At 37.8% G+C, this 72,089-nt stretch overlaps 1 long non-coding RNA gene across 1 annotated transcript; it reads left to right on the top strand.

Annotated features, from left to right (window-relative positions):
* Positions 1-36,981: 36,981 nt before the first annotated feature.
* Positions 36,982-51,235, top strand: LOC309841364. Its single transcript, XR_014299086.1, has 4 exons — positions 36,982-37,159; positions 40,921-41,041; positions 42,771-42,876; positions 51,116-51,235. It is a non-coding gene; the product is annotated as an uncharacterized lncRNA (long non-coding RNA).
* The last annotated feature ends 20,854 nt before the right edge of the window (positions 51,236-72,089 follow it).

Raw genomic sequence — 72,089 nt, 5'->3', positions numbered from 1 at the left:
AACAAAACACTGGGACATATTTGCCTAGGAGGTTTGTCATAGGGTTAAATGAAGAATTATTTGTGGAAATGCTATGTAATATGTGAAGTGCTGTAAAAGTTGGTTTGATGATAAATTGCTGGGATCCCACACTGGACTGTGTCTTAAAATGGAGAAATTTCAATAGAGAATAATACAGAATCCCAAAGCTGTTCAAAATGTATTTTAACATAGGGGTGCATGAGTGGCACAGCCAGTTGATTGTCTGACTCTTGGTTTTGACTAGGATCCTGATCTCAGGGTGGTGGAATTGAGCACTGGGTTGGACTCTGCACTCAGCATGGAGTCTACTTAAGATTCTCTCTCTCCCACTGCCTCTCCTCCTCACTCTGTCTCTCTCTCTGAAATAAATAAGTAAATCTTTAAAAAACATATCAACCTAATATAGAATATGACATGATTTTGTGGGGGAAACTATATTGTTAGTTTCAATCAAGAATGTCTAAAACATTTTCTGGAGATATGTGAATGAGGATTATGGAAGGAGGTATTCCTTGGTTGTATAAACTTGGAAAATACTGAATTGAAGTTCATCAAGATTTGATTCTTAAAACATCTTAGATGTTTGAATATGCCAGTTTTTACTGAGCAATTTCCATTGTGTGTGTGTATGTGTGGAGTACATTTTATTGTATTTCTTAAATATATATGAATCTGGATTGCCTTCTCCCTTCATTTCTTCCACAGAGTATCTTAGGTTAGAATTCCATAGAATGTGTTTTAGAGATTTTTAAAATCTATTTATTTGAGAGAGCATAAGTAGAGATGAGAGGGAGAAGCAGGCATTCTGCTAAGCTGGGAACCCAATGTGGGGCTCTATCCCAGGGCCCTGGGATCATGAGGTTATATTTTTAAAAATGCTGCTCCAGAAGAGAGCCAGAACTTTTTTGTGACCCACATATTTCGCTGGAAGATAGACTAGGAAGAACAGTTTGATAACCACAGGTATATCCTGTGGTTATCAAATTAATAATTATCAAAATTATATTATCAAAATAATCTATGTTCTTGAAATGTGATCCAGATGCTTGGTTAGGCCTCCATTTGATTTGGCAGAGGAAGTCCTCACGAAGTGAGGGTAGGCTAAACGGGAGATCCAGATGGTCCTGCTACAATGTGGATTAGACTGGTCAGAAAGAATTTCTAGGCTTTTCAATGATAACTCCAGAGCGACCATAGAAATCAGTCCTACTAACTACCCCTGGCATTTATTTTTCATTATTTGCCTTTTTCCACTAGACCTAAGAGACAACTTAAAAGAATGTAATTTTATAGAATGTTATTGGGGCAGTACTTTGTCATACATTTTTTGCTATAAGAATCTACATAATATATAGACCAACAGAAGTCACATATCTTGGACTCTAAAAGGCCAAGAGTAAAATTCAGGTTAGAGGGGATTTTGCCATGTATCTGATAGGAAGACTTCCCTGCCAAGACAAGCTGAGAGCAGTAAAAAATTTGAAGAAGGGCCACAGACTAGCAGTTCACTGGCTGCATCTAGCTCTCAGATATTTCCTGCTTGGGCCACATGGTGTTTTTCAAATGAGGTAATTATACTGCAATTGCAATTTCTACTTTCTCTCGAAAGTGTAAGAGATTTAGCAGTACAGGGCTATATCACTGCATGAAAGAGCAGAGTAACACATGCCCAATTTAAATAGTCTGTATGCTTCCAGTTTGCCATATTGTCGACCTCGTTTTTGTTTTTGAACACGATCTACTTAACTCAAATTTTATTTTTTAACCTGCCTGGCCCTGTAGAACTTTATAATTGATGGCCCCTACATTGGAAGTATTCTTTAGGGCCGTTTAGTCCGGATACTTTTTCTAACTATTCTGTTTAGGAATACAATGAATGATAAAGTGAAGGAAATGTTCATTTAATCCATCAGTATGCAGTGAGCCCCACCTGCTAGATTACAAAGTTGAAAAGGCAAAGGCTCTTTCTTTTTTGTTTTCTCAGTAGCTAGTATTAAGCATAATGCACTCAGATATTTGTTGAATGACAAAAGGGGGAAAGATAAAAAGAAATAAAGAAGGAAACACAAAGAAGGAAAGAGCAAAATAAAAAGAGATGGAAAGAGAGAAAAGAAAAAGAAAGGGAAGAAGGGAAAAGGAAAGGAATGAGGAAAAGAATGAAGAATGGAGGAGCAGAGGAGAAAAAAGGAATTGTGTATTAGGGTCTGATCTGGGTATTGTGAACTCAAATATATATAAATTTGTGTTCTTTACTCTTGAGGTCATAGTGATTTTTTTTCTCTTTTACATAGCTACTGAGCTAGAGAGTTCCTGATATCAGTTTACTTGCTAAGACAACGTGAAGAGAGCCTGACAAAAAAATCTTTTTTTTGCTGTTAAGAAAATGTTATTAGCTGATATGGCAGTAGAATCAGGGGAGGTGGGAATGAGGAGGAGTGTTCTGAGAGTCAGGTGCAGTTGTGGTTCATTTGGGGCTTTCTGTGTTCTTTTGCATTCTTACTAGCATTTATGGCTCTTCTGAACTCCTATATTTTCATGAGGCTTAGAGCTTTTTAATTATAATAACTAGTATGAAAATAATAAAAGATGTTGTTTGGTCCCTTAGCTTTGTAAGATCTACTCATGTAATTGCTACTTCTGGGCAATTATGAATTATCTTATAAAACTGTTTAAACTCAAGTTTATTGAAATGTGTATTCAGGGACCTTGATTGGCGCATGGACATGCTTACTTATACCTTAGCTCTAGGATGGGGGGAAATCAATTCTAAACCCCATGGGCCTGGGTGTAGCTGAAGAATACCACAGCGAGCTATTCAGTAAACCACCTTGAACTTTATGGAACCCCTAAATTAAAGAAGCATCAACACAAAAGAAGAGTTCCACTAAAAACATATAACATATAAAAACATACAATAAGACAGTTCCATTAATGCTATTTGACTAAGAAAAAACACATTGGTGGGGAAGTCAAGAAGTCCAGCACGATTGTTTCCCATTAACACAGACATTTGATTATCCTTCGGACACCTGCTTAGCTACGTGGCTTACTTCATATTCCAGAGTATGTTCTTCCCTATAATTGATACCAAAGGTGTTTGTATTACACATTTTGGAAAGCAAAATTGTGATTGCTTCATTAAAGAACCCATTGATTTGGGTATCTTTCTGAGTGTTCAAACCTAGAGCTCCTTGACAAACAATACTCATTCTATGTGTGAAAACTAAGCCTGCCTTGTTGACTAGAAGGTATAAGAGTAAAGATCTTAACAATCATAAAACCATCTTAACATCAGCAATAACAAAATTATAATAATCCTTTTATATTCTTTAAGTGTAGAATATGAAAACTCAGGTCTTAGAATTAGACCAGATTTTTAATTTTAAATTCTTCATTACTACCTTTGTGATAATGATCTCTATAAGCACTGTTTACCTCATATTTGAAATGGGAATCCTTTTTTTTAAAAACCATATTTAAGGTGTTTGAGGAATTTTTAAAAATATAATTTACATACAATATTATATTGGTTTCAGTTGTACAATGTAGTGATTCAACATTATATATGGTACAAGGGATCACCACAATAAATCTAGCTAGCATCCATCACCATACAAAACTGTTAAAACATTATTAACTATATTCCCTGTGTTGTACATTGCATTGCTTTGTCTTATTTATTCTGTAACTAGAGGCTTGTACCTTTTTATTCTTTTTCTCTAATTTTTCCCATCCTACCCAGCTTCTCTCTCTGTTCTCTGTATTTATTAGTCCGTTTCTGTTTTGTTTTATTTGCTTTGTGTTTTAGAGTCCACATATAAGTGAAATCATATAGTATTTGTCTTTGTCTGACTTATTTCACTTTAAATAATACTCCCTAGGTCCATCCATTTCATTATTTTTCATGGCTGAGTAATATTCCATTGTATATGTACATACCACATCTTCTTTATCCATTCATCTATTGACAGACGCTTAGGTTGCTTCTGTATCATGGCTATTGCAAACTGTGCTGTAATAAACATAGGGGTGCATATATCTTCTCAAATTAGTATTTTCATTTTCATTGTTTATTGGATCATATGATAATTTTATTTTTAAATTTTTAGGAAACTCCATACTGTTTGCAATAATGGCTGTACCAGTTTGCATTCCCACCAATAGTACACAAGTATACCTTTTTCTCCACATACTTGCCAATGTTTGTTTTTGTGTCTTTGATTTTCACCATTCTAAGAATTCTAAGGTGATAGCCCATTATGGTTTTCATTTATGATGATTAGTGATGTTGAGCATTTTTTCATGTGTCTGTTGGCTATCTGTATGTCTTCTTTGGAGACATGTCTGATCATGTCTTCTGTCCATTTTTAATTAAATTATTTGTGGGTTTTTTTGGTATTTGGTTGTATAAGTTCTTTTTATATTTTGGATATTAACCCTTTATTGGATATGTCCTTTGCAGATACCTTCTCCCATTCAGCAGGTTGTCTTTAGTTTCTTTGATTGTTTCCTTTGGTGTGCAGAGGCTTTTAATTTTGATATAGTTCCAATATTTTTTTTTCTTTTGTTTCCCTTACCTCAGGAGACATATCTAGAGAAATGTCAGTACAGCTGATAAATTATTACATGTGCTCTCTTCTAGGATTTTTATGGTTTCAGTTATTACATTAGATCTTTAATCCATTTTAAAATTATTTTTATTTATGGTGTGAGAAAGTGGTCCAGTTTCATTCTTTTGCATGTAGCTGTCTGGTTTTCTCAACACCACTTGTTGAAGGAACTGTCTTTTTCCCTTTGCATATTCTTGTCTCCTTTATTGAAGATTATATTTCCTCCTTTGCTGAAAATATATTATTGACCATATGTTTGTGGGTTTATTTCTGCGTTCTCTATTCCATTCTATTTATATATGTGTCCATTTTTATGCCAGTATCAAACTGTTTTGATTATTACGGCTTTATAGTATATCTTCAAATCTGGAATTGCAATGCCTCCAATATTGTTGTTTTTCAAGATCACTTTGGATATTCAGCATTTTTTGTGGTTCCATACAAATTTTGGGATTATTAGTTTTAGTTATGTGAAAAATGCTACTGGTATTTTTATAGGAATTGCATTAAACCTGTAGATTGCTTTGGGTACTATAGACATTTTAATAATATTTGTTCTCCTGATGCATGGACATGGAATATCATGCAACACCACTAGCTGTGGGTTTTTCATATAAGGCCTTTACTATGTTGAAGTATGTTCCCTCTAAATCTACTTTGTTGAGGGATTTAATCATAAATGGTTGTTGTACTTTGTCAAATGCTTTTTCTGCATATACTGAAGTGATCATATGGTTTTTATTCTTTTATTGTGTGGTGTATTACATTGATTTCTTTGTGAATAATGAACTACCCTTGCATCTCAGGAATAAATCCCACCTGATCATGGTCAATGACTTTTTAAATGTATTATTGAATTCATTTTGCTAATATGTTGTTGAGGATTTTTGCATCTGTATTCATCAGAGATACTGGCCTATAGTTATCTTTTTCTGTAGCATCTTTGTCTGGTTTTGGTATCAGGGTTATGCTGGCCTCATAGAATGAATTTGGAAGCTTTCTTTCCTTTTATATTCTTTGGAATACTTTGAGAAGAATAGGCATTAACTCTTTTTTAAATGTATGGTACAATTCACTTGTGAAACTGGACTTTTGTTGGGAGTTTTTTGATTGCCAATTTAATTACATTGATGATAATTGATCTGTTCAAATTTTCTTTTTTCCTGATTCAGTTTTGATAGGTTATATGTTTCTAGGAATTTATCCACTTTTAGGTTTTCCAATTTGTTGGCATCTGATTTTTCACAATCTCTTAGAATCCTTTTTATTTCTGTGGGGTCATTTGTTATTTCTCCTTGTTAATTTCTGATTTTGTTTGAGTCTTCTTTCTCCTTCCCATTCTCTCTCTGTCTCTCTCTCCTTTTTTTTTTAAATGATTTTTTAAAATGATTATTTATTTATTAATTCATCAAGTTTGTTCATCTTTTCAAAGAACCAGCTTCTGTTTCATTGATCTGTTATATTGGATTTTTAGTTTTTATTTTATTTATCTCTGCTCTAATCTTTATTACTCCTATTATTTCCTTCCTTCTACTAGTTTGGGGTTTTGTTTATTCTTCTTTTTCTAGTTCTTTTAGGTGTACATTTAGGCTGTGTATTTGAGACTTTCTTGTTTTTCTTGTTTTTTGAGGTAGGCCTATATTCCTATAATCTTACCTTTTAGAACAGATTTTGCTGTATCCCAAGTATTTTGGACTATTTTGTTTCCATTATTTGTCTCCATGTATTTTTTATTTCCTCTTTGATTTCTTGGTTGACCCATTCATTGTTTAGTTTAACCTCCATGTATTTGTGTTCTTTCCAGATTTTTTCGTACAGTTGATTTCTAATTCCATAGCCTTGTGGTTAGAAAAGAAGCATAATATGACTTCATGCTTTTTGAATTTGTTGAGACTTGTTTTGTGTCCTACCATGTGATCTATTCTGTAGAATTTTTTATTTGCATTTGAAAATAATATGTATTCTGCTGTTGGATGGAATGTTTTGAATGTATCTGTTAGATACATATGGTTCAAGGTGTCATTCAAAGTCATTATTTCCTTATTGTTTCTCTGGATGATCTATCCTATCCATCGATGTACGTATGGTGTTAAAGTTGTTATTGTTCATGTTGTTATTAGCAGCTTCATGTGTTTGAGTGGTCACATATTAGATGCATAAATATTTACAGTTGTTACATATTTTTTTTAGATTGTTCCCTTTATGATTATATATCATTCTGGTTTTTTTTTTTAGATTGATTGATTAATTGATTGGTTGATTTATGAGAGAGAGAGAGCAGGGAAAGGGGAAGAGAGAGGGAGAGTCCCAAGCAGACTCCCCGCTGAGTGCTGAGCCTGATGCAAGTCTTGATCTCAGGACCCTGGGATCATGACCTGAGCCAAAATTAAGAGTCAGACACTGTATTGACTGAGCCACCCAGGTGCCGCTGTAGTGTCCTTCTTTGTCTTTCACTACAGTCTTGTTTAAAAGTCTATTTTGTATGAACCAAGTATTACTTCTACCACTTCCTGCTCATTTCCATTTGCATGATAAATTCTTTTCTATCCCTTTACTTTCTTCTTTATTTTTCATTCCTTCACTTTCAGTCTGCATATGTATTAAGTCTGAAATGAGTCTCTGCAGGTAACATATAGATTGGTCTTTTTTTTTTTTTTTAATGTATTCTGTCACCCTATGTCTTTTTTTTTTTTTTTCTACCTTATATCTTTTGATTTGAGCATTTAGCCCATTTACATTGAAGGTAATTATTGATAGATATGTACTTACTGGCATTCATTATTTTATCTTTTTTTTTTTTAATAGTTCTTTGTTCCTTTCTTCTTTTTCTCTTTTCTCTTATGGTTTGCTGGCTTTCTTTAGTAATATACTTGGATTCCTTTCTCTTTATTTTTTGCTGGTATCTATTGCTGGCTTTTGATTTGTGATGAGCATCAGGTTGTATATAACATCTTGTACATCTAGCAGTCTATATTAAGTTGATGGCCCCTCAAATTTGAACCCATTCTGAAAGCACTAAATTTTTACCTGGCACTTCCCATGTTTTAGGTATATAGTATCATACTTTATGCCCTTTTATTTTGTGAATTCCTTGGCTGATTTTTGTAGATATACTTAACTTTACTGCTATTGTGCTTCCTACTTTTCTTAGTTCTATTTGTGGTTTCACCTTTCCACTCAGAATTCCCTTTAACATTTGTATAGGCTGATTTAGTGCTGATGAATTCCTTTAACTTTTGTTTGTCTGGAAAACTCTTTCTCTTTCCTTCTATTCTGAGTGATAACCTTGTTAGATATAGTATTCTTGGTTGCAGTTTTTTTTTTTCTTTCAGCATTTTGGATATATTGTACCACTCTCATCTGGCCTGTAAAATCTCTGCTGGAAAATCAGTTGATAGCCTTAAAGTGTTTCCCTGTGTGTAACAGTTTTCTTTTTTCTTGCTGTTTTTAAAGTTTTCTCTTTGTTACTACTTTTTTCCACATTAATTATTATGTATATTGATGTGGACCTCCTTGGGTTAATTTTGTTGGGGGTTCTCTGTGCCTCTTGGATCTGGATTTGTTTCCTTCCCCAGATTTTGTAAGTTTTCAGCTGTATTTTTTCAAATAATTTTCTGTCTCCTTTTCTCTCTCTGCTACTTCTGGGATCCCTATGGTGTGAGTGTTATTACACTTGATAGTGTTGCTGAGTTCCCTTAATCTATTTTCACTTTTTATCATTCATTTTTTCTTTCTCCTATTCAACTTCATTGCTTTTCATTACTCTGTCCTCCGGGTTGCTGATTTATTCTTCTGCTTCCTCTAGTCTACTGTTTATTCCGTCTAATGTATTTATTTCAGTTATCGAGTTCTTCATCTCTGATTTTTTTTTATATGTATTTTCTATCTCTTTGTTGAGGGTCTCACTGAAGTCCTGCACTCTTTCCTCAAGTCCAGTGAGTATCTTTATGACCATCACTTAAGTTCTCTATTAGATACAGTACTTATCTCCATTTCATTTAGCTCTCTTGCTGTAATTTTGTCCTGTTTTTTCATGTAGGACATATTCTTCTGTCTCTTCACTTTGTCTAACTCTCTGTATCTGTTTCCACGTGTTAGAAAAGTCATCTACCTCACCAGCTCTTAAAAGTAGTGGTCTTATGAAGAAGAGCTCTTGAAGTACCATGCAGTGCCATGTCACTAGACACTGGTGCTTCAGGGGTGTCTCCTCTTTGTGTTGTGTGTGACCTACTGTTGTGACTGAGTGCTTTTGCCATCTGTCCAGTCATCTATAGCAGCTCTCTTTGCCATTTGCAGGCAGGGTTTGATCCCTGAGTTGTTAGTGGGCCAGTCTAAGGCTGCATTCACCAGATATTCAGCAGCACTGAACTGCAGGACACTTTCCATATGTTGTCCCTGAGAAGGTTTTTTTGGTGGGCAGGGTTTGTAATCAGATCAGTTGGCTTACCCCAGCCCACAGCTGGGGTCACAGTTGGAGTTGTGTGTGTTGTTATCTTCTCCTCTCACTACAGTATAAGTCACTTTGGAGTGGCATTGGCCTCTGTCAGGACTGCTTGCACATTTCTAGGCCTGTGACACCACTTTGGATGGACTATGGCCAAGGACATGTTGGAGGGCAGAGGTCTGCAGGAGAATGCAGGGGTGGAATGCCTGGTGTCGGCAAGGTTAGTGCAAGTTTGGTGAGGGAGGGGACCTCCAGCTACCTGGGAAAACTCCTGCTGAGGCATGCTGGGTTGGAGATGGTGGATACACAGAGATGTTTCAGGGTAGGGTGCAGTGTTGACAAGCTAGGTGGAGAGAGTGCTATGCTGATTCCCACAGATGTTCATGTATCTAGACTGGGGGGCAAGGAAGGGAAATGGTGTCTGCCAGTGCCTTTGCTTTTATAGAATTCTCCCAAAGATCCTTGCCCCTCAAGCACATGTTCCAAGATTAGTAAATAAATTTCCTTCTCATATACTTCAGGTGTTTTTCAAACTGTTGCTTCTGTGTGATATCTCAATGGAGGCAGTTTGTTGAGCTATCTCTTCAAGGGTCAGGACTCAGTTTCCTATAGCCCTCTAGCTCTCCCAGAGCTGAGCCTGTTGATTTTTAAAGTTCTATGTTCTTAGCCCCATTGATTGTATGTATTCATGAAGACAGGCCTGTTTGATTTTTAAAGCCAAATGTTAGGGGGAATTTGTTTTCCTGATGTGGGTCCCCTATGCTTGGGGTGCCTGGTATGGGCTTTATTCCTCTGCCCTCTCTACCTTTGTCATCCCTTCCTCCCAAAGATAGTCTTGCAGGTCTCTTTGGCTCCCCACTGCATCTCTGCCCTTCCTACCCTCCTCAATGTGCCCTTTCTTTACATTTAGCTGTGAAGAGTCTGTTCTGCTACACTCTGGGTTGTTTTCTGTGTTATTTACACTGATGTGGGTGTTATCTAGTTGTGTCTGTGGAATGAGGTACCCCCAGGATCCTCCTACACTGGCATCTTCCTAGGAACTCTCTCTTCATTCCTTCTTAAAAATCTGAGATTCCAACTGGTATCATTTCCTTTTGGCCTGAAGAACTTTCTTTAACATTTCTTGTACTGCTTATCTGCTGGTGACAAGTACTATTAATTACTAATTATGTGAAGATGGTAGGTGTAGGTTTTGTTTGTTTGTTTGTTTTGTCACTTTAAAGGTGGTTTTCTACTTCTTCAGGCCTTAATATTTGTTTGTTTTTAAATGAGGACTTGAGTCATAAATGAAACTTAAATAGTACCCCTGAATATAATGTGACCTTTTTTGTCTGACTGCTCTAAATATTTCCCTCTTACCTATAGCTTCCAGTATTTGTGCTTCTCCAAATTTTCTTTTCTTGTTCTTCAGGTTAGAAAGACTGAGGATTGAGACTCCTCTACATAATCTCCTCTCTGTAGAGACCTTTTATTCTTTTTTTTTGTTATTGTTTGTTGAGAGTTTATAGTCATTGGCGACAGGAAGACTGGTAGGAGCTTTATTGCTTGAATCAGAAGTGAAGTTTTCCCTCTATATTTTCATTCCCATATCAGTCATGATACCTGAGACTTCTTACTTATTGTATCAGTAATTTACCTTGCTTCCAGTATACTGCAGATGAATCCTAAAATATAAGAACTATTGAGCTGTAAATTAGGCTTTTGTTTAGTTCATAGCAAGTCAATAGTCTTGGAACACTGGTGTTATTAAGATAATAAAAAATTTACAAAATTCTAAAAGCTTCCCTTTACATGTCAAGAACTAAGCTGGAAATCTGAGCATAGAGTTTTCCAAAAAACCAAATGTAGAAGGATGCAGTATATGATGGCAACAGCTTTCCTGACTGTAAAAAGAAAATAAAATAAAAGAAGTAGGCAGAAATAGAGAAAATCAGAGAGATTAGATTAAGTTCTTATACAACCTGGGACTCTGAAAATGGTGGTAGAATTTCTATGTCTACTTTGCCTGTCTTTGCCCTAAAGAAAGCAAAGGTGGATGGAGGAAGGATCTAAATTTATGCAGGTTGGTTCTCTGCATTCCAGCCATTTGTAGAATAGTATAGGAACTGTAGAGCAGCCTTAGAGGAGGATGGAGTTGTTATATGAGCCCGAGATGTTGTTCCCAGTTGTCCCTAGCCTGAGCATGGCACTTAGGAAATTCAGAAAATACTTTATGTCCTAATTGAGAGGCATGGAATTGATTTAGAGACAGATGGACTGAATAAATTTGAGGTTAAGACAAGAAGGCTGTTGGCAAACCATAGGAGACTCTTAATCTCAGGAAACAAACTGAGGGCTGTTGTGGAGGGAGGCAGGGAGGGGAGGGATAAGGTGGCTGGGTGATGGACATTGGGGAGGGTTATGTGCTATGGTGAGTGCTGGGAATTGTGTAAGACTGATGATTCACAAACCTGTACTCCTGAAACAAATAATAATACATTATATAATACATTATATGTTTATTTAAAAAAATAAAAAGACAAGAAGGTTTTAGAGTATAAGAAATTCATGACCAGAGACAATGGTAAAGTTCATAGTTACCAAGTGTGGATCTGCACAGTGCTCAAGACCTGATGTAATGTCCAAAGCAGGGATGCCTTGGTGGCTCAGTCAGTTAGGCATCCAATAAATAAAATCATAAAAAAAGGAATGTCCAGAGCTAAAAACTAAACAAAAACCCCAAAGAGATATTTTAAGTGGAAGAGAATTTTAAAATGGCAAGATCCATGTGATTATATATTATCTTGTATTGACTTTTATTTCCATGAGACTCCTAGAATGATTAGGTTAGATATATTAAGGACTCTGATGAAGGAGTAGAAGGCTAGCTGAGGGAAAAGCACAAGCTGACACCCTGCAGCCTCCTCCCACCCCCACTCCTGGGTGGGACATGTGTGACATTATTCCAGGAAGCTCCCAACTATTTTAATGTTAATGCCTTGCTAGATGGAAAAACAACCTGAACTTGACAATGGCAAGGCCTCTGGTATTCTGTGAGTCTTCTTTAACTTACGAAAATCCTTTTGAAACCTCCTTTTCCTTACCTCCCCCAACTCCCAAGTATATAATCAGCCACCACCCTTCACAACCCCAGTGTAGCAGCTCTTTCTGCTCATGGGTCCTGTCCCAGGGTCCTGTCCTGTACATTAATAAAACCACCATTTTGCACCAAAGATGTCTCAAGAACTCTTTCTTGGTTGTTGGCTCTGGACCGCATCCCACCTAACCTCACCTATATTCCAGAACCCCATCAGCTGGGTATCTACTTGTCAATTTGACTTGCAGGCATATCAGCTAAGAAGGTCTGCATCCTTTCTCCTGCCTCTCTCAAACCCCTTTGACCTAACAATCCCACTGCTCAAATATATCATGCAGTTTTACGCACCCCAAAATACAAAGATATATCTTAAAGGATGTTTTTTGAAGCATAGTTTGAAATGGTTATTTGTTGCCATTTCTAAAAAATAAAAAGCAACGTCTGGGTAAATAAATTATGATCTATGCATGAATATTCATTATATGTAGCCACTTAAAAATGAGATAGGTTTTTAAGCATTGGTATAAAAAGATCTCCAAGCAAAGGTTGGATCTTAATATCTTAATATACCCCCCACACCAAACTATATACAGAGTGCGTCTGAGTGATAAAGGTAGAGGAAGATTTACTTTTCATCTTAAATTTTTCTATACGTTTTGTGTTTCTTTTTTTTTTACCAGTATATGCATTGATTTTACAATGAAAAGCTAAAATTCATGTCCTAAGCCTTTCTTGGTGTTCTAATGGGAAGAAAATAAATGTGAAAAAATTGAGTCTTCCTTTTATATATATAGCCTTTTTATAGTGTCTCCCTTTCACTTTTACTAAATTTTACCTGTAAAGGTTTTGTTGTACAGCTTTGGAGAAAACTAATCTAGAGAGTTTAAAAAAATAATAAAGCACTTAACTCCGTCTTTACATGATGCCATTGTATTATTCCATATCAAGAGTTTTGTGGTTTCAGAGGCTTGGATAGGGATGCTTTCAGCAAAGACAGCAGATAGAATTTATTGTTTATTTATTTTTAAGGATGAAGGCCTACAATCTTCTCTTTTAAAGAAATCCATAGCAAAGAGATGACAAAATGATTTGGTGAAGGTGATCATCCTGAGAAGATAAATAGACTCTAAAATTGTTTTGGCCTGAAAAATCAATTCAGTTTTCTACAGGCTTCACAGGAGGAAAATCACCTTTGCTGAGGAAAATATTGTTTTTGCTTCTGAGAGGAGCAAACCAACATCAGAGGAAGGAAGACTTTAAAGTGATGATACATCCCTCTAAGTAAGACAGAGCCTCACAGAGAAATCGGGGATATATCCTTATCCTTTTCAGCATTGAATTAAAACTTGTCATCCTTTATTGTTCTCCCAGCTCACTTAGGGCGTTACTCACTTGGGTATACAGGATAGAGAGGCAGAAAGCTGTTTCACACTGGGAGGGTAACAGACGAATGCCCTGATGAATAAAAACAAGAGCCCTTGAATGTGAGAGACTAGAAGAGAAATGTGTCTAAGAAGTATCCACTGAGCAGATTATCTTGAGTGGAGAGTCAGCACCCTGCTGTAGCTTTCCTTTCTATCTTGGGTGACCCATGGGAGGAACAATTACTATAGATTTTCTGTAAGGACCAGACAGAAGCATGAATAATCTTCCAGCAACTTGTGGGAAACTTTGTAGCCAAAGATATCTGACTTGTGCTGGATAATTAAATTGGAACCAGTTGCTCTTTGGGGTGAAAAATGTCAGAATAGGTGGTTGGCAGGAAGGGATTAAGAGGATTTAGAAGATCCAGAACCCTAGTTCAAGTGATCCTGAAATGCCAATTGAATATTACCCCCACCTTAAAAGACCACCAGAGACGTGAGTCAAAGCCAATCAGCAAGGGTCGTTTATTGCAGGTTCGAACCTGGACCTCTGCGGCGCTCATTGCCGATAACACCGAGAGGTCCAGAGCTGGGTCGGTGCAGGATTTTTATAGACAGATACAAACAAGTTTCGGGTGGGGCTGAGCTGATTGATTGATAGTTTGAACAGGTATACTTGGCGTCAGTGGATTGGGTCAGGGGACCCGTGCGCGAAAGCAGACAAAGCAATCTTACAGAAGCAGAACTGGCCGGTTAGCCCACGCATGCGGAAAAAAAAAAGCACTACCAGGATATTGAAGGCCTGGTTACTTATCAAGTAAAGACAATTGGGAGTCTCCTGCTATCAAGCATCCTTGTTAGTGAGGATTAGGTTTAGAAGAAATTTAACTCTACTTTTCCTTCTACCTCCGCCTCCTTCGGTTTTTTATGGAGGGGAGGGTGACATTAGGGCTATCGATAAGGTAACTTCTTTGTTGTAATCTCAAGGACATTTGCAAACCAAGGGAGACTCCTGTCTTGCAGGATTGTGATCTCAGCAAGTTAACTATTTATCGTTTTATGGCAGCCAGGGGTGCCTGAGGAATGCTACACATATGGAGGGGAGCGGGTGAAGGGGGGGGGGTGCAAGGCGCCAGCTTTTGCTTTGTCCTCAGCCAGCCTCCTGCTCCTTCAATCCCGTAGAAAAGAATGAATTGTTTGAGCCCTAAAACCAGCTGAGGGTTTGATGGAGAAGACAGGAAAAGAATTGACGTCCATAAGTAATTTCTATTTGTAAGTGTGGCCTTTGTTTTCCCATTTAATCATAAGAATATCAGTGTGAAGTAGGTAGGGCTGATGAGGGAGCAGAAGGCAAGCTGAGGACAAAGCATAAGCTGACATCCTGCAACCTCTCCACTCCCCCAGCTCCCAGGTGGACAAGTATGACACTACTCAGGCCCTCCTGGCTGGGAAAACAAATGGTTCTCTTACAGAGATTACAGTCCTGCAAGACAGAAGTCTCCCTCAGTTTACAAATGTCTTAGTCATTCACAAGAAGAAAAGCTTTCTTATCAATAACCTAACTTCCAGAAGGAAATGTAGATAAAATTAAAAGTCCTTAAAATTTGCAGCCCATTGACAAGTACTTGAGGGGAAGAGTATAATGTCTGCCCAGGAAGCTCCCAACTGTCTTAATGTCTTGCTAGAGGGAAAGACAACCTTAACTTGACCATGGCAAGGCCTCCTGGTATCTTGTAGGTCCTTCTCTTTAGCAAATGAAAGTTCTTTTGAAAACCTTCCTTTTCCTTACTTCCCCCAACTCCCATAGTGTATGATGAGTCACTCCTCACAACCCTGCTGCAGCAGCCCTTTCTGCCCACAGGTCCTGACCCCATGCTTTAATAAAATCACCATTTTGCACCAAAGATGTCTCAGAAATTCTTTCTTGGTGGTTGGCTCTGGACTTCACCCCATCAAACCTCGCCCATATTCCAAAACTACATCAACACCATTATGAAGTGATGGAGTCTGCTTCTGACCCACCTTTCTTTATTCTGGAGCCTGTGCTTTTACTTCTGTACCAGTCCATCTCTCAGTTACATTGGGGCAACCTTAGGAAGCTCATAGCCAGTGCATCTTTATCTTTTACTATCTTTATTTTTTTACCATTTCAATAATTTCTTTCCTCTTCTGCCTTTATTCTCCATGAAAAATGGATTCCGACTCCAGTATTTAAAAATACGTTATCCACATAACTGCGCTGAGGGTAGCTGTTGTTTCTCTTCATGTTAGAGAAAGAGGAGACCTATTGGCCATTGTAATGACAAAAAATAATGTTTTGTGTTACTGAACAAAGGTGTCTGGAACTCTAGAGGTGGAATTGTTGGCTTGTTGCTTGAGCTAATGTCAGAGCCCAGACTAGAACCCAGATGTTTGAACTGTTGTACAGAAATTTTAAACTCCACTAGATGGCACTATAAAAAATGAGTTGGAGGAGACAAACTAGGAGAGACTGTGGACTCTGAGAAATAAACTGAGGGTTTTGGAGGGAGGCGTGGGGGGTAGGGTGAGCCTGGTGGTGGGCGTTATGGAGGGCACGTATGGCATGGAACACTGGGTGTGATGCATAAACGATGAACTTTGGAACACTGAAGAAAAGATAAAATTAAAAAAAAAAATGCTTTGAAAAGTATAGTGGCTTCCTCTGGGAGAGCTGTATTTCCTATCACGCAAATGTGTTACCCACCAGGGAATCTGGGACCCATTTCTCCTGAGTGGCTAGCATCCCAGCTTTTACTCAGAGCTCTCTGTTCTGATGCATCTCTTCAACTATCATTGTCGGGAAGGGGAGCATGAATGATTTATTACTAATGACTCATCATTAATGAAAATTACCAGTGATTAATCTTTATACCCTCTCCTTCTTGGGAAGTTTGCTTTATTCCTGGGGTTTATTCCCCATGAAAAGTAGCCCTCTATCCTGCATAATCCTTCTTAATCCATGAGGAATACCCCTGACCTAGATTCATTATGGAAATTTGGGAAATTGTCCCAAAGTCAATAACTGGTTATTCACCCTCCTTTAAGGAAGAAAGACAGTGATCCATAGGCTTTACTGCCCAAATATATGCCCTTTGTCAAGGAGTTAGGTTAATTCTGGAATGAAGCTGCCAAATTTGACAGACCCAGGGACCAGTTAAAACTTGCAACTGCATATAATTAGTGATGACTATTTTGCTAGTTCTCAATCATGTGTAAAGATGGTTTGTATTGTTTATTTTATATTTTCTGTGGTTTGACCTTACTAATAAAATCAGCTGTCTTACCTTGGAGACTTTGCCTGGAGTACTCTTGTTTTTCTGTTTGCCCAGATAAGGGAACAGAATATGCAAATCTCTATGCCCTGTTTGAATCTCAGCCTAATTATCACTTCTTTCTATACTCCTGTGTTAGGTTAGAAACCAATTATATTCTCCCCAAACACTCTGTATTCTTTCAAAGCATTTTGCACACTAATTAGTTATCTATAATGTTTAAACCATATCTCTTTTCCCTCCTAGATCAGAAGGACTGATAGTGCAATAATGCTTTTTGTTTTATTCACTACTGATTCCTCATAGCCTGACATATATCTTACATACAGGTGGTAGTAAATAAATGTTTACTAAAACTGAGGAATGTGTATTTTAGCTTTTTCTCATGAGAGGTCTGGGGAATAAGTTTCACTTGATGAGGTCTGTAGTATATATTTATAAGGTACATTTAGTTTTGAAGGATATGGAGAGCCTCAGGGGGTTAAGAAGAGACATACATTCTTTTGGTAAGATAGGGAAGTTGCCTCATGTACTGTATGAATGAGATCCAAAAGAAAATGCTTTTCCTTGTGTTATTGGAACAAAGCACCAACAAATGATGGTTTGTTGGAACTGTTTTATTGCATTTTTATCTCTTGGGGTTTTGATTAAAATGGCAATTAGATAAATCACTTCCCAAGTTCTATTTGAATTATAGTTTTGGTATGATAAACTCATAAGCTCTTATTCTACCACCATTTTGTTTTGTTTTGTTTTTAATTGACACATAGTTTGTGATTTCTGCAATAAGATTAATAGAGAGAATTTTGCACTATAAATAGAGCCCTAGGGTTCTACCCAGGGATGTAGACTAACTACGTGATCTTATTTGAGCCCCCAGAAATTGGGGGCAGTTTCTAAGCCTCATCTGTGAAATGAGTAATTTGATTTAACCTGAGTCGTGTGGCAGGTAGCTTTGGATATGGCCCATCATTATCTCCTCTCTTGGCATTCATAACACTGTGTAATCCTCTTGCCTTGAAAGTGGGCTGAATCCAGTGACTTGCTTATAACCAAAGAACATGGCAAAAGTGATGTCACCTTCATAATCATGTCTCAAATGATTGTGATTTCTGTCTTGCTGGCACATTCTTTCTACCTCCATCTCCTTGGCTTTGATAAAGCAAGCTAAACTCTTTGAGAATACCCACACAGCAAGAAGGAGGCCTCTGGCCAAGAAGTAGCGAGGAACTGAAGCCCTGACTCCAAAAGCCCCAGGAAACTAAATCCTACCAATAACTGCATAAGTGAACTTAGAATCAGATCATTGCGCAGGCAGGTCTTCAGACGAGACCTCAACCTTACCGACCCACCACCTCAGCTGCATTGTGAGAGACCCTGAAGAAAGTATGTATGTAAGCCATGCCTGAGTTTCTGATGCACAGAAACTGAGATACTAAAGCTTCAATGTTTGAGCTAATAGGTTTTAAGACCTTTACATCCCACAGCCCAGGTCCTCCTTCCTTTTGAAGGGGTATGGCTTAAAAAGAAAAAAAAAAATGTGTTGGGGGCTGAGTTTGTTACCCAGCAAGAGATAACTAATACAACGGTTTTCAAACTAATTGATAGTGTTGTGCATGGCTGACCATCTATATAGCTCCCTGTCCAGAGATATCTCCCCTCCTCTTACCCATTTATGCACAAACATGTGTAATACCTATAGTATCTGTGATACTGCTTTCTTTAAGGCTAATAAAATGGAAATTTCTGATAAGATACAGTTATCAGAGAGAAGCAGCAGAGCAAATTATTGATGAGTCTTTGGGCTAACCAGTCAACTCTTTTAAGCCTCTGTTCTTCATTTGTAAAATGAGGAGGCTGGAATAGAGCTCAGTTCTCAAAGTGTGACCCCAAATCGGCAGCATTAGCATCATCTGGGAACTTGTTAGGAGTGCATATTTTCAAGACTTAACCATAGATCTACCAAATCAGAAACTCTGGAGGTAGCGCCCAGGATTTGAGATTTATTGGGGGCACATATAAATATTTGAGAACCCCTGGGCTCAAAATTCTCTAGTCCCTTATAGCTCTATTAATACTGATCATACTAATTACAAGAAATTTTTATTGATTATGTGCCAGGAGTTGTGGAAGAACTTTATATTCATTACCTCATTTAATCATCACGATATCCTATGAAGCAGACACTATTATCTTCATTTCCAGTAATATCTCTAATATCTTTGCTTCTTAAGGGAAGGGGCGATTTTTTTTTTTTTAATTCTCTAAACTTCTTTAAACATTGCATAGAATTCACTTTCTTTATATGTGTGTGTGTTTCTATGAGTATTTTAGTTAACTGGTACTTGGTAAATGTTTACAATGAGTGTATGAACAAATGAATTTATGAATAAAAATATTAGGAAGGCATAGGCTGAGATTGTTAAGTACAGGGACTCTTCAGAAGGTAGCGAATTGAAAGCCTGGGACAAGTTGGATAGTCTTATATCCTCTTAAATCAATATTAAGAGGACACCAATCCGCTTACCTATGAGACTAGTCTTGATCAGAAGGTAGCCAACCTCTTGATTCCTACTGATTTCAATTTGTAGGCATCAGCTATGGAAGAATCTAATATGATATTTATTCATTTTTTCTGGAGAGTAACCCTGGGAGAGAAATTATTTTATAGAAATAAATTTATATCTCAAAGGGATAAACAAAGACTTGAAATGGTATTTCAGATATATTCATTAGACTAAGTCCTGTGCCTTCTAAAAACTAGAGAAGGGACCCTGAAACCTTAGTAGGTATTGTTCCTCATTTCTTAGATCTTTTAGTTGAACTAGCAAGGTTATTTGGGTTTATCTCCACACAATTTCCAGTTCTAGTTTTTGTTAATTAAAGGAAACAACGGGATATCTGGTACTGTTAAACATCTCAATAATTTTAAGTACACCTTTAGAACTTACTCTGAATTCAGCAACAAATTGCACATTACTTAGAATTATTGTAATGTTATCCCTGATGTGTGTGTGTCTGTGTGTGTGTACATGTGCATGTGTATACACTTTTTTTCTTCTCCTCTTCTTTCCTCCATAACAGTGGTAAACACTGTCCCAATCTCATTGCAAATCTTTTCTTAAAATTATCCTGTAAAGAAGATAAGTTGCCATTGTGATTTCGCAGGTGAGAAAACTGTAGCGCAATGAAGTTAAAGCATCTTGCTTTAAGTCACAGTGGTGACTTGGGACTCAAACCCATTCATTCTGATTCTAAATCCAAGGCTTTTAACTATTATTTTAAATACTAATCTGACTAGATCAGAATTTATGGTTCTAATTTGGCTCTATTTAATAGTGGGTGCTGTCACTGTCTCAGTATAGGTTAGAAATCTGTGAACTTGTAAGTGTGACTTTCATTCTCTTGTAGCAGGAGTTAAAGGTAAGTCTACATGACAGAATGCTTGGTATATTCCACCCCCTCCTTCCCTCTCTTATATACATATGAAACTCTCATTGACTCAGTCTTGGCAGCTAGTAGTAAATTTGGCTTTAGAAGAACTTCCTCTTAGGAAGTCTTCCTCTTAGGTTTGAGAGGTTTAAGTCAAGCCCTGGATTATTAGATGGGTTTACATTTGGTATTAGGAACCAAGCCCAGTTATAAGTAAGATGTGTATTTGTTTCCTATGCTACTATAACAAATTACTCCAAAGTTGGTAGTTTTAATCAATATGAATTTTCTTATGGTTCTGGAGGTCAGAAGTACAAGGAAGTTTCACTAGGATGAAATCAAAGTGTTAGTGGGGCCATACTCCTTTGGAAGGCGCTGTTTTCTTCTTTTCCAGCTATTAGAAGCCACTTGTACCTTTTAATTCATGGACTCTTTCTAAATACCCAAGTTCACTGTTTATAGTTCTACTTTCCACACAATTATAGGACAAATCCAATGGGCTTTCTGACATTATATATGAAAGATTCCTTTTCCTATAATTATTACATATCCCTCATTACCTTCTGAGCCCTCCCTAAGAGTGTTTTTAATGTCCAATTTTCTATCAACAGTGTTTTTATGAAGGTTTTTAGGTATTCTCTAAGATGATACAGATCTTTTTTATACCAGAGTCCTCATTTCCTTTGTTATTCTCACATCCATATTTCTTTTTTCTTTTATTTCTTCCTTTTTTTTTTTTTTTTTTTTTTTTAGATTTATTTACTTATTTGAGAGAGAGAGAGAATGCACGCAGGGCAGAGGAGAAGGAAGAGAGATAAGCAGACCCATGCTTAGCATGGAGCCTGATGTGGGGCTCAATCCCAGGAGCCTGAGATCATGACCTGAGCCAAAACCAAGAGAGATGCTTAACCAATTAAGCCACCCAAGTGCCCCCACATCCATATTACTACTAACAGTCTGTTCAAAGCAATATAGATGTTTTCTATCATTCTGCTCACTATAGATGTTTTCTATCTTCTTCCAGCCTTGGCCTATTTCCTAATTCCAAAGCCATTTCCACTTGTTTGGTTATTTCTCTAACAGGTACCAAAATCTGTATCAGTTATGGTTAATTCAGAAAAACAGAATCAGTAGTAGATATATTTTAAGAGATTTATTGCAAAAAATTGGCTTAAGCATTTGTGGGGACTGGCTAAACAAGTTAAAAATCCATATAGCAGGCTGTTAGGAAGGACTAGCTGGAACAAGTGGGCATGGCTGATGCTGGTTCCACTGTTCGAATTTCTTTGAGAAACCTCAGCTCCGCTCTCAAGACCTTTTAATTGATTAAATCAGGTTTACCCTGATTCGTTAGAACCCTCCCCCCCTTATTTAAGGCAAATGGATTATGGCTTCTAATCACATCTAAAGATATCTTTATAGCAACTTAAGGATCAGTGGTGGAGATTATAGTGTAGCCAAACTGACACATAAAACTGACCATCACAGGATGGTACCTAAATTCCCATTTGTTATCGTCTCTTGTTAGCAATATGTCTTTTAGAGTACTGAAGAAGAGGAACAAATGTCTGGACCAAAAGCAAGACGGGAACATTGCCTATGTCCCCTAATCTTGATATCATCAAAACCCCCACCATTAACACTAAGCAATATATTTAATGCGAATATACTTAAAACAATTAGAAAACAACACAAAATAATGTATATTTAATGGTTATATTGTATGGAAAAGACTAAATGTCTCATGTGTGTTCATAGGAAGTTAGCTGTTTATTAAATTAAGAAGGAAGGGATTAATTGAGAAAGTAGAATATGATATAACAGGGCTTGAGTATAGATAGAAGGAAGAACCTATGACATATCAATCAGGGGAATAGTTGAGATGGAAACAAGCAGGGTATGTAGAAGAAACACTGAGAAGACTGTTCTCTCTCACCCTTATTTTCAGGACAGTTGAGACTGGCTGTGTATATTACAAGGAACCCTGAAGCCTGTGCCATGGAATTTATTTTTGAAGTAATATGTAAGAGAGAGTCATGATGAAGAGTCATGATTCTACAAGAAAGGTGAATCTGGCAGAGGCGGGCAAAATGGACATGAAAGGGCAGAGGTCTAATCATTGGATTGGCATGATGGGTCAGGGACCATGACAGATGGAGTGGGGGTGAGAATGCAGAATAGGAGACAGATATGAATGGCATTTTGAAGCAAGATATAAAAGGCATGTGGTAGAGTGAACACTGGAGATGAAGAATTGGCATGAGTAAAAATTGATGCCAAGTATTTTGTATTGATTATATGTTGGGTTGGAATTCTATACTAGTGTAATCAGGACTCCATAAATTCTGCTTAATCCATCCAAGTTTCCTGCTTCTGGGGCCACTAAATAAGGTACTAAAGCCACTAAGAAAGGAAGTAAGAGGAAGCAGAGTAAAACTATTATTAGCGGAGACTTCTGCTTGTAATTCCAATACAAAATAGCAGTAAGCCAGGATGAACTACGTGGAAAACTTTGTAAGACACCAGAAGTCAGTGTGTGTGTGTGTGTATTTGGCTTATATCCAAAGCAGGCCAACAGCTTTCTATGTTCATTAATTTCAGCCTGGATAGGAGGTCTTCCACTGATGGTGTGGAAAGACCAATTCAGAGTACACCCAGTGCCAGGGGAAAAGTGCTGCTGGCACGAATGAAAAGAAAATATTCATAAAGGAGAGAAGGAAGGGTTGCACAGAGCATCTCTGAGTCTTCACCCTTTTGGCCGAGTTAACTAAAGGAAAAGGAATTGCAGCCTCAAAAGCAATAAATGTTATTCCATTTGAAGCTCCAGTCCTAGAAAATGTGGCAGACTCATCCTTGAATTTAACCAATCCCATTATTTTTTTGGTAGGTAGCATTCCTTGCCTTCTTAAGAGATAGGTCTAGGTATGCAATGAGAACCTTGCTTTCGAATATAGGAGCATAATTTTAAGCCTGGTTAATTGTCAAGATAGTGGCAATATTGACTGAGAAAAGGGATGGAGGAGGGAATTCTATTTGGAGTGAGAAGTTAGCATATTAGACAATGTCTATGCATATGATGACACAGCACACTCAAACTGAGTGATTTTTAAGTAGAAAGATTTAAACATCATAAGAACTATGAACAACTTCTTGTCCTGAAAGATCAGGAGAAAACAGTATAATCCAAGAAGGATGGTCAGCTATGTGGGGAGAGCAGGTTGAAGAGAGCTATGGCTTTAGGCCATAGTCAACCTTGGTGACTCAACAGGTAGGGAGGGCACTGGGGGAATATGCGTTCCATCCTTACTCTTCTCCCACCCTTGAATCTTTTGTTGATATCCCCATTGACCTCTGACATTAAAAAGCCTATTCATGAAGGTCCCATAAGTTAGCCTATGTGGGCAAAGAGAAAGGTAGAAGGAGGTTCTGGAGGGGCAGCCAGAACATAGATCATGAACTAAATGGCGAGTGAGCTATTATTTGGAAATGGCTCTTAGCTTATAAGAAGAGCAGGCTTGGTGATCAAGATTTGGGATACAACTTATGGAATGTTTAATAAGGAAGAAAAGAGAATTTTTACTAAGTATTTATTATGTACCGGGTACAGTGCTAGGCATTTTCACCTGTTGCCTCAATCATTCTTCAGGATAACTCTGTTAAAGAAGAATTAACATTCTGAGAGATTTGCTAGTTCATAGATCTCAAACTGGCAGCTTCAGGGCTGAGCATCTGTGTTTTCTTTGACCTGCATGATGCTTTAAAAGTCAGACGATTTCACATAAAAATGCAGGTTTCTGGCTTTTCTGTAATTAGAAGACCTGGCAGCAGAGAGCTTCCATTCCTGCAAGCTAGAACTGTGTAGTAACTTTCCTCTTTAGAATGGACATGAACTTTGGCATATTCTCCACCACTCCCTATTTGGTGTTTAATTTATAGATCAGTTGATTGAGATTATCTGTCAAATATTTTAATTTGCAACTCTGATCTATGCCCTCTTATTTTACAGATGAATTAATTAAGTCATGGAGAAAGTGGATGACTTGTTCAAAATTTCACAGCTAGATAATGCCAAAGTTGACCCTAGAACTTGTTTTAGGCTCCTGCATCAAGCTATCCATGAAATCTAAAAGTTGATTACTATGAATTTTATGATAATCAAGGCAGTGTGGTGGTGGCTTAAAAACAGACAAATACATCGTCAGAACAAAATAGAATCCAGAAATAAAACCACACATATGAGGTCAACTGATTTTCAGCAAATGTGCCAAGGCAGCTCAATGGAGAGGAAAATCTTTTCAACAAATGGTGCTTGAACAACTGGGTTATACACATGGATAAAAGTAATACCTACCCCTACCTCTCACACAAATTAGTTCAAGATGGGTCATGAAATATAAAAGCTAAAATTATAAAGCTTCTAGAAGAAAACATAGGAGCATGCTTTTATGACTTGGAAAAAAAAATTATTGGAGAGGGCACAAAATGCACCAGCCATAAAATAAGTATTTAAAAGAATCATTGCACTTCTTGTATGAGATAATGTAAAGGGGTCAGGAGTGCTTAGGAGGGGAATCTGAGAAAGTAGAGACGTTGAAGAAGCAGCAGCAAGAGGTAAATAAAATATGTTGGCAGAAATAACGGTAAGAGGTTAGGATATTCTGCATCTTTCCCAAGGCTCCAATAACAGCCTATTTAATTTGGGTCTATAAAGTTTATTTGGAAACTTACTAAAAGCCTCTTCTCTTAGGCTTCAGTAAACTAATGATTCAAATTACTGAAGCTATTTCTTTTTGAAATTTTGAACCCTCACAGAGGCTTTGCTTAATTCTCTGTCTATGGCGTGCTTTGAGCTTAATGTTTTTTCTCCCCAGTCTTAGTCATATGAGGGTTTCTGGCCGTGGTCATCAAACTCTGCTAAGGCAATAGCTCCACATAGCGTTGGTTTAAAACAATCCTGTGTTTATAATGCAGTGGAACCTGCACTCAGAAACACCCATTGTCTTTTTTTCCTGATTGGATGAATTTGTGAGGTACAAAAAAGGTTGAGTACAAAGTTGAATGAGGTTGTTTATCATTTTCCCATATCATTTGGATACCAGGTCTTTTCCGCTGCATAAGCATACATTGAGTTTCCTAATGATGAAAGTTTCCTCTCTTCCCTCCTAAAATTATTAGGAGAGAAGTTAATTAGTGAATTATTATATTATTTTATTTTTATTATTTATTTTATTTTATTTTATAATTTGTTATAATTTATTTTATTTATTATTAATTATTGTGAATTATTGAATTAGTGAATTATTGTATTTTTTTAAAGATTTTTTTATTTATTTGAGAGAAAGTATGTGAGCAGGGGGAGGGGCAGAAGGAGGAGAGAGAGAGAATCCTCAAGCAGATTTTCTGCTGAGCAGGGAGCTCATTGTGGGGCTCAATCCCAGGATCCTGAGATCATGACCTGAGCTGAAATCAAGAGTTATCTGCTTAACCCACTAAACCACCCAGGTGCTCCATAATTATTGTATTCTTGATTCATTTGTGGCAGCCATTCATTTATCTCTATCATATAACAAATTAAGAGTAGAGTTCTTCCAAATGAGCAAATGACAAAAAAAAAAAAAAAAGACAAATACAGAAAACAAACTGGTGGTTGCCTGAAGGGAGGTAGGTGAGGGGATAGGTGAAATAAAGGGGATTAATAAGTACAAACTTTCTGTTATAAAATAAATAAGTTATGCAGATAAAAAGTACAGCATAGGGAATATAGTCAATAATATTGTAATAAGATTGTAGAGTATATTGTGGTGAGCAATGAGTAATATATAGAATTGTCAAATCAACATGTTGTAAACCTGACACTAAGGTCACGTTGTATGTTAATTATACTTCAATAAAAATCAATTTTAAAAAAGAGTAGAGGGGCGCCTGGGTGGCTCAGTGGGTTAAGCCACTGCCTTCGGCTCAGGTCATGATCCCAGGGTCCTGGGATCGAGTCCCGCATCGGGCTCTCTGCTCAGCGGGGAGCCTGCTTCCTCCTCTCTCTCTCTCTGCCTGCCTCTCTGCCTACTTGTGATCTCTCTCTGTCAAATAAATAAATAAATTCTAAAATAAATAAATAAATAAATAAATAAATAAATAAATAAATAAGAAAGAGTAGAGTTTTTTTGGATTATGATGTTCTTCTTCTAAAAAAATATATTAATGAAAACTTTTTAAAAACTTTATGTTCTCTTATTGCTTCCAAAATATACTAGTGTTTTTTGATAGAACAAACCTACCATTTCCACTTATAAGCCATCTTCTGTTTTCTTATTATAGTCTCATCTTCTGATCCTAAATCTGCTTTCTCTGCTCTTTAGATGTTATCATTTCTGTGTTTATTATGCACCCTGAAGATTTTTTCCATGTCTTTTATGCTCTGAGTTAGTGAACATTTGAATTTGGGCAGCAACATGATGACCACCATCTAATCTTCTTTTGAACTTCATTTCCTTTTTTAATTACTTTTTTGAAGATGGAAACTGACTTTAGTTTCTTGGAGAAACTGAATAGCTACATGGAGTTCAGCTCCTGGGGAAAAAGAATGTAGGAATACAGAATATAGCACACCTGACATATATGTGTTCCCCACAGAGCCTTGTGTACAGCTTAACTGGTATCTTCACAAAATGGCTCTAAGCTATATGTAAAATATGTTTTCTGATGAACAACTGAGAATGTGAAAAATGAGCGATATGCTGCCAGCCTTTCCTCATTGTAGAACAGGTTGAAGAAAACATGAACTGAATAAGAAAGGACTCCAGATCTAGTGCAGTAACGTTCAAATGCTGCAACTTCCGGTGGGGTGAGTTTTTGTGTCTGTTGAGGCTTGGGTCTTCTATTTGAGCTCTTCTATAGAGGTACTATTACTGTTTTCATTTGAAATGACAGAACAATTTAGGATGTCAAGGAAAACGGAGGGAAGAACTTGTGAATTTACAAACCAAAGCAGACCAAACAGCAAATATAGCTGCTACCCACCCTCAAAATTTCTCCAGTTTCTATTCTCCCTCATCAAAATCTGATGCATTTTCCTAAGGCATTGTTTGGTATTCCCTAGTTTTGATAAGGCGACACACTATTTTTTGATAAGGTGATATTCTTTTTAAAATCATATCTTTTTAAAATATTAAGGTAATATCACAGATAATTTGGAAAACAGGGAATCAGTAATAAGCAAAAATTATTATCCATGAATTTGCAGTGGATTCCAGGCTCTGTAATACTAGTACTTTAGACAACATTTTGCCATTTTTGTCATAAGAACTGCTGTGAGGTTTGGTATTCTCCTTGTTTTACAGATGGGGTAGAGAAAATCAAATAGCATGAATAAGATCTGCCACTGGTCAAGTACAGCCCTAGCGTCAAAAACAAGTCTGTTGGACACTGAAGCACACATTCTTTCTGTTTTGCTGGGCTTCCTCATGGCTTGTTGGTCCAAGAGTAAGTGAAATTTCTATGCTTACATACGAGTGAGGGACAGTTAGAGAATATGAAGCTGACTTTCTGGGAATTACAGCAAAGATGCTTTTAACTGTTTCTGAGCAGGGAATACCATGATGGAAAGAAAGTTCTGGAAAGATGAATGTCCCATACCATTGTGCAAGATGGATTGGATGCAAGGACACTAGGCTGGGAGGCTGTACATAGGGCCTCAGCTATGCATTTTATTACTTTATACTTCACTTTCTCTTTAGAGGTCACTGCAGTTTTTACAAGGATAATATTGCTCTGAGACATACCATTTTGGATTTACTTTGGTTCCAGCCCCCCCCCCCCCAATATGTTCTTTGGCCTCGGGGTGGCTGCAAGTGAAATATGGTCTCTTAGCCACTCTTTTTTTAAAATTCTCTAATCCCACTCATTCTTTAAGCCCATTTACTTCACTAATTGGAACACAAGAGACTCCTTTTTAGCATAGGCTGAGCCCCTAGTTCTCAGCCTGATAAGCCCTTTGCAGTTGCAGTTGGTGATGGAGGTGTTTGGGGACTACTGAAGGATGTTATTTTCTATTCTGGCTGAGACCTGGTATTTCTCCTGCCTTGGAGATTGTAAAACACAGCTCAGTTTCTTTCAGTGGGGGACTGGGTCCCAGCGAGCCTCTCTACCATCCCCAACCATTCTTCCTGGCCTTGCTGCATAGTATCAACCAGATGCCTCCGGGAGCTCAGAGCTGCAGCAGGGTGACAGCATCACCTCCTATTTCTCTCCTTCCCAGACTCTAATTCAGGAGCCTCATTTACCTGCAGAGAATGGTGATTTGTCTGTCAGCTGGCAGCCTGAAGCTATGCTTTTTCTGTCTGATTCTATCAGTGCTCATTATTTACTGTTCTGTTTAGCTGAGTATTGTGTGGAAATTTTGAGATATTGCAGGGCATCAGCCAAATCTTAACATACCTAGGAGTTGCAGAATGCACATAGCTGTTTCCCAGCTTTGCACTGGTTAGACCCCATAAGCCCAAATGCCTCCATCTCAGAGGAAACATGGATGGTAAGTTGAAAGTGTCTTGTATATTTGGTCAAGTTGAAGGTCTACTCATGCTATGTCTCTTCTTTGATCTTCATAAGCTTCCTTTTTCTGTCACCATTAAGTACTAATGTTTTATTGAGGTAGAATCAGATATATTAAAGTAAGGATCACGGCTATTTGAAGAAGAAAACAGTATCACTTTGAAACGGATTTGGAAAAGCAAAGTGCAGCCTCTGTTGGTTACCCTCCCCTCCCCCCACCTGCACTTGGCATTTAAGAACTTAGAAACTTCTAATTTTTGCAAGTAGTCTTCTTCTTCTTCATGGATTCTGTTTTCCCACATGAATGCCCTCTGGAATAATTATAGAGTCCCCTGAAAGTATGGTATCAGGGCACGGTGCCCTAGTTTATCAAATTCTAGAGACACTGAAAAAATTCTATACTTGTCAATTCCTCGTCCATTGCATTATGAACGAAGACAGTGAAGTTAGCTCCCTCTAGAGGTGTCTACTTGCAAATGTTGTTGAGCCACTGGGTGAGCTGGGGATTGGAAGCTACTGGAATTGGAGCCACTGAAGGCAGAATTGTCATCCCTAACAACTTTGAGGAATCCCATGGTGGTATCTGATAGGCATGAGTTCAAAAAATGTATTAGTAGTAGAAGGAGATGCGACGTAGAAAGTAAAGTAAGACTGATATGCCCATTTCAACGCAAAAGACAAAATTACCCCTTGTTCCCTGTCCAATTTTAGGAACTGGTTACCCCTCCAGTGTCAATGCCACCATATGCAAAATTTACCCAAAGCATAGGAATTAAATAGGAGCTTTTGGAAAGCAGTTTTGTTAAGTCTTTAGGAAGATGGACTTTTACCCTTGGGTCTAGGGCTTAGTTATAGTATGTGCTTTTTCTATTGTGATGGTGTAGATGTAGAAAAGCAGACACAGACCGATGAACACCTTAATACATAAAAAGTTCCATCTTGGAAAAAGGTGCCTTGATTCCTTCATTTCTGAAAAAAGAGGTTCAATTCCCCAATATTCCCATTAAATCTTATCAAACAATTACAATGACCATCGGTATCATTCACTGACTTGTGCTCCTTGCCAACCTCAGTCACAGTTCTAGGTCTACTTCTTTCCAAATATATGCTTCTGGGAGGACCAAATATAATGAAAATTCTAAGGGCAAGTAAAATTTTTGAAAGGAAAACAGTGAGAGTATGGCCCAAGCACATAAAAATGAACAAAGTAAGCAAGTAACTTAGCTTATGAGACATTTTCACTGTTTCTTGTCTTCACAAGCATGTGAGTAGGCCCTTGGGTCTTGATATCACAGTCATGTTGTCCTCGTGGAAGTTTCCCTTGTTAGTTGCTCTGAAATATGATGTGACTTCCTATCAGTAGAAGGGAATTCAGGAGGGTTTAGGTTATAGATAGATACTAGTCTAGGCTCAGAGAAAATGAATTTCATGAATGATATGAAGTTCCTGTCATAAACACAGGTCAGGGGTAGTGGAAGCTTAGATGCCAAGTGTTCACCACCTAAAAACATCTTGTCCCTCTTTGAAATGACCTGTAGTGCATGCTACATCTAGTTTCATATCCAGGCTCTTGATTCAGTCTGTTCTCTAAACTTACTGGAATCTCCCCAGAGTAATTTTAACAGCTACCACTTATATAGTGCCTATTACATATTATTATGGTCTAAGCATTTTATGTGCATTTACTCTTCACCACAACCCCATGAAATTAGTTTATTGCTTCTGTTTTAAAGGTGAGGAAACTGAAGCACAGGAAGTTTAAGAAAATTGTCTAAGGTCCTAATTGCTTTGTGGCAGGCTCAGAATTTAAACCCAGGCAGTATGGATCTAGAGTTCCTGCATGTAACCACTACTCTCTACTATTTCTCTAATTAGTGCAATAGTTACCTGATCTCTCCAAGGGAACTATCCCCTTACACACACCAACTTTAATATCTCTCTCTCTCTCCTCTGTCTTCTCCTCCTTCTCTTCTCTGTGCCCCTTTCCCTTCCTCTCTCCCTCTCCCCCTTCTTTCTTCCCTCCCTCCCTTTCCTGTTTAGAGAGAAGCAAAAAGATACATGCAAACTATAAGACATCTCAATAATTGATTTCATTTTGTCCTCTTAGACTTCCATTAACACTACTTTCTAAGGCTCATGTTGTTCTAATATTAAAGTGCATAATAATAAGTTTATAAATTATGTGAAAGCCAAAGAGGAAATGGTCTAAGAAGGATGGATACAGAATCCTGTGTAGAGAGAGGAGAGGAAAAGAGTTAGATAAAAGAATAGAGTCAATGCAAAGTAATTGGGTAAGTAGTAGAATATTTCTAGAATTAGAACATTTGCGTTATCAAATTAATTGAGCAATCAAGTATTTTTGTCTGCTGTGTACCAGGCATAGAATTGAGCACTGGAGATAAAAAGGTGGTTAAGGCATAAGGCATAGTCTCTTTATCTAAGAGCTTTATGTTTATCACAAGAAAATAAATATTTGGAAACAAACTAAACTTTGTAAGTTAGCTTCCTGGTCCTGGCTTCTCTCTGCCCCTGCCTACTCCTCCTCTAGGAGGAGGAGTGACTATTTGATTTGGAACTCCATGTGTGTGGCTTAGCCCTTTCTTGGATCTTCTTGGTATCTGTCTGCCTGGAAGAAGCATATATTCTGGTCTGCTGTCTGGGCTATGGATAGGTTGACTGGGGTAGATCCTGCCCCTGTAAATTAAGCATGTAGTGTCCCAGCTCTGTCTGCAACTAGCTGTATAAGGTGACTTCTTAGGTACAGGATTAATAAGACCATTTTTGCCACACACATAAGCCATGTGTTCCAACCCAATTTTTGAATAGCAATGAAGCTAACATTTTAGTCTCCATCTGTACCCATATTCCTATATTTCAATTATATTTGAACTCACGAAGGCCTATTTCTTGAACATCCTCAAGCCTGAACAGTTTACAAAATGCTCCTGGGATTTTAGTGAACCCAAGCAATCCCTCAACTCCTCCATTATAAAAATGGGCTGAGGAGATTGATTCAGTCTTGGCCCAGCAATATCCTCATTGCCAAGGAGAAGTGAGTAATAGTTTATGATTCATAGACTGATTGGTAATCACTATCAGGATTACCAGAAATTCATCTGAAATGTTTTGCAAAACTTAAAAAAAAAAAAAAAAAAAAAAAAAAACCTTTTAGCATGTGTTTCACTGTTTTTAGTAGCTTGTCAACACCCTAGAAACTGAGGTTCTAGCTGACAAAACTCTGAGGGTGAGTGTGCAGTGAATTAGGGTAACATTGGTACATTGTGGAGGTGGGAAGGGCTGATACAGTTCTTCTCACTTGACCTATCTTCTCATTGTAAGCTCATTTGTCATTCAAGAGACGTGTGGAGCATCATAACCACTGAAAAGTCTTCCGTGCTCCCCCCTTGTTATACCACAGCACCGTAAGATATAGTGTTGTGGCACAATATTCTGATTGTCTGCATTACCGGAGCATAAACTCTAAAAAGGCAGGAACTGTGACATGTTCACCTTTGTGTTGGCCCTCAAGGTACAATTACAGAAAGGAAGGAATATGCTAATTTAGTTTGAAGCATCCTCAACCAGGATAGAAGCAGTTATCCGAAAGAGATAGGAGTAGAAGAAATAATCAGAACTTTGGAAAATAGATATCAAATGACAGAGGATAAAATGCATGGGTATGTGTGTGCAGTGGAATCAGAATCTAATTCATTTTCTTCACTAGTTCAAGAACTGGCCTTTGCATATTAAGTACAATGTTATAGAATGAGAAGACTGTGACTAGTATGAACAATTGAATTCTAGCAGCACTATTAGTAGAGATGAATCCAGATGACTAACTATACCAAACCAGAGGCTCCAAGAACACTAGGTATAGTTTTGGACATGGGTATACGGCTGTGGGATGTGAGAACTTAAAAATGCTTTGGAGGATGGTATGAAAAAAGAAAGAAAAACAAGCCCAAGATGGAGTCATTTGCCTCTCAAGACAGCAAACCCAGATTTCATTATGGTTTCAACCTATTCCAGGAATGTAGCCTTTTAAAAGTCAGACTGAAATTTCCTGATCTGCACTAGTGGGGTCATCTGTGTAATTAAATGACAAACAAACACACAAACACACAATCCATGAAAAACCCTGACATTCCTTTCCTCTGCAAAATAAGATGTCCTGGCCTGAACAATTCATTTCTTTTGCCAATAACTTCCTTGCCCTACGGTCCTGCCTATAAAAACCTTCCATTTCGTACAACTCCTCAAAATAGCTCTGTAAGCTCATTCACAATTCTTGCTAGATGAGATGTTACCCAATTCATGAATCACTTAATAAAGCCAATTAGAGCTTCAAATTTATCTGATTAAATTTTTTTTTTAAAGATTTTATTCATTCATTTGACAGAGAGAGATCACAAGTAGGCAGAGAGAGAGAGGAGGAAGCAGGCTCCCCGCCGAGCAGAGAGCCCGATGCGGGACTCGATCCCAGGACCCTGAGATCATGACCCGAGCCGAAGGCAGCGGCCCAACCCACTGAGCCACCCACAATAGATATCAGACCTGTAGAAAGGGATGAAAGACTCAGGCTTTCTTAGCATGAAGGAAATAGGAGTGGGTAGTAATTCAATAATGAGACTCTAAAATACATGAAGATTAATTCTGTGGGGCTGCAGAATCCACAATGTATATGTGGCTTGATATGTAACTCTACAAACACTTATCAACATTGACCCTTGCAAGGGTTTAAGTAAAGTAATGTGTATTTTGTAATACACATTATTGACTAAGTTAAAGAAGGGAATGGAAGCTTGTAGCATATAGAATTTGATTTTGCGTGGAGCAGTTGAAAGGACTGGTTGACTTAATTGATTAGAAAGGACATAATTTAGCTCGGGTGTTGGACTTCTGTGATCCAGGCAGATAGTAAAAGCTTGTTTAAGGTGGTAAGAAGGACTGTATGATCATGAGAACTTTAAAGAAAACATTGTCACCTAATGTGAAAACAGAAAAATAGGTGGAAAATGAAAAATTAAGAACAAGGAAAACAAAAAATTAACCCCCACCCAGAAGGTAGAATTAACACTCAAAAGACAACATGTTCTAGAAACTAAGGTTCTTAATAGTCATCGGTGGCTGCTTATGATGTCATAGAAACCATAGGCTTATCAAACCTTCACATCTTGAGAGTTATTTCCGCCAAACAGATCAATAATCTCAGCAACTCCAAAATCTAATTATTAGGAAATTGATTCAATTTTACTCCCTAATGGCCTTGAGCCATTACTGTTTTTTTGAGTGTATATTGTTGAGGCCTTTCTTCATCCTTCTCACAGTGATCTGTCATCACTTTCTCAGCCTATTCCCTAACAATGGTCCACTTTTATTGACTGTGCAATATGTGGGCCTATGCTCCGCCCTTGTGTTTATCAATCAGCTTGTTAGTCTTCATTTTGTGCTATTGTTAATGCATGTTATAGATTGGGAAAATGAAGTTCAGAGAGGCCAAGAATTCATTCAAGGAGACAGAATTATCAAGGAACTGAGCTGGATTCAAACCTAAATCTATTGGACTTAGGGTCTATATTTCTAAAACATCAAATTATACCACTCCCATGCTTGGCCCCTTGCCAGCACTTATCTGACTGCTTTCACCCTATCATGGCTAGATTCTGGAGTAAGCCAAAGAAGATGGACAGGCACCTATGCTGTCTGTAGCACTAAGTATCTGGGTAAGCATTATCAGAGTTTTTATGTCTTGGCAATCTATTGGCTATAAAGCGACATCTTACTGTGGTTTTAATTTTCCTTTCTCTGATTACTAGTGAAGCTGACCCATCTGGATGTATTTGTTGGTCATTATTTGTGTTTCATGTGAAATGCCTCTTTTTATCTTTGGCCCACTTTTTTCTTATTTATTTGTAGGACTTCTTCATTCATTCTGAATATGTGTTAGAGAAAAGATAAGCTGTTGATCAGAACTGTTTTTCTTCCACAATGGACATACAGCTAGTCTATTCCTATCCTCCTTTGCAATTAGATGAGGTTATGTGCTTGGCTTTTGATGGATGGGACAAAAGAAGAAGTAAGGCACACCACTTGTCAGGCTCTCCCAGAAAAGCCTTCCCTGTGATCTGCTATTCTTTGTCTTCTGCCATTTGCCAGTTAGACACTGATAATAGGTAGATCTTAGAAGCCAAGTAGTGAACATAGCACACCCTTCTGCAGTCTGGTTGTACTCCCAAAGTACTGAGTTAAGGAAAACCTTCCCAAGCACAAACTAGAATTTCCATGAGTAAGAAATTAGCTGCTTTTATGTGATTCTACTTTGATTTCAAGATTTGCCAGTTAATCTTCATAGAGAATACTGACTTCTTCAAATTACATGAGGTACAAATATCCTGGATTGGAGCATATGCCTATATGTGTGGCAAAATGGTCTTATTAAATATTGAACTAAAAAAATCACTTTACCTACTCAGTCATGGACAAAGCTGGAAAAATATAGACCTAGTTCATAGGAACAGGACATAAAGCAAGGCATCTGTTCATGGCTCAGAGTGTGGATCAAAAATACAGTTAACCCTTGATTAATGTAGGGTTTTAATAGTTCTAATATGGCACATAATGATATCCTTGATGGATATCATTAGGGACCCCAAATTTCCACATAGTAGACAATCCATAAGTAACTTTTGGCTCCTCAAGAACTTAACGACTGATAGCCACTGTTGACCAGAAGCTGTAACATTAACATCAACAGTTAACTAAACACATATTTTGTAAGTTATATGTATTGTATATTGTATTCTTATAATAAAATGAGCTAGATTTTAAAAAGTTAAGAAAATCATAAGGAAGTTAAAGTACATTTATAGTACTGTACTGTATTTATTATTGAAAAAAAATTTGTGTATAAGTATACTTTGCTGTTCAAACCCATGTTTTTCAAGGGTCAATGATGTGTGCTTTTCCAGGCAGGCAAATGCCAAGAAGATCCCAGAGCGGGGTAAGCCACTCAAAATACAATTCCAAATAGGAAAGTCACTCCTCTTTCCAGGAGGAGAATGGGTAGAGAGAAGCCAGGACCAGGAGACTAATTCTGATGGAGATATATCTTCTCTGAACACGAACTCTGGAATCGAAGACTCCCCTCCACGTGAAACATGGATCTTAAAGGGCTACCAGCTGCCACTGTGATCATAAAGATTACGCGTGACCAGGTAGCTATTGGGAGTTTGACTTTCTCATTTTAAGGAGGGGAAGATAAATATTGTTGGACTACAATATAAGGCTGGGTGTTTGGAATATATAAGTAGAAGAGGCATGAAAGATGGGAGAAAGTTCTGCTTAGCAAACACTGTTAATGAGGTTAGTTACCTGAAAATATAAGATACTTTTATATTCATGAATATTTAGGAGAATCTGAGTCTATGTCATGACTTTAATTTAGTTGAGTTCTCCACAATTTTTTTCTAAGGTTATGTAAAGCATTTAAAGATCAATATAGTTGGGAAAGTAAAAATCTTTTTTTTTTTTTTTTTTTTTTTTTTTGACCCAGAGCATTATTAAACTAAGGTCATTAATGACAATGGTAGTTAGGAGTATGATCTTTGAAGTCACACACAACTGGATTCAGATTTGAATTTTCTCATTTACTATTTGTGAGACCTTGGAAAAGTTACTTTCTTTCAGCCTCTGGTTCCATATTTGTAAAATGATAGTGACAAGATACATACATTATACAATTATTTCAAGACTCAAATGAGGGTTGAAAAATACAGTACACTTAGCACAATATCTGGACATGGTAGGGACTTAATAAGTGGTGGTCATTATTACTTTCAGTCACAGGTCAGCTCAAATGAGATAATATATGTGAAAAATACTTTGCGAATGAAAACAGTCTGGCTCTGTGCTCTTGGAACAGTTTTACCTGCCTCTATAAAAGTACTTTTCACTCATTCACATTATAGTTATTGGATTGGCCTTGTCTTCTCACCCAGTGGGCCTGGGACTCTGATGCCGACTGTTGTTCAAGGGGAGGGATCAGGTCTAAGTGGGATTCTGCTATGTTTCAGGGCCCATGAGGACCATTAAGGACGTTTAGGAGATAGTAGGAGAGAGGGAAAAAATAGGCACTAGAACTAATGAGACCATATAATGGATTACATTCCAGAATGAGCTGGTGTTGCCTTTGGAAGCCAACAAGAGCATGTAAAGATTTTTGAGCCATCAATGCAAAGAGCTGGATCCCTAATTTTGGGCATGAACAGAAAGGGAACTCTACTACACACCTTTGTCTACTTGTTTCCCTCTAATACCACCCATTCAAATATAGATGTCCAGCGTCCAGCCAGGACTGAATTGGGGCCATCATGGTAAATATTATTCTTTACTCTATACCTAGCATCTATTCTAGTACCAAGAAAATTGTGAGTCAATAGTACATGCTAATTCAGTACATTAATTTAAACATGTAAGAGGTTGTGTGTTCACTTTGGTTAGAGCTCTTGTTTCTTAGATAGTCCCAGGGGAACCCTGAATTGTAAGAGCAGATATAACAGAGAAAAACAAAGGACCATACGGATTTGTCACTTCCACCATCAAAATGACAAAGAGATGCATGACATGGTGAGAAAAAGAGCTATTCTAAAATAGAATTGGCTTTCATACAAGAGAATGAACTGTGGACAGGGTGGAAGGGAGGTGAAGGTAGGGTGGGCATCAGGCAGAAGCTGCATGACCACCTGAGGGCAATGGAATACAGGGATGCCTGCCCTGAACCAGAGTTGGACCATATCATCATCCCCACCCCTGTCTAAAGCAGAACGACCTGTTGGTGGGATTTTAAAAAATTCATTTCTGTGCTTTCTATTCAGAAATTTTGATTTAGTACATTTGAATTGCAACTAGGCATCTCTAAATTTTAATTAACATACAATAAAAGCACCCATTAACGTGTAAATGTTGATGAGTTGATGTATATGCATGCATATAATCAAGATAGAACATTTACATAACTCCCCAAATCTCTCTTAGATTCTTTGTGGTCAGTTGTTCCCTTCTCAGTTCTAGGCTTCCAGTGATCTGATTTTTGTCTCCATAAATGAGTTTGCCTGATCTAGATTTGATATGCGACATCTATAGCATGAACTCATTTATGTCTGGCTTCTTTCCTTCAGCATAGTGTTTTTGATGTTCATTCATATTTCTAGGTATATCAGTACTTTGTTCTTTTTATTGTTGTGCAATATTCTGTTGTATAGGCATTCCCCAATTTATTTATGCATTCACTCATTGATAGGTATATGGATTGTTTTTAATTTTGCCCATTATGAATAAAATTACTATTAGTGATTCTTTGCAAGTCTTTGTGTGGACATTTTTATTTCATTTGGTGAAAACCTAGCAGTAGAATTATTGCCTTTTATGATAATATCTACATAACTATGAAAACTGTCAGATTGTTTTCCAAAGTAGTTGTACCACTTACATTCCTTGCCAACAATATGTGACAATTCCAGTTGTTCTACATTCTTGCCAATACATGGCCTTGTCAGTCTTCCTAATTATATGATTTAATTAAGTAGTAGAATCTTATTGTGGTTTTAATTTTTGTTTTTCTTGTGGCTATGTTGAACATCTTTTTGTGTGCCTATTAACCATTTGCATATCCTTTTTTCTGCTGTGTCTGTTCAATCTTTTGTCCATTTTCTATTGAGTTGTCTTCTAGTTAAGTTTTAAAAGTTCTATATGTATTCCAGATACAAATTCTTTGTCAGATGTAGGTATTATAAAATTTTATCCCTGTCAGTGTCTTTCCTTTTAGATTTTCTTAAAAGTGTTTATTATAATGGTTGAATCAAATCCTCCTGAAATTCATATGTTGAAGCTAACTCCTAGTACCTCAGAATGTGACACTAGTTAGAGATCCTGTCTTTAAAGACATGATCAAGTTAAGATGAAACGGGGTGGATCCTATTCCAATCTGACAGGTGTCCTTATAAAAAGAGGAAATTTGGATATACAAGGAGACACCAGGAATACATGGGTATAAAGGGAAGACCATGTAAGGACACAGCCAGAAGGCAAGCCAAGGAGAGGTCTTAGAAGAAATCAAACCTGTTGACACCTTGATCTTGGTCTTCTAGACTGCAGAACATTGAGAAAGAAATTTCTGTTGTTTAAGCCACCCAGTCTTTTGGTGTAATATCTTATTATGGCAGTCCTAGCAAACTAATATAGTATCTTTCCAGGAATAAATGTTTTCAGTTTTGTAGTCCAATTTATTGTTTTACGGCTTGTCTTTATTGTGCCCTATCTGAGAAATCTTTTTTTAACTCAAATTTGTAAAGATTTTCTCTTACGCTATTTTCTAAAAGTTTATAGTTTTAGCTTCTACCTTTTAGGTTCATAATTTATTGAGAATTAATTTTTATATATGTTGTGAGAAAAAAAATGGAGTTTATTTTCTGTTTCAGGTAGATATCCAATTGTTCTAGCACCATTTGTTGTAAAGACTACCTTTTCCCTGTTCGGTTAGTTTGGAAATCAATTGACCGTACATAGGTAGGTCAGTTTCTTGGCTCTTTGTTCTGTTGCACTGGTCTGTAACCAAGGATGACTTTTTTATTAACCTCCGTAAGTGATTCTAAAACACAGCCAAATTTTGTAATCTCTAGAATGGAGGATCTAAGAAACCTAAGTCTTAATTTTATGAGAGCTCACTCAACAAGTACCTGTGTCTGAGTCAGTCCTAAAAAGGCAGGAACTGATAAAATAGATGATCTCCAAGAATCTTAAAGTGTTTGTCTTCTCTCTTGGCACTTGAAGTCACCCTGAGTTCAAAGCAGGTATTGATTAAAAGTGATTCTCATGTTAAGAAATATTGTTTGGTTGGTGAATATCAAATTGGGAGCAATTGTTCTTAGAAGCATTGTTAAATGGCATTAGTATTCATTCATAAGCATCTGTTAAGTTGTGTTGTATCGATACAAGCTAAAATGGGTATTACTTAGATGCAAAAAAATTTCTTCCATTTGATATAAGAGAAGGAGCAAAAGAAGTCCTGGGGATAGAGGCAGATGGACAGAGGAAGTAGTAGAAAGCCCAGCTCAATGTTTACCACAGACTGTATTTTTTAATAGATACAGTGTCCATAATATGCTGAATAGTATCCAACACATATTTGATGCTGGCTGGTTAAATGAATGTGTTGAGGAAACAGAAGAAAAGGGTTTAGAATATGTATAACAGAATCAGAGTAATGAGGTATCCAGTCAATAACACAAATATCTAGAGGCACCTGGGTGGCTCAGTGGGTTAAGCTCTGCCTTCGGCTCAGGTCATGATTTCAGGGTCCTGGGATCGAGCCCTGCATCAGGCTCTCTGCTCAGCAGGGAGCCTTCTCCCCACGCCCCCCACCTGCCTCTCTGCCTACTTGTGATCTCTGTCAAATAAATAAATAAAATCTTAAAAAAAAAATAACACAAATATCTAGAGGGTAGCAATTTAATGATGTAGTTAAGAGCAGAATCATTGGAGTCAGAAGATTCTAGGTTCAAATACTGACTACTTACCAATGGTGACCTTGAAAAAGGTATTTAATTTCTCTAAGCATTAGTTTCTTCTGTGAACATTGGAATAATGGGTATTTTTTTGTTGTTGTTGTGAATACTAAGTGAGCAAAGATTTATTTATTGTTTCTCTTTGTAGCTATAAATTCTACTCCTTAAGGGAAAGGACTGTGTTCATGACCTTATTTTAGAGCATAGAAAAATGCTAGATATTTACTTTGTAAATATTTGGTAAATGAGTGACAACACATGAAATACTTAATACTGTGTTTTGTATGTAATAAGCCCATAGTTAATAATAACCCATGGTTATTTTTCTTTTTATTCCATTGCAGGAAGGACAATATTACAGTCAGCTAATTCCCCATTGATGACAGCAGCTATCTATTATAAAAATAAACAATCCAATTATATCTGTTGTAGTTAGTGTAGGTACAGTTCATTAATGGTCCACCTCTTGATGGATATTCATAGGGTCACCAGCTGTAACTCTGTCATATGCAATTTTCATGCTGATATTTGAAATGGTCAATTATTGGTTCAAATGACATTTATTTCAACAGGACACATTTCCATGGATGGCTGAGCACTGATGAATGCATTCCAAATAGAATTAGCACCACATCTTGGTTGTTTCCATTATGAAATGTGCACGAAGAAAGACATCAAAGTCTCTTCCCTAATGTATGTACGGCTCTATTTTCCACAGTCATTAACAAAATTTAGAGCAAACAGCCCATTCTAAAAGGCTAAGTGTAAAGAAGTCTGATTGTGAATAATAGTCAGTGGATTCTAAAGCCTCAACAAGTGCTTGGACAATCTTGGTTCTCATTTGTTATTAGGTATTAGCCATTAAATAATCAGATCAGAACTAGAGTTCAGAGGCTTTGTAAATTCATGTGACTCTTACCTAAAGGCACAAAACAGAGACAGTGTGAGTGTTTTTCTTTGATAACGCAGCACAAACATATTTTCAGAGAAATCAAAATAGTGGCATCCTATTCATCTTTTTTAAGTTAAATATTTGAGGTTCAGCAATGCAAGGAAGGCCACATGTTAAACTCCATTAGTCTAGCAATTTATGGGATAGTATTTGCTGACACATACAATGTTTTTGAAAGAATGGGCCTATTTCACCGGTTAAGTGGGGTTGGGTAAAAGGGACCTTGAACACTGGTTGAATAGACCCAAATGCTGTGATTTGAGGGAGGGCCAGCGGAAGAGCTTGTTAAAAATCACAACCTGTTCTCTTCCTTTTCCCTTATCTATTCTTCTCAGTTTGGCTCAAGCACCAGAAATGCCTACCTTTACGTACACCTTGAGCTCAAGCTATTGAAATCTCTTACAGAAATGCAAATATATTATCTTAAAGAAGTTGGTATTTTAAAAATCACTACTTAATTCTTCAATCACTGATAACCCAATTTGGTGCTTTTGGTTAAGTGGCTGACTCTTGGTTTCCACTCAGGTTGTGATCTTAGGGTCCTGAGATCGAGCCCCATGTGAGGCTCCGTGCTTCGTGCACAATCTACTTGAGACTCTTTCCCCCTCTTGCTCTGCCCCCTTCCCCTTGCTCACTCAAGTGCTCTCTTTCTCTCTCAAATAAATAAATAAAATCTTAAAAAATAAAGGCTAGGCTTTAGAATCAGAAAGATGATCTGTGTTCATATCCTATTTTGCTGCTTTCAAACTGGGCACATTATCAAGAGATTCACACTTTGTACTGACAAAAATTCTGAAATTGAGCTATTTTTAAAGTGTAATATTTATTTTGTTATTCTGTTCAATTAGCCAGCATATAATAGTACATTATTAGTTTTTGATGCAGTGTTCAGTGATTCATTAGTTGCATATAATACCTGGTGCTCATCCCCACACATGCCCTCCTTGATATCCATCACCCAGTTACCCCATTCCTTCAACCCCCTCCCTTCTGTAACCTTCACTTTTGTTCCTGGAATCCAGAATCTCTCATGGCTTTTCTCTCTCTCTGATTTCTTCCCACTCAGTTTTCCCTCCCTTCCCCTGTGGTCCTTCATGCTATTCTTTAATGTTCCACAGATGAGTGAAACCATATGATAATGGTCTTTCTCTTCTTGACTTACTTCACCAAGCATGATCCCCTCCAGTTCCATCCATATCAGTGCAAATGCTGTGTATTCATCCTTTCTGATGGCTGAATAATATTCCATTGCATATATGGACTACATCTTCTTTATCCATCAAATGAAGGGCATCTTGGCTGCTTCCACAGTTTGGCTATTGTGTACATTTCTGCTATAAACATAGGAGTGCATGTGCCCCTTCTTTTCATTATGTCTGTATTTTGGGGTAAATACCTAGTAGTGCAATTGCTATGTCATAGAGTAGCTCTATTTTTAATATCTTGAGGAAACTTTGTACTGTTTTCCAGAATGGCTGTACGAGCTTGCATTCCCACCAACCATGTAAGAGGGCTCCCCTGTCTCAACAAGTATTGGCAAGGATGTGAAATTGAGCTATTCTTGACAAGAGAAAAAGTAAGTCTTTACTGAATAACCAAAGATCCTTTTGATTACTGATTCCAAAAACTGTTCATGCTTCATACCAGGGAATATTTGTGAGTCTTACGAAATATGAAATGTTAACTTCCATAGTCCCTTAAAGGATTGCCTTCATGAACTTGTGTTTTCATGTTATACTCTCGGTTTTTGTAGAAAGCTGCATCCTAAAGCTAGCTGTTAGATTAGCTTGGGAAAATGCTATCTGCCATGTCCCTTCCTGTTTCCTGTAAGAGGAATTCACAGAAAAAAAAAGTCTTTTAAAATCCAGCATAAGACATGCTTTGTTACTTCTAAGGAAGAGGTATGTTTACTTTTTCCTAATACTGAAAAATACATATTTACTTTTGTCTTTCTTTTGGCTGCCACAGAGACAAAGTCAATATCAATTCTATCTCTTGTATATGTCCTTTATGACTAACATATTTGTGTTCCTTACTTGGTCTTAACAATTCTCCTCTTATATTTTTATTGTTGATCTGAATCCAAATATTTCTAATTCATAATTATTGTATTTATTGAATTCTATTTATAAGCTGTCTTTAATAGCAAATATAGTAAATGAATTATATCCCATCCTGTTCATTACAATTAAAAAAAAATAAAAGAAAGAAATCTTTTAACACTTAAAGGAAATGGTAGACGAGGCTGTCAATCAAGGTGTAGTAGTTATCTATTGCTGTGTAACAAACCACTACAAAATGTAGTAGCTTAAATAATAATGATAATATTCATAATCATAATCATTATATTCTTGCTCATGTATCTTGTGCATTAACCAAGCAGTTTTGCAGTGAGTTGGTGGATCAACTATTTGATAGTCTGTGACCTTCCTCATGTGACTGGTAATTGTCAGGTTGGTTGGCCTAGTAGACCTCAGATGGGTGACTTGTCTGTTGACTTGATCTCTTACCCTCCAAGAGACTAGCTTGTGCTTCTTCAAGAGGATGTCTCAGGGCAGCAAGAGAGGATAAGTGACCTTAAGGAAGAATTTTTCTTGTTTCTATGTCACATTTGCTGATGTCTCTTTAAGCACAGCAAATTACACAGTCACTGCCAGTATTAAGGAGTGGAGAAATAGATTCCACTTCTTTATGGAAGGAATGGTAACATCATCTGCAAAGGGGTATAGATACAGAGATGAAAATAATTTGTGGCTAATTGCAATCTACCACATAAAGTCAAGATAAACTGAAGATAATAGGTCTTCAATGAAAGACATATGGGATTGTCCATATCTTGGCTATTGTAAATAATGCTGCACTACACATAGGGGTGAATATGTCTTTTCAAATTAGTATTTTTGTTTTCTTTGGGTAGATACCAAGTAGTGGAATTACTGGATCATACGGTAATTCTATTTTTAAATTTGAGAAACTTCTATACTCTTTCTCATAATGGCTGTACCAATTTGCATCTCTAGCAATAACTCACAAGTTTCTCCTTTTCTCTACATCAACACCAAAACTTGTTATTCCTTGTTTTTTTTTAAATTTTTTTTATTTTAATCATTCTGACAGGTACAAAGTGATATCTCATATAGTTTTAATTTGCATTTCCCTAATGATTAATGAGCATCTTTTCATGTGTCTTTTGGCCATCTGATAAAGAAAATGTGGTATATACACAATATAATTGTAAGGACCTATTTAGCCAGAGGCTTCCATCCAGGTTAAACAAAAACCTTATTGTTTAACCCTTAAATTGTCCCTGCTCCCCTTCCCCCAGGGAACTTACTTAAAAATAAGTCCCAGAAACCAGCCCCAGGTAACAAAGCCCAGATACAAGGATGGGTCAGGCCAGGTGGAGACATCCGATCAGTGGGGGGTTGCATACTCTTTCCCTAGCTACCAAGGAGTATGGGCCCCACCCTTTGGGAGCCTTGTGGGTGCCAATTCTAACCAAGGTGATAGGCTAGGTCAAATGTCTACTATAGGGTAAATTGTAATTCAATTGGTCCCCTAGCATCACTGTGCAGCTTTCTCTGTGTGTTACAATTTCACTGGTCACCTGTGCATGGCCAGGCCCAAATGCATGGCCTTTGCCTTTAAAAACTAGTCTGTGAAACAGAGAAAGGTCTCCCTCTTTTGTAAGAGGTGCGGCCTTGAACATTCGGTTTGATTCTTGATGCTTGGCATAAAATAAAGCTTTGCTTGGCTTTCGCTTTGTATCAGTCTTGCCCCTTTAATCATGGACCCATTATTGGGGGACCTAACAGTAATATTACTTGGCCATAAAAAAGAACAAAATGTTGTCATTTTCAGCAATATGATTGAACCTAGAAGCTATAATGTTAAATGAAATTAATCAGTCAGAAAAAGATAAATACCATATGATTCCATTCATATGTAGAATTTAAGAAACAAAAATGAACAAAGAGAAAAAGAGACAAGGACGCAGATGCTTAAACAGAGAACAAGCTGGTAGTTGCTAGAGGGGAGGTGGGTGGGTGGATGAGTGAAATAGATAAAGGGGATTTAGAATACCCTTATCATGATGAGCCCTGAGAAATGTATAGAATTGTTGAATCATTGTACTATACACCTGAAACTAATATAACACTGTATGTTAATTGTACTTGAACTAAAAAATAAATACATAGAAAAGAAAAACAGAAAAGGAGGATATGGGAATCAATTATCAGTGTTCATTGAGCCCTTACCATGTACAAGCTGTTTGTATTTGTAGAGCACTAGGTTTAGGGGAGAGAGACTGTTTCAACTCAGAATGTGAGTCAGTGACAGAGGATTTTCCATGAGATCGTCTGGGCAGGATTCCATGTATCTCCTTTGTAAATTCATGAACTCCAGTTCTACCTTCCTGTCTCAACATTGGTCTTGGCCTCTGGGCAACAGAGATAGTAGAAGGTAAAATAGTTGGTGTAACAGACTGTGAAGTTCTCAGGCTACTACAGAGAAGAGGAATCTGTTGATTTTAGGAGGTTGCAGGTGTGGTCTTGCTTTGTGTATGATTGAGGAATCTGCCAATGCAGGGATGTGGGAAATTAAAATTCACCACGGACAGTTTATGGTTGTATCCCCCTTTGTGCATTAAGGATCAAGGAATTTTATAGGATCTCAGAATTGGAAAAAAAATGTCAGATATCATAGAGTCATATCCTGTTTGCTGCCCTTGAGTACTTGTTTCTTCCAGGTAAACAGCATACCCCTCGCTGGGCTCCCAGTTCTGTTTCCGGACTCAGCCGTTTGTCCCTGACTTTGAACCAGCATGTACCAATGCTTCCAGACCATTTCTGGGGCTCTCACCCCCATTTAATGGGATGGGGCCGGGGTCTCTGCTGATCAAGTCTTAGTGAATGGGGAAGAAAGTTAGTGCAGGAAGGATAACCTTTTGTTTGACTACTCAAACAAAGTACTTCAGGTTGAACTTCAGGAGAACTTCAGGTTCTGATCCGACAGTTATTGAATGCTTTCACTGTGCCAGACTCTATGCCAGACGATTCCACATATCTTTTGATCTAATCCTAGTGGCTCTCTGGCCAAGATCAAGTGGAAATTCCAGAGACTAAGCTTGTCACTCTCAGATTGCTATGCAAGGAGAAAAATACATGAAAAATCAGTTGCGCCTAACACTTCATATTTTAAAACAAAAATACAACCTTTTTCTCTTCAGACACTTTGGATTCCTTCTTTTGAGGATGGAGTGGCAAGGTCTTTGCATTCTGTCATAGAGTGAAAAGGGGAGATATAAACTGGGTACAAACCGCGATAATCGGGCTTTTTAAAACTGTATTCAGTGTGCATGAACACAATCTAAACTAGGCTCTTCATTCAGACTCGGGAACCTTGATGGATGAATATTCAAAATTCATTGATGAGTTCCATACCCTCTTTTCAAAGATCAGTGCCAAGTCCTTCCCTTAATTATACTCTGAACAAAATAAGATATGTAGAAGAAGAGAATGTATTTTGAATTTCTATTCGCTCTCATCCCTTCTTCTAATTACACAAAGCATCTTTTGTATGGGAAATGCAGAGACAATTTTCTGCTTGAGAATGAGGGCAGGCTTCTTTTGCAAGTCAATGGCACAGTCGTTATGTTTTTAGTTAGAGACAAAATGACACTCTGTAGCAAAGCACTTGGTTACTCCCTGCCTGAGAAGTTTCAACTTTCAGATCAGCTTCAAAAATTTAAATAGGGAGTTGTGTTCATTTTTGTGGATTTCATGAGTTACAGGATGTGAGAGGTGTAAGATGCCAAAGATGGGGATTCACGTGGGCCAGAAAATAGAAGAGACTTTGTAAGTTCTAAGAAGTAGAAGAAAGTTTTCTCGAGAGAAGTCATCCAATAACCCATTCACCAGTGGATGGAGTAAAAATATAAGTAAATAAAAAATTTTAAAAATGGATCCTGTAACCATCCATTACTGCTCTGATAGTGGATGCTCTTAAACATCAGACCAAATTTCTGAGAGTGGTAAGCAAGGAGATAAGCACTCATGAACAGAATATTAGAGAATCTTGATTAGAACACCTACTGCAAGTAAGAAATAGTTAGAAAATAATAAAAATGGCCTGAAACAGAAAACCACAGGGCAAAAATATAAAGAGATTCTTGAGAAGTGTAAGGAATATGAAAGAGTTGGAAGAAATCAATGTTACTGTCTGGATAAGTCCTCAGGTATGTCTGTGCACAGTTAAGACCATCAATACTTAGAAAGGGTAAGGAGAAGGGATCCTAAGATGATGCAAGTCACCTTTAATATGTTACAAAGCAGAAAATGTCAAGCAAAGAGAGAAAACATAGGCAGTAAATTGGGATGTGAAGCTGAGAATTGAGGTAGGTGCTCTAATGGGTCATAAAGGGCAAAAAACAGGAAAAAATAATGTGAGTTTCCAAAGAGGATATGGGAAGACAGGACTATTGTAATAGCTGACAGTCGTTGAGTGTTTTTGTGGACTAATTTCTCTCTTAAAGCAGTATGTTCATTTATTCCTCATAATTCCTTCAGATAGGTATAATTATGACCCTTTTTAGGTAGATATAATTATAATCCTCTGGACTTTGTAGTCCAGAAAACTAAGGTAGAGGAAGGATAAGTAACCTTCCCAAGGTTACATTGCTAACAGATGGCAGAAACAAGAGGAAACTGGGTCCAGAGTCTGTGTGCCTTCCTACTACACTACACTACCACCGTTATAATCACTCTTGATTGTCATGCCATTCATCTCTGCGTGGCCCTACAGATCAGGTGAGCCAGGGACATGTTCTTAAAACACTTCATAGTATTAGACAGATATAAGGTGGTTCCTAATACCTTATAATTTATTTTACAAGCTTTAGAGAAATGGTTCAAGCCCGAGTTGGATTTGTTAGTCCATTGTTATTAGAACCGAAGTAGAATTAGAACCAAAGTAGAATTGGGGGCCACTTGGTTATTTTGTCATTAATTTGCTACATCCTTTACTTAGCTTGATTTCAAAATGATCTTTAATTGAATATTACCTTTATCTTTAGAGTTCAAAAATCTATAAACTGCCTCTGGGTTTAAGAGTCACGATCTGCAGTAGGGGCTCTTAAATAACAACCAAAGGATTTTTTTTTAAAGAAGGATCTGATTAATTACTTTTGAATATGGAATAAGTGGCCCCAGATCTCTCTTGTTCATTGGATTTTATCAATACCTGTAAGAGTGTTTGTGAGGTAGAGAGAACACATGTGAGAGGCCACAGAATAAGGAGAGAGTTGGGATCTACAAAGCCAAGGCTTATAGAACCAACATAGCGGTTAGGTTGTTTAACTTTCTCCTCCAGAAAAGGTCAGTGCTACCCAAATCTCCATATTCGAATGGAGATAGGGTATATTGGTGTTGTCCCTAAGCTTTGGCCAGCATCTATGGATTCGAATCAAAGAGGTTGGAGTCCTTGGCATTTTCATTACAAGGAGGTAAGGCAGCTCATTTTTTTCTTTTAAAGATTTTATTTATTTCACACAGAGAGAGAGAGAGATCACAAGTAGGCAGAGAGAGAGGGGGAAGCAGGCTCCCTGCCAAGCAGAGAGCCTAATGCGGGGCTTGTTCCCCAGACCCTGAGATCATGACCTGAGCTGAAGGCAGAGGCTTAACCCACTGAGCCACCAGCTGCCCCACCCCATTTGGCTTTTTGCAGAGGCGAAGCCAACTGATTGTGTAAAGGAACAGAGTCTACCATTGCAGGTAGGAAGTAAGTAGGGATTCAGGGACACAACCTGCTAAAAAGATAACCAGCTAAAAGATAAAACTCACATATTTTAAAATCAGAGCTGGATTTGGGTTCTGGATCTACTCCTTATAAGCAAACTATTTACCTACTTTGAGCCTCAGTTTCTACATCTCTAAAACAGGCATAATAATGTCTACATTGAAAGTATGTCATGCATATTAGTAAAAAGAGATATGTATGAAGCATTCTGTTCCTGATACACAGATGATGCTCAGTAAGCCAGCTGTTATTATTATTATTACCATGGTGATGATGATGATAATGATGTTGACCATTCAGAGTTATATACCATTCTTAGTGAAAAGCATGGTGCAAATAGGTAATAGAAGTGAGAGAGCCGTGGAGGAGGTATGCATAAACCCAGCTGTTCTATTTGGGCACTCGCGATGGAATTCAGGAGGGAGGTCAGCCCGGAAGACAGCCCAGTATTCAAATTATAACCCCTGCACACCCAGGTCAGAGCAACAGATTGAGTCTCGCCTTACATTTTCCTTACATATCATGCATAGTAAATCCTCTCCTGTGATGATACTAGGTCTAGTTCTCATCAATTTAGAAACAGACATGCATGAGTTGCATGTAACAGGGCTTCAGAACTCACAATCAGGGCAGGGCCATCAGCAGCTAGGGACTGAAAGATTGGTCCATTTCCCCCTCCCTCACTGGCTGCTGTAAGGCAGGTCCTCTAACTAACGTACATGCTGTCATTTAATAAGTAATGAAGAACAATATCTCAAGTAGCATCTCTTGTGTGTCATTGTCTTTTAAATAACTCAAAGGACTTGGGGAAGGTTGTATGCTGGTCTGAGATACTGCCAGCAGGAGACTTATGTATCTTATCACTTCCTTAGGTCGCAAACAAAAAGTTCCTCCTAAGAAAAGATGTTATTGGCTATCATTGATACACAAAGACAGATTAGTACCAGAGGGACATTGTGGAAAACAGAGAAGAAAGATGATTTGTATGATGATCTTGGTAAAAATGTAGATAGTTAATAATAATAGCAATAGCAATAATAGTAGCATATTTTTTCAATGCTAAGAAACTGTTGATGTGAGATTTACTGTCATTTGAAGATCAGTTTATTCTAGAGATTGTTGGTAGCAAAGGAATTGTATATACCAATTTCAGAAGCAGTAAAAGGAAAGATATCTTAGTGAATGTAATAGCTAATATTTTTTGAGCACTTACTAGGTTTCAGGCACTCTGCCAAGTGCTTTACAGTACTTATTTAATTATCACAACACTCTGTGTAGCTATTATTTCTATCAATATTATTATTCCCTTTATATAGAAGAATGAAAGGCTTAAAGTATGTATTAGGTAAGGTAGTGCTGTAACAGATAAACCCTGAAATCTCAAGGGTCTCTTTGAATAAAACAATTTCAGTGTCAGAGAAAGAAGGTAGTGTTGGTGGTGGAGCAGGGTGGGCCTCATAGTCATTCAGAGATCTAGGCTAAGAGAGGTTTTACCACCCCCAACACATGGACGCTGTAGTTTCTCTGGACATCAGTATTCCACCAGGAATCAAGGAAGAGAGCATAGAGGTTGATTTAACGGGCCAATGCAGAAAGTATACTCTCTTGACCAGAACTCATTCATGTAGCCCCTTCTAGATTTAATAAAGGACGAAAATGCAGTTGCCGACTCTGCAACCACTTCATAACAGAGCTCTACTGTATTGAAGAGAAGGATACAGCCAGCCCAGCCACATAATGGTTAAGCAGATTACTGTAGATCACATAAATAACAAGTGACAGGGCGGGGATCTCAACACACCATGATAGCAGAACCTACATTCTCAGTATTCCAGCTGCACTGGGGCGAGAATAGTTGATAGAGGGAAGCATGTGGGTTGTTGTTCTTGTTGTTGTTGTTTTATGTTGCCTTTATTCTCAGCCACAACTTGAGGAGCTCAGAAAAAACACGATGCCCTGCTGCCTCTTTCTTAAAAAGATAAAATTGCCCAGATGATGCGGTGTTTTTTTTTTCACAGTGACTCACCCAAGATTGCTTTAGTTCAGCAAATTGTATCACATCATGAAATAGAATGACATCTTTGAAGCCACAGCTCCGTATTTCTTGAAGCGACATGTAAGAAATGGAAAATGAGCCTCATTTTCTGAAGAAGGTGGGAAAATAACTTAAAAAAAAAAACAACATGAACTCAAATGAAATTTTTATTAAGACATACCCTGTTCAGTCATTGCTACCCTAGTTTTTTTAAGGTTCAGTGAATTCTGTGCAAATTTTTCTGATTCATATGACTGCTATGAGTGAATTTTTTACATATTCCTTGGGCAACTATGGGATTAGGAATAATGACATTAGTAGGGAGTGTTTACTCTCGACCAGAATCTTGCCTAATTACTTCTTGTGCACTCTCCCATTTAATATTCTATAACTTATGATAAACCCTATCTAGGTTAAAAATACATCATGAAATAGATATTGTTGTTATTATTTCTAACTTTAAAGATTAGGAAACTGAGGTCCAATACTGTTAAATAGCTTGTCCAAGGTCACAAATTAAGCAATAGAGCTAGAATATGAACCTAGATGTCATGACTGTAGAGTCTATACTGTTAGTTATGCTCACAAGGGCCCCTCCTACCACTGTGGATGGTACACAATAAGTAGGATGAAGAGAGGAGGGAGCTGGAGACCTAACATGAATGGAAAACCTACACGGTTCTGGTCATTTTATGCATGTAAACAGATGCCAGGTATTCTCCATAGTCTCAGATAGCCTTACTGTTTCAAACCTATTTCCAATGATTTTCAAAATTTAGCCCTTCATAAACTTCCTATTTCAAAGTATAAGCCAGGGTCCTTAGAGTGGCGACATGACCCAGTGCAGCTTGATTCTCTGCTCTCCCTGACTTCATCTAGTTTTCTCTCCCTCACTTCCTTTACTCTAATAACACTGACTTCCTTGTCATTCCTCCATCACACCAGGCAAGCTCTCCATCAGGACCTGTCCCCATGCAGTCCCCTCTTCCTGGAATGTTCTTCACACAGGTGTCTACATGGCTAGCTCCCATTCTTCTTTTAGGTATTTGTTCAGATACCAATTTTTCAGCAGTTCTGCTTCTATCCATGATGAAGTAGTTCATTATGGTAAATCTTACCATAGATAACAAATAAGACAATACAGGGGTTTCTGGGTGGCTCAATGGGTTAAAGCCTCTGCCTTCAGCTCAGATCATGATCCCAGGGTCCTGGGATTGAGCCCTGCATTGGGCTCTCTGTTCAGTGGGGAGCCTGCTTCCTTCTCTCTCTCTGCCTGCCTCTCTGCCTACTTGTGATCTGTCAAGTAAATAAATAAAATCTTTAAGACAAAACAAAACAAAATACCAAAAAAGACAATACATTTTGGGCACAGGAAAGGGATCAGATGCAAGCAGATGCTGAAAATAGATAATACATGAAAGAAGAATTCTTTGATGTTCTAGTTTTCTGAGGTTTTCATCTGAGGGCAGGCCTCAGTCTGCCCTGTGTAGAGTAAATAAAGCTCTGAAATAAAGCCCATAGTTTTACTGGTTTGAGGCAACAATAGTCCTTCTCGAGCACCCTAGAAAAATAGTAACAATAACAACAAGGGAGCCAGAGAAGGAGAGCTCAAAATTCTGTGAATAAACTTTGTCAAAATCTCCAACAGGCCTCTGAAACATGCAAGCATAGGTCAGACTCCCAAGAAGCCCAGTTAGCTAAAATAACTGAACTGAGATTTGAGCTGTAGCAGGTCAGCACTTTACACTGCACAGAACCCTGTGCCAGTGAATCACCTGCTCAAAAACAAGTCACACTCTGTGCAGGAATATTCCAGAATCTCTACAACATGTCATTTCTACTGTCTAGCTTATATCCCTGAATCACTGGACATGAGAGGATTCAGGAAAATGTGACTTATTCTGAAATGAAATCAATGGAGACTGACACCAAGATGACTCAGATATTACAACCGGTAGACAAGGGTTTGAAATTGGCTGTTATAAAGATGCTCAAGGTTGGAAGGGAAACTATGCGTCCTCTGAAAAGACGGAAAACAAATGATAAATTTCAGTTTAGAAATAGAGTAGTTTTTTGGGGCACCTGGGTGGCTCAGTGGGTTAAGCCTCTGCCTTCAGCTCAGGTCATGATCTCAGGGTTCTGGGATCAAGCCCCGCATCGGGCTCTCTGCTCAGCAGGGAGCCTGCTTTGCCCTCTGCCTCTCTGCCTACTTGTGATCTCTCTTTCTCTCTGTTAAATAAATAAAATCTTAAAAAAAAAAAGAAAAGAAATAGAGTAGATTTCCACAGAAAAATAGAAATTATGCAAAGAAACAGAATTCTAGAATGCAGAAATACAGTATCTGGAATTTAAAAAAAAAAAGTGCCTAGCTGTACTTCATGGCAGAATGGAAAAAACAGAAGGTTGAATAAATTTGAAGAAAGGTTAATAGAATGATCTAATCCAAGAAACAGAGAAAAGTGATCTTTAAAACACCTAACATATGTGTAGTTGGAGCCCCAGAAAGAGAGGAGAGAGAGAATGGGACAGAAAAAAATATATATATATTTGAAGAAATAGTAACGAAAACTTTCCCAAATATGATGAAAGACCATCATTACCTTCTCAGTGAGGCCTTCTCAGACCACAGCTGAAAGATTAAAACCTCTATCTCCCTCAATATTTCATATCCTCCTTTCTGCTTTGTTTTACTTGAGATCACTTCTCTTCATCTAAAATGCTAGATACTATCCGAGATTTAAGTTCCCTGAGGATGAGGACCAGCATTTTTATGCACTTTTTCATCGCTGTATTCTCAGTACACAGAACAATACCCATCGTATGGCTGGTACTCAATAAAAATTTGATGAATGTTGATAAATGAACCTCACTTATATTTTCAACTTAGAATACAAAGTGTCTAAGCACTGCCACTGAGTAGATGATGCTTTTGCTCAAATGACATTCACTCCGTGACCATGACATGGCAAGGGAATACAAATAGCGCTTTCCCCCTCCCATTTTCCAAGGTGCTTTTCGGAGCTCATCACACTGAAGTCAGTGAGCTGAGGATACTTTTCTGGATTCTGCCATCGTAATTTGAAAGTAGACTGAGTAATTCACCTGAGCCCCTGAACCCTTATCTATTCTTGTTTATGCATCTCCCTGAGTCATGCTCTCTGGTGGAAACTGAAATCTCCAAATCCCATGTATAAAGTTTGTGTTCAGAAGCATATTCCTAACATTGTGTTAGGTGTCTCACAATTTATGTGTCAGATAAATCCCGGGGAGCAGATGAGCACATTTCCTACCTGACAGATACCTTCCACCTCATCTTTTTCCCTCAAATGTATGAGTTGGGACAGTAACGTTTAGGTGATGCTGGGTCCACTGGGTGCCATCCCTCCAGGTGAAGGCAGACATATGACAGGGTTTGTCTACTTTGATGTTGTGAAGAGCTTGCTCCCGTGACTTGGGTGCATATCCACTCTGCCAGTCTCCATCTGCAGCTGCCCCACCCAGCCTGTTCTTCATAATGAGAGAGGCAAGAGATTTATAAGGAACTCAGTCCCTTCCAGGAGTATAATCAATACAGCCAGGCAGTCTCTCCCTGTCCCTCTCTCTTTGTTTCTTTCACACACACACACACACACACACACACACACACACACACAGTGCCAGGCACTGTGGTAGCTAGACTTTATCCAAAAGCAAGGGAAGTCACTGAGGAATCATTGACAGAGCAATGATTTGTCAGGTTGTATTTCAGGGAAATTATCTCATCATATTGTATAAAAGACATTTGTGCATATGCTCTAAAAAGCTGGAGAAAGGAAGGAGAGTTGGATGGATGTTTGGACTAATAAATTCCAGATATTATGGGTCTTGAACTACAGAAGGAGGCAGGAGAACTGAGAACAGATTTAAGAGATATCCAGAAGAGTAGATGACCCCCATTGGAAATTAATCTTGATTGCTTAATTCAAAGGTCTGAAGTGCAAAGGATGTCATCAAACGACTACCCACTGTCCAATCCTACTTGTAACTGGGGCTCATAGAGGGGTAAGGATGAAGGCAGGAAGACTGAGCCAGTCCTGAGGTCCTGAGTCTGCAGGATGCTAGACTGGAAGGTAAAACTGCATTTGACAGGCAGTGCTCGGTGGAGGTAGAGTTGTCCGAAAGCATAGAGCTCCAGGGATAGGAGTAAAGGGGTGACGCAGAAATTTTAAGATACTTTGCAAGAGAAAGAGAGGAGAGTAGCTTTTCTAAAGGAATGTAGGATAGTAATGTGTTCTGTGGCATGAATTTCAGAGATACCTAAGCAAGACAATAACTGGCCTTTGGGGCACCTGGGTGGCTCAGTCCTTTAGGTATCTACTTTCAGCTTAGGTCATAATCTCAGGGTCCTGGGATGGAGCCCTGCATCAGGCTCCCTGCTCAGCCTGGAGTCTGCTTCTCCCTCTCGCTTTGCTCCTCCCCCTTGCTTGTTGTTTCTTTTTTTTCTCTTTTCTTTCCCCCCTCTCTCTTTCTCTCTTAAATAAATAAATAAAATCTTTAAAAAATCACTATAACTAGTCTTTTATGAAGAGGAAGGGTCTTGCCATGTTTCTTTCAAATGGTGTTCTTTGATTTGCCTAGGATACTGGAAGCTGGGATGAAACCATACCCCTCACTCAGACAGCCCAGAGGAGCTCTGCCCTCTGCTTCAACTGACCCAGGGGTGCCCTGTCTTGTACTGCAGGTAACGGAGGGTCCCTTGCTCTAAGCGTTAGCTAATAGAGGGTGCCCTGCCTTCTACTTCCACCAGACAAATGGGACTATGTTCTTGTTTTCACCCTGCTGTGTGAATTTCAAGCCCCCATGCCTGCCTAGCCTTGCCTTGTTTTCAGATAGATTTTTCTGAGTGACACAATGGGGTCTAGTATTCCTGCTGTTTATTAAGCCTGTGCACTGTCACTGCTCAGCCCTTCACCTTCTGGGAGGTTTTCTATTTCTTTGGAGTTGAACTAGCTTTGTTATGGCATTCTCCTGATGTGGTCATCAGTGTGGTTTCATCCATCTTTTGACCCAGTCTGTTCCTGCTGACTCTGCTTCTCAACCCTCTCAATGCTCCTTTTCTCACAGTTTACTTCGTGTGATGTGTAGTTGTGCCTGGGAGCCAACAGTGTCACTCTCTTTTCTATTGTCTCAGACTTGGTTCTGGTTTTCTCCCAAGTCAGAAAACATAAAAATGCTGGCCTGATGGAGAAGTAGAATACATTTAACTCTTGTATAGGTTTCCTTCAATCACCTTGTGATTTGGCAGAAGTCGAATTGAACTTACTTCTTAAGATGTTTTGAAACTTCTAATTGAAAGCGGAGTAGGATTAATGATTTAGGGACTGGTCATTCCAGAATAGTCTTGACACAAGGAAAATAGAAAAATATGAAAATTACTTTTAAAATGTGTGGTTCTCCTAAATGTGAAGCGATATATAACCTGTACCCTAATGGACCTTGACCCAATACCACATCCAGCTCTCTACATATCAGAGGTCTGTAAGGACCTTGAGAATTTAAAGACTTGGTACTGGGCCCCAGTCACTGTGTATTGTTCTTTGTTCACTCATATTTAGTCTACTCTGGACTTTACAGAGAGACAGTGGGCCATGTTGCTCTTTCATCAGCCATCCTTATGTTTCTAGAAGGGAATAGGGTGGATTACCTCAAGATTGTCATGATCACCATTTTTTCCCTGTCCTTGTTATTACCTCTCATCCCTGCCTCCAGCTCTCCATACATTTCTTCTCTACCTAGGAGGTGGAATTTCCCCACAGATATGGTTGTGGACCAAGAAGAGGAGCTGTTTTTTACTCTAAGAAAGGCACCAAAGCATCTTCTGAAGATAAGGGGATAAAAGATAAAAATCAAGAGTAAAGTCTGATTGGCCATATCAAGAAGAAAATGTTCTTTAAGATTCCCTGAGAGAGCAAATTTAGGATATACCTGTAGCTGTATTCATATCAATATGTCTTCTGATGTTCACCCAATTACTTATTTTCCTCTGGATAAATCATCCATTTACAGAAGAAGCTATGATAAGGACAAATTCATTTCTCTGGGGAATTTTGAACTTTTATTGAAAAATGGCTTTCTGTTCTTCTTTTGTTCTTCTTTCTTTTTTAAATGTTCCACATAGTTTAACAGTATGAACATGACAGGAAAGAGATTTAATTTTTATACTTAAGAGATTCATTTTGGAAGGATTTGATACATTATAGTATATTGAGAATCATTTAACTGGATACTTTAGCAGAAATATGAATTCTAAAAATGAATTTTCTGACACATGAAAATACATTACAGTAAAATTGTTCTTCTAAAAGAGAACAGTACCCCTCCCTAAATGAGAAAATATGTGAATAATCTATTTCAATTTATAAAATGGTAAAAGAAGTATTTGTTCCGAATTGGGACCACTCAGAAATAAATTTGGGTAAATGCAATATGGATGTAATGACATTTCAGCCTTCCACTGGTATTTTAACTTCTTCTTTTTTCTTTCTTTTTTTTTTTTAAAGATTTTATTTATTTATTTGACAGAGAGAGATCACAAGTAGATGGAGAGGCAGGCAGAGAGAGAGAGAGGAAAGCAGGCTCCCCGCTGAGCAGAGAGCCCGATGCGGGACTCGATCCCAGGACCCTGAGATCATGACCCGAGCCGAAGGCAGCGGCTTAACCCACTGAGCCACCCAGGCGCCCAACTTCTTTTTTCAATCCCAGTTTTTATTTCCTTGATATTTCAAAGTAGTAGAAAGATCCAGGGAAGAGGAAATTAGGATACATCCAAATGTATAATCTATACTTCCTTCTTGTTTCTATTTCTTTATAGGCTTTGGAGTGGTAAAAGAAGGAAAGGGGGGTGTCTGGGTCATGTAGTCTGTTAAGCAAATCTGCCTTCAGCTCAGGTCATGATCCCAGGGTCCTGGGATTGAGCCCCACATTGAGCTTGTGGCTCAGTGGGGAGTCTGTTTCTCCCTCTCCCTTTGCCTGTTGCTATACCTACTTGTGTTTTCTCTCTGTCTCTCTGTCAAAGAAATAAATAAAATCTTCAAAAAAAAGGGAAAAGAACTAGCTTTCATCGATAGAGTATCTCTGTACTGAGCCCTGTGCTGGGCTATTCCCAGACATGATCTCATTTCAACTTCACAAATTGTTTATCAGATGTTATTATTCCCATTTTTCATGTAAAGAAACTGAGGTGCAAGTTCACACGGCTGGTTGGTGAGGAAACAGGATTTGAAACCAAGACTCTGATTTCAAAACCAGGTGTTTTCAATACTGGACCAGTTTGCTCCCTTCTATTCCAGGTTATAATTCACTAAAAGTTAATTTACTATTCAGAAAGAAACCCAATTTAATGAGCTCCAAGAGATAGCAAAATTGTTAAGCTATTAGCATCCCTCATAAAAATGAAGGTTTAATGTAAAATGATACAGAGGGGAATTTCTCTTTTGTTTAATTTGTTTTCTTTAACATGGAGAAAATGTTTAGTATCACTGGTGTTTTAAAGTAGATTAACAGAAGGAAGGATATAAGAAATAATACTTTGTCACTTCCCTTGTAGTGGTGCCTGAGTGAATAAATTGACTGTTAGATTATTTCTAGTACCTTATTTAAAGTTATTATGCCTTTATGCTCAAAAATAATCTTTATAGTAGAAAAATTATACAGATAAACTACAATCCAAACATAACTAATGCAACCATTGTTTTGTATTTTCATCTAGATTTGTGTGAATATATGTAATTTGTTTATAGAAATAGGATATTTTATCTACTGATTGAAAGTATGAATTTTTCCCACTTATAAATCTCCCCAACATTCTTTCTATGCAATAAATAAACATCTATATACATTTTAGAGATTCATTAGTATTCCACCATAGAAATGCTACATAATCTTTTTAGCCTATGTTGGACATTTATGTTGTTTCTGATGCCTTTTACTTATAAACTGTGCTGTTACAAGAATCCATGTCCATGTATCTTTGTATGCATCCCTGATTATTTCATTAGGAAAATCACCAAGGGTAGGTTAGACATAAGATGGCATTCTCATTTTTAAATACTATAGGAGAAATATATTTTGAGGGCAATTGATATTCAGGATTCAAGCTGATCTATATAATGACAAGACACTGCATAGATCAGGATGGAAATAACAGATAATTGAGGCTAACAATTTATTTGTGACACTATGTTCCAAGTCTGAAGTTAGAACCACTGACTTGAGCTATAGAAGACATTCTTATCTCACAGATGAGGACATTATTATTCATTTACACCTCTGTCATTTCTTAATATGTGAAGTCCTTGAGAACCAAGACCCATTTCTTTTCAAATCTATGTCCTAGCACCTAGCACCTACACCACCATGCTTTGCTGAGAGCACCTGTTCAATAAATGTTCATGAAAAAAGTAAATAAAATTTGAGTAAGATGGAGCTCACACTTGAACCCATAATTCTTGACTTCTAACTGTGCTGCTTCTCAGTTTTACCAGTGCCTCAGCTTGGGTTCTGCAGGAAGCAAAGGCTGAGGCAAAATTTTCGGTGCTAGTACTTCATGAGGGAATGTTTTTATCCCTGGGAAGCAGAAGAGAGGCAAACAGGGAAGGAGGGAAGAAAGGCGAGCAAGTCATTTACCAAGGACACCTCCTTTCGGTATATAGAGCAGCTGACAGCTTAGCACCATAGGATCATTTTATGGAAATGTTCATAAACAACAGTACTTCATTGGAAGGAAGGAGGGAGACAAAGGCATCTCCCGTTGCAATCTCCCATGGAACATTAACCCCTAGGTTATACATATGTAGGTACTAAGCAGGCTCCTCTGGATTGGGAAACGGATGACAAGACACACTGTTGGGTTATGCCCACTTAAGTCAGCTGCTGTGGGAGTTGGAGTAAAACAAGTGGCCAAGAACTCCAGACACATGTGGCTGAGAGGATCTGACTAGAGCCTACGGGATGTCTGACACATATGGATTTTTTTTAGTCAATACATATTAAGCAACTTGTACATTGTGCTGAATTAATGGCATGTGTATGCTGGGAAACCAGACACAGTTCCAGTCCTCCAGGAGCTTAGAACTTTAACTGAAATGTGGCTTTTGGGCTAATCAACTAAACCCCTTTTTGTTCTCAGATCCATCCATCCATAGCCTTATCCCTCCTCTACCCTGTTTCTCATGGAACTGTATTTTCCTAAGAGGGTAGGTTTGGCCAATGAAGACACTAGGGGGAGGTTGGAGAGTGGCAGAGAAACACCTCTCCCCTTTGCCATCCCTGCTTCTGGTGGCATATTTGGCAGCAAATGAATCTCTGGGGCTTCAGCTCACAGCAGCCATTGCTCTGATTCTGGCCCCAAGGTTGGGCCTGTGTCCTACTGTCACTTCCTCTCAGTGTCCCTCCAGTCCTAGGAGTGATGGTAGTGGCTTCCTGTTGTTGTAAATCTAAGGGTTGCCCCTCTGTCCCCTAATCAGTTTTTAATCTTTTATTACCTGGTAATCAGTTCCTAAAATAAATTCCTTCTGTTCATGAGACCTAAAGTGGTTTCTTTTCCTAAATGAACATTGATGTAAATAGTTCATCCCCAGGAAATCAAACAATAACTCTTAATAGTTTCATTAATCATGAAGCAAATAATAATCTGTTAAAGTAATATATATTTTTAAAGATTTTATTTATTTATTTGACAGACAGAGATCACAAGTAGGCAGAGAGGCAGGCAGAGAGAGAGGGGGAAGCAGGCTCCCTCCTGAGCAGAGAGCCTGACGTGGGGCTTGATCCCAGGACCCTGGGATCATGACCTGAGCTGAAGGCAGAGGCTTTAAACCACTGAGCCACCCAGGTGCCCCTAAAGTAATATTTAAAAGAGTATTTTGCTCATAACTAGTTAATGAAAATCATCAGGGAAATAGATTTTTTAATGTAGACCTGGTCAATATAATCTTACTTTATTTAAAGCTATAAGTAGTTAATATAAAGCTGTGATCTGGAGGGATGAGCATAATCTTTTTAGAATAAACATTTTTCTTCATGAACAAAAACCACTTCTGCTAGGAGGTCATTAGAAATCAAACACATATATTGAAAGGCTGACATTTTAAATCTGAAAGAATGCTGTAAATGTAAATTCACAAAAGGAAAAACATTATTTCCTTGTGACATTCCAACACTTTCATTTCCTTTTTCTGAATATAAGGATGGACATGAAGGGAAAGATATGGAAAAGCTTTTTAGGGAGGTCAGTTTTCTTTCTCTACCCATTGTGCAGTTTCAAATGATCCTTACGAATAATGCAGTGTAAGTGTTTGCCCAATTGAGCTATGCTATGTGGTGTTAGAAAAAAAATATTATGGTATTCAGAGTTTTTATAAACTCTAAGCAGTATTAATATTTTTTAACTTTGTAATCTGTATTGATATCAGTCATGTGCTCTACTAGATGCTTTATATGTATTATCTTATGAATTTCATAATATCCTATAAACTCTGTATCATTTGTCCTATTTTACCAATGTGTAAAGTAAGGGAGGTGAAATAACAGGACGGTATTGTAGAGAGAGTAAATATATGTCTGGATATGGTGAAAACTCCTTCCTCCTTCTCCACATTGTACAACTACTCTCCTAAATAAAACTACATTTCTATTTCAAGGTAAAGCCTGAAAAATAAGAGAGAGAGAGAGAGCAATATTATATTTTAAAAAGTGATGATTTATATTTTTTCTATGTTCTTTGGAAATAGAGAATGTGAATTACTTTCCTCAAGTGTTCTCTTTCATAAAAAGAAATTCTGAGAATTATGATGTAGAGAGAGTCTATAGAGAATAGATGGCCCAGCCTCTCAATTTTACAGTTGAGAAGTCTAAGGTCCAAAGGCAGGAAATGATTCAGGCAAGGAAGCTGCTATATCTCAGAATCCCTGTTTGAAGACAAGCATTAGGTAGTCAGGAGACTTAAATGGGGAGAGGGGAACAGAGTTTAAGTGACACATTTTCCTAGTAAACAATTGTCAAAAAGAAGAGACAGACATTTCCTTTTACATATGTCAAGGGTCTCCAGTGTGGGCTGCTTCTGCTTATTTCTTTCTGCTTGTTCCTTCTGCTTGTTCCTTGTTCAATCCTGGATTGAGAGGATGCCTGCCACAAACTGGGAAAAATAAAAGCACAATTCCCAGTTCAGTCTTGGAAGCCTAGACAAGGAAAAAGGGTGATTCCCCCCCCAAGATTTTATTTATTCATTTATTTTAGAGAGAGAAAAAGAGAGAGAGAAAGGTGGGAAGGGGGAGGAGGGAGAGAGAGGGACTCTGAACTCCATGCTGAGCGCAGAGCCTGATGCAGGGCTTGATCCCACAACTTGGGGGTATAAGGACCTGAGCTGAAACCAAGAGTCAGTCACTCAATGAACTAAGCCACCCAGCTGTTCCAAAAGGAGTGATTTTTAAGGTAATTGTATGAGGTATCCTTTCTGAGGGAACTTACCTGAAAAGCTGAAAATACAAGTCAAATATTATAATCCCCAGAAAGTAAAGACCCAGGAAGAATGAAGCATTTATATGCAGCCTCAGAAATGTGAGCTGAGACCAGCTAGAAATATCTTTTTTGTACTTATATATGCTATAACCCAATCTATCCAATTCTGGCTGTACTGCTTAAAACATAGACTTTGGGGTTAAACAGACCTGGATTCTGAATTGCTCTTCATTTTTGCGTATGACCTTGGAGGTGTTACCTACTTAACTGATATTAGTCTTAGTTTTTTAAATCTCTAAAATGGGAGATAATAATACCCTTTGCCTGGCTAAAGTCATTAGAGGTGTCTAGCCCCACTCACAAAAGCTATACTGCTTCCTCTGTAATTACATGATGTTGTTGCTCTGAGAAAAAGGTTGCTGTGTCTCCCCCATCAATTAAGGCAATCAGTCACACCTGATTAACTCAGCCCATTTCGGTGAACTCAGCAGCTGGATATACTTACAAAGCGAACACCTACATACCAAGGGGATGTGCTACATTGGGTAATAGTAAAAGAAACCAGTCAGCAGGCTGTCAGTATATGAGGGCATTGTTATCCAATCAAATGTCTGTAGATAATGGGGTTCTTGATATGCAAAACAAATAGATGGAGAATGAATTTTCCCTCTATTAATGAGAAACAATCACATAATTTTGTCATATACTCATTACAAAAATGACCACAGTAAGAAGGTAATGAAAAGGACAGAATATTTGAATTAGTTAATGATAAAGACAAAATCGTGATTTTTGGATGCGATGTTTTGCCTCATGGATAACTTTGCTTGTCCTAAGTCCTGTTTGTGTCTCTATTCTCAAGACTGTTCTGTGGCAATTTGCTTCTGCCCAGCTCTCTTCCACTTTCCTATCCCAGAAGAAAGGGGGACTATCATTTTATGTAAAATAAGTCTCTGCTTTGAGTAGGGTAGTCATCTAGATACAAGATACTTGTGTCCTAAAACTCAGGGCTGTAACATTTTCCCTTTTTTCATTGATGCTATTTTAATATGTAAAAGTAATTCACAGACGTTGCATAATATTTGAATAAAGAATTGTGTAACAAAATAAAATCATTCATAAGCAGGCGTGGTCATTTTTATTTTTATTTATTTATTTATTTAAAGATTTTATTTATTTACTTGACAGAGATCACAAGTAGGCAGAGAGGCAGGCAGAGAGAGAGGACGGGAAGCAGGCCCCCTGCTGAGCAGAGAGCCCAATGTGGGACTCGATCCCAGGACTTCGAGATCATGACCTGAGCCAAAGGCAGTGGCTTAATCCACTGAGCCACCCAGGTGCCCAGGCATGGTCATTTTTAAAACAAAAGTGATTTGAATCTAATTCCAGGTTTGGAAGTGTTAAATTAAGAAAGAAACAATATTCTCAGACTAATGAATTATGGTATGGGTCCAAAATGATAACCAAAGTGAAAGAAAATAGGGGAAATCAATCCATCTAAAAGGAAGCTATCTGTCAACAAGGTCAGCACCCAGTTTTGTTAAGAAAGCATTTTAATTAGTGCTTTTTAATCAGAAATAGGAATAGCGTCATCATAATAAATCCAATGTAAAACAAACTGAATATAAACATAATCAGAGTGCTGAGATCAGATCACTTATATTTGGTATAGCAACATAATTATTCCAATTAAAAAATTAGAAAAATTAATCCAAGTAGAAAAACAATCAAGTACACTAAATTAAAAATATAAGAATTTCCTAGCACAGTGTTTTTTAGGTTAAACAGCTTAAATTTGTTCCTGACATTAACCCTTTAGTATAGTTAAGATGCAATTACTTGGTATTACTTATTATTCATAAAAATAAATCTCTGTCACTTGAGAGATGAGGAGAACAAGGTTTAGTCAATTTCCCCAACTAACACAATAACTCATTCTCTCTGTGCTGTGTTGTATGTTATGTTGCAACTTATGTCAATATTTCCTAGAAATAGCTTAGATGAATAGGACATATAATCAAATGTTTTCCAACTTTTGTAATCCAAGAATATTTTCTTTTCTTTTTAAATATTTTATTTGTGTATTTATTTAAAGTATGAGTGGGTGGGAGGGGGCAGAGAGAGAGAGAGAGAATCTTAAGCAGACTCCACACAGAACCTGCCATGGGACTGGATCCTAGGACCCTGAGATCATGAGCCAAAATCAAGAGTTGGATGTCCAAGCACCTAAGCTACCCAGGCACCCTTACAAGAATATTGTTTCAATCAAATTTGTAGGAAGATTCCAAAAGCAACCAACCTTTTACCTATAGTAACCAGCCCCAGAAGCATGTTTGTGTAAGTCAGACATGGGAAGTCAGACCACTATCTCTAGCAACCTGCTCAGGATTCCAAACAGTAACTTCTGGACCAGTCAGATCCCAAATGGATAGTACTTGATTAATAACTCACAACTTGCCTCATTTTTGTCTCTGCTTCTAATTTAGGACCAATCCAAGAAAGCCTGCTATTATGTTCACTTACGGAAATGGTAGTTCTCTGATTGATGAGATTATTTTTCTTTCCTGTATCACTTGAGCTTTTTAATATAATGATAATGTATCATTTTTATAAAAATAATAAAGCTTTTCTTGTGTGGAAATTTTATAAAAGACCATCCAAGTGAGAAAAACAAAGTCTACTTATTCAAAGTTTGTGATAGCAAGAATGTCAGCCAATCACATGTGTTTTGGTTGTTACTCCAAGGCAGGCAGAGAAACGGGAAAGCTTTAGAGTGAAGAGAAGGCTTCAGGGGTGCCCTGCTTCTGTTGGCTTGCAGAAGCTGGAGGTGGGCTAACTATGAGTGGGACATCCTGTCCGATGGGCGAGGGGTACGCACTTGGCTTTCTTGGATTGGTTGCTGTATATTGTGGATCAGAGTTATATATATGTATTTACATACCTGGCTGTTGTCCATTAGTATATTTTGTCTGTCACTTAAACAGACAAATGATGTGAGCAATTCTTACACTGTCCTTGGGAATTTATTGAGGGACTTCAAAGACTGAAACAGTGATGCGGGTGCCAACTAGGCCCAGCTCATGTTTTCTTTTCCATTTTACCAGTATGTCTCTTTTAAAGCTTTTGGATGCCTCCTACAAATTTGATTAAGAAAATATTCTCCCTCCTCCAGTTTTCCTCACAGTCTTAAATTATTTATATTAGTCTATTTGTTTTGTCAAAATTGATAATATTTGCATTATTTTCTATAAAAAGATCAACAGCTGAGCTTTATTGAAATCTATAGTTCCAGAGTTTTAAACATTCCTGCCTGCATCTGGTGGGATTTTGATTCTCTCTTTCTCTCCCTACGTCTTATTTCTCCCTCTCTCCTTTTCTTTCTGTTTTTATTTTTTACTTTTTTTCCTGAAAGTAGGGGAGAGGCAAGAGAAGGGGAAGAGTTCATCAGCCTCTGACTTTGCAGTTTTCTTTGACAAAAACTAAAACGTTTAGGATTTCCTCTCTCTTCTGAGATGTTGTCAAATAATGTTTACTGTGGCTTATTTTACTTGGTTGGAGGAATATCCTATTTTTCTGGTAGAATACACTAAGCCTTCAGTTAATTCACTCCATTCAAAATGTAGCTTTGGAAAACCATGTCCAAGCTGGCATTTCTTGCTCTTGTTCAGTCAGCTTCCAGCTTGGCACTTACACTTAAGAATTGGCCTTGACTGTTGTCCCTGCATTCCTACTTACCCCTTTAAGCCACTTCTCTAAAAATTGAAGAGATTAATGAAAATCTCAAGATCTGGAGTGCTCACCTTCTTTCCCTAAGATGGCTCTCAGGAAACAATAATGGTCGTCAATGTTAAATCTGCACTAAGTCATACTAAAATTTTCTACTTTGTCCCTTGGGCTACTGCTTTTCTTCTTCTTTCTTTTTTTTTCTTTTTTCTTTTTAGAGAGAAAGAATGAGGGAGAGAGAGCTGGGTTGGGGGAGGGGCTCAGGTAGAGGGAAAGAGAACCTTAAGCAGGCTCCACGCTCACCATGGAGCCCAACACAGGGCTGGATCTTATGACCCTGAGATCATGACCCGAGCCGCAATCAAGAGTCAGAGGCTTAACCGACACAGCCACCCAGGCGCCTCTGGGTTACTGCTTAGCATTTACCTACTTTTGAACTGCACCCCCACTCTCCCCTTTTTTCTGTTTTGCTATTTTTGAGGTTTTCAAATGCATACGAATTCCAGAAATTTTCTGCAGGCTGAATAAAAATAGGGCTTATATACTACTATATTTCAAATGAATCCAGGTGCTGTTTTATGGTGAATAAAATAGAAAGTAATTTAAATGCATTACTGAATTCTTTATAGCTCTTTGTCATTATGTATTTAGGTGAGGCGATACAGCAGTACTAAGAAGCTGTAGAAAGTCATGTCACCATGCAACCTTGAGAATGTTGTTTAACTACTGTGAGCCTCACTGTAAAATAAGTTGATAATAGTGTCTACCTTAGAGGGTTGTTAAAAGGCCTAAACGAACTAATTCATGCAAAGCATTTGCCACAGTGCCGGCCACCCAAGAAGCACTCAGCATTAGCAACTACAGTTGCAATCAATGGGTACTATCCTATGAGGATCTGATAATTGTTTAGAAGGGATTCTTCTTATTTTAATGTTGGGAATCACAGCTGGACCAGATATGCTTCTTGACTCTTCGGACATGGCTTATCTGCTTCCATTAGGTTAAATTACGTAAGTACTTAGCTAGAAGAAAATGCATTGAATATGCTTGCAGAGGAACAAGTCTGATGTCAGGTGAGCATGCAGCATTCATTTGGATGCAAGAGGTGTCCCAGCTTGATTTTCACAAGAAGCAGACACTGACATTGAGATTAGCATGAGGACGTTTATTTGGAGGGCACTCTGGATCAACGCAAAGAAGAGGGAAGGAAGGACTGGGCAGAAGGAGAAGTTGGGTGTGAGGAAAGCCACAGCCAGGTCTTAAAGGGAGCAGGACAATTTTTATGGCCTGCCAAAGTGGTCTCAAGTTTTTGCAGGGAGGGTTGTGCCTTTATATTCCCACAGTGACCAGTGATAGGATGGGTACATCTGGGGAAAGAAAGAAAGGAATGACCTTGCTTAAGGAAGCTTCCCCCAGTTTAGGGTAATTTCTGGCAAGAGCTTAGCTTTGAGGACTAGCGGCAGCTGGTGGCCTCTAGCATCTGGGGTATGAGTTCTTTAGGGCGGAAGGGGGATTTGAGTATGCAGATAGAATCCACCCCTTCACCTACAGCATGCTCTTTAGAAATCATATATTTCTTACCTGAAATAGTTCTGAAATGCCATTCAAAATAGATTTCAGAGATAGTTAACCCCTTTCTTTAAAAAAATGCATCTAATTTTTAATTTTTATTTTTATTGTATACTCTGGTGTCATGAAGTAAAATAGATACTAAAAAGTATCAATACATTCTAGTGGGAATGTATTTTAATACATTTAATTTATGTGACTAACATCGTTTGGGACATTTTACTTAGGTATTTATTGCACTGAATCTGATCAATCCTGACCATCTATGTTTTAAAAACTATGTATACATGTGTGTGTGTTTGCACACACATGTATACATAGTTTTGCACACTTATATATACATTTCTGTTTTTTGAGCAAGTATGATTTTTACATATTCGTGTAAGAGCGACATGATTTTTCCGGGGTCAGTGTAAGGCACTGTAGGAAACATAAGAAGTATGCCAGTGTTCGGGGAGCTAAGAGGAGATAAAACACGTGCATGATAATTATTTATAGCAGACCATTTAAAAAAAAGAGTTAAGTGGCCTGACATTGACCTGACAGGATAGGCAGAAGAGCAGAGTATTCAGGAGCACGGAGCTCTTGGCCAGACTGGTTGGGTTCAAATCCTAGCTCTGCTGCCTCCTAGTTCTCTGACTTGACATTTCTAAACCTCACTTTTCTCATCTGTAAAATGGGTTTCATAGTACAAATACCACAGGTTAAGAAGGTTACATGAGGTAACCCATGGGTAAGAGTTTTGACTATACCCCAGTGCAAGAAACATCTTCTCTTTCTAGAAAAACAAACAAAACAGATCGTACTCATAACTCCTCCCTACTTGATTAAAAACTGAAATTCGTGGGTTTGTGGGGAGCCTAGGGTCATATAAGAATCGCAATATTTGGGGCACCTGGGTGACTCAATTGATTAAGTGTCTGCCTTTACCTCAGGTCGTGATCCCGGGGTCCTGGGATTGAGCCCCACAATGGGCTTCCTGCTCACTGGGGAGTCTCCTCCTCCCTCTCCCTCTGCCCTGTCCCCTCCCAACCCCTAACTCCTGTTCTCTCTCCTAGTAAATAAATCTTTAAAAAAAAAAAAGAAAAAGAAAAGACACAATATTTGAGGAACGGTCTGGTCTAGAGTGCACACTGGTCATGACTGGTACATGGGCTTTCTCTGCCTCCAGCAAAGAGGTGCTTGGATCTTTGTTGCAGCTGAGAGTTGCCTTGTCTGGTCACTGACATCTCAGGTACACCTACAGTCATTCTTATCTGAGACTTGCATCTCCCTGGTTGTAGAATCTGGAGAAGCAATCACTTAAATTGCTACTGGACTTTTAAACATCGATGCCCCATTCTCCGGAAAAATTCTTTCAAAACCTTTCTTCTTCAGGCATAATCCATTACCTTTCCCAAACCTGAAATCTCTTTCCTCTGATAACCTAGTTCTGTAAGATTTCATTATTTTTTATGGCTGAGTAAGAATCTATTACACACACACATGTGCGTGTGCACACATACCCCATGGGGGTCATTTTAAATAACAAAATCACCAGCAAAACATAAAAAAATGCAAAATAATGTTTGAAAAAAAAAAAGAAAAAAAAAGAAAGAAAGAAGAAAGAAAAGTTCTTTTTTGGAAGTGATCTTTTGGGTATCTTTTGGTTACCTTCCTTGTTCAGAAGTGATCTTTTGGGTTTCCCCCCCTATTTCTGGGAAAAACAAAGACAAAAAACATTGCAACTTTCTTTAGACAAAGAGGTGTAAATTATTTACAGCAGCGAGAACCAAATGCAAATATCCCAGTACATTATGCTACTACACAGGGCTTGCTCTATGTTAAATGGAGTTTATTTCTTCCTATTCAACTAGTAGTTCAAACTATTTATTATAAAACCCATTGCCTATATAGATTTGAAATGAATTTCAATTTCAATATTTGCAGAATTCAAAAGTAGTAATTCCAGCAATCTGTTTTTAACACAATGAGTGAAATATCAAGCATAACCTTTTGTTTTCACTCTTCTCTTTCTGTTTATGAAATTGTTCACAGATGGTTCAGATCACAGAGTTTCAATTTTTTTATGGGAAAAGCAAGTGTACTCCTTGAACTATACTGCTCCCACACATGTATCCCATTTACTAAGCATGTTCTCCAGTGTATTGAGATGTTCAGACATGCTTCTGTCAAAATGGTGCTATCACATTCCCAGAGATAGAATACTGTGCAGGCTGAATGCGAACTCAAAGAAGGCAAATGTTTTACAGAGTGATAGGGATGGACCCTGTAAAATAATGTTTTTAAGGAGTTAGAACATCACAATGAAATCTTGGATTGTTCAGATACAACTCAAGTGGGACTAATTTGGAAAGTAGAGAAATTTAAAAATAACTAAAAGTATTATTAACAGAAATGATGGAATCCCAAGTATTTAGCTATAGTTTGCATTATGATTGCTACATCAAATACTTTGGTGAGTACCTGAAACACTGTATAAAATAAAATTCTATTCTACATTTACTAAAGAATTTGTCTAGAGGGATAGTTTTTAGAAAAAAAGACATTTTGCAAGCTCCTAGGGGAAATACAACATTAGGGTCCCTGTGAGTGTTTGGTCACAACATTTTCATCAACCAGTCAGTGTATAACCTTGTTTTATGTGCCTTTCTGTTTAAAAACACATTACATATGTTTATAATACATATGTTTAATATATATTAATTACATATGTTTAATACATATTTTTGATTTATTAGCATTGAACGCATGGTCAAAAGCCCTATAACTCCTGTCTCAGCCACATGCCTTCTCGGACTCTGGAACACTAGCACTACTTTTGGGGGTCATTTATTTTATTTTATTTTTTCCTTCCAAGTTATTATTTAAATTCCAGTTAGTTAACACACAGTGTGATATTAGTTTCAGGTGTACAATTTAGTGACTCAGCACTTCCGTTCATCAGCTGGTGCTCACCACAAGTACACTCCTTAATTCCCATCACCTACTGCACCAGTTCCTCCAGCCACCTCCCCTTTGGTTACTATCAATTTGTTCTCTAGAGTGAAGAGTCTATTTCTTGGCTTTCTTCTATTCTTTATCCTCCTATGTTCATTTGTTTTGTTTCTTAAATTCTACATATGAGTGAAATCATATGGTATATGTCTTTCTCTGACTTATTTCACTTAGCATTATATACTCTGTAGCTCTATGTCACTGAAAAATGTAAGATTTCATTATTTTTTATGGCTGAGTAAGAATCTATTACACACACACACACACACACGTGTGCACACACACCCCATGGGGGTCATTTTAAATAACAAAATCACCAGCAAAACATAAAAAAATGCAAATAATGTGGCCCTAACTAGACTGCAAAGACAACACTTATTTACAGTATGAGAACTGAAACAAGAAGGCAGAAATTTGCCTGAATTTTATTTGGTTTTAGCTGAGAACATATATATTGTGTGAACCAACTTTTCACCGCAACGTGCATGTCCCTGAATGCTCATGAAAGCAACGTGACTATTGGATTTGGGGGATTACAAATTAATTTAGTGAGAAGGCAAATTCACAAATACAGAATCTATAAACAATGAGGATCCATTGTACTTCAAAATAAATGTTTATAGGGTGCTAAAAAGGAGTAACCTAAGCATATTTTTTTAGAGGTTGCATTATTTAAACATTTTAAGGTGCTTTTGATTGGGTAATAATTATTTAGTGTAGAATATTATTATTGGGAGGAATTTTTTATTTTTTTAAAGATTTTATTTATTTATTACTTGAGAGAAAGAGAGCATGAGAGGAGAGAGGCCAGTGGGAGAAGCAGACTCTCTGTCAAGCAGGGAGCCTGATGTGGGACTCAATCCCAGGACTCCAGGATCATGACCTGAGCCGAAGGCAGTCACCCAACCAACTGAGCCACCCAGGTGCCTATTGGGAGGAATCTTAAAGACTGATTTTTAGAGATAAAGAAGATTGATCCTGGAGAGATAGAACACCTTTCCCAAAGTTGTATTATAAGTCACATGGTAGCTAAACAGGATCAAAATCTCTTATCCCTTGATCCTTAGTTTGTCTCTTTTTCTACTGCTCTACCCCAAACTCTGTATGTTACTCTTTTAGGGCACTAGTGACCCAAGAAACATTTATTTCCAAGTATGACTATTTTGAAATTA

Source organism: Mustela nivalis (assembly GCF_964662115.1).
Source record: "Mustela nivalis genome assembly, chromosome: 9".
Classification (NCBI taxonomy): Eukaryota; Metazoa; Chordata; class Mammalia; order Carnivora; family Mustelidae; genus Mustela; species Mustela nivalis.
The sequence above is the reverse complement of the archived record's forward strand: the minus strand, read 5'-3'. Positions and strand labels throughout refer to the sequence as shown.